Raw genomic sequence first — 71,818 nt, forward strand, 5'->3', positions numbered from 1 at the left:
AATTCCAGAAAACGTACCTTAGTTTGTAGATGTGAAAACTTTTGCGCAAACCAATAAATATACAGTTATTTACTTTTTTTTTTACCAAAGACATGTGGCTGAATACATTTTGGCCTAAATGTATGACTAAAATTGAGTTTATTGGATTTTTCTAATAACAAAAAGTAGAAAATATCATTTTTTTTCAAAATTTGCGGTCTTTTTACGTTTATATCGCAAAAAATAAAAAGAGGCAATCAAATACTATCAAAAGAAAGCTCTATTTGTGGGAAGAAAAGGACGCAAATTTTGTTTGGGTACAACATTGCATGACCGCGCAATTACCAGTTAAAGCAGCGCAGTGCCAAATTGTAAAAAGACCTCTGGTCATTGACCAGCAAAATGGTCCGGTCTGAAAGTGATTAAATGTGCTCCCCACCCCATGCCGCTTGTATCTGTCGTCACTTTGGTGACCGGTATGATCCACAACCCCCCCCCCCCCCCCGGGACAAGTTCCCTGCCTTTCTCCACCACCAAAGTGATCTTGTTACCTGTGTTTGTATGCACACAAGAGTGTCTAAAGACCTTTGACTGTGGTCCCATACCTTTCTGTAGAGGGTGAAGATGTAACCCCACCCATCGCACTGCAAGAATAGTGGAGGTCAAGAGCCCTACTGCTGACATCACTGTCTCACTGTAATTGGCTGATTGTTCTGCAGCAACTTCATTGTATCCTCTATTTTCTGCACCTTTTCCTGGGGCAAAAAAAACTTTTTGTTGTGTTGAGTCCAACTTGTACCCCAAATACGTCACCCGTTGTAAGGGGATCTGGTTGGTCTTTTCCATGTTTAAAAGCCTAGGCATTTTAGAAAATATCTGGTCTACTTTAGAACTTGAACCAATTGCTCTTGTGAGGCTACAAAGAGAGTTGATTATCTAGGTAGGCAGCTACAGAAATGCACCGATGTGGAGAACTGTGAAAACCTCTGCCATGACTTTGGTGCATATTCTGGATGAGGACAGGCCCAATGGAAGTGCCTGGAACTGCAGGTGGATTGTGTCTTCCTCTTTTCTTACTGCCAACCTGAGGAATCTTTGACCACTTTGGGCAAACAGAATGTGTAAATACGCATCCCTCAGGTCGATGGATGCCATATAGCAGTTTGGAGGAAGCTGTGGTTTCACCAAACATATTGAGTCCATACGGAATCTTTTGTAGGTTGACAGGCTGAGGACTTCTGCACCATGAAAACATGAAAGTAGAAGCCCCTGCCTACTTCTGTCAACTTCTTCATTCCCTCCAGAAGGCCCCTGGCCTTTTCTGTGCTTCTTGGAAGTTTTGTGATGAAAAGTCTGGGGGGGGGGGGGAGAGAGAGAGTTTAAAATTCTAAATTATACCTTCTCCTTACAATCCTCAATGAATTGCCTGGAGGCGATCGTGTCCCACTGTGGGGGGGAAAGCCCCAATCTTCCCCCACCGCAGTCAGTTTGTCATTGAGTTTTACAGGCTTGGTCAGGAGGGCAAAAAAAAAATCATTCCTCCCTCACACTTTCCTCTCTGCCCCCCAGGCCTTTTTTGACTTTTGGCGCCCCGGAGCGATTCTGTACCTGCAATCTTTTCTTTGATTGTTGCGGTAGCTTACGCTTAACTGGAAACTACTTTTCTGTCCGCTCTAGTACTGCTTCCAATCTGGGACCAAAAAGTAAGTCCCCTGTGAGAGACATCCTGCATAACTTGACTTTAGACACGCCGTCCCCCTGACACGCCTTGAGCCATAGAGCTTTCTTGGCGGAATTAGTTGTGCCGAGGACCTTGCAGCCATCCGGACTGTTTCTGCTGAAGCATCCCCGCTAGGTCATAGGAAAAGAATATAACATTGATTCCCTAAATGTTCCTTATTCAAAGCCTGTAATTAATTCAGCCAGAATTCTAAATTGCAGGTTACTGCCATAGCTGGCTTCAAACAGCAGAATCCAAGGACTTTTTCAAAAGAGCATCCATTCTCTTGCCCATGGCATCTGATAAGGCCCACATATCCTCGAAGGCCAAGGCAGTATGCCTGAACACCTGTGAAAAGGCTGCGTCTAGTTTTGGATTTTTGTTCCGAACTGATGCTGGGTCCTCTGAAAAGGGAAGTACTTCAGTGCCCTCAAGAAGAGAGGGTTTCCTTTCAGGATCATGCCATTCTTTTTAAATCACCTCTCCCAAAACCTTGTGGACCGGGGGCACCCTTCTTTTCCCTTAGGGCCTGGTACAGGTGGTCGTGGAGTGATAAAGGTTTCTTATCTACTTGAATGCCGAAAGTAGTATAAATATACCCTGGGAGACCCTCCACTTTTTCAAGCGAGAGTTCATTCTGATAAGGTTTACTGGAATCACTTTCCAGCCCTTCTCCCTCAGATTCTGCCTGGGAGCCCGAAGCTGCACTATCCAGCTCCTCAGCCTCATCCCTGCAGTGCCCCCACTTGTGGCTGCAACCACCATTGTTGCTGGTACCGCAGAACTGTAAACCCCACAAAAAGCGTTTTGAAAGAATCAAAAGTGCTAGAAAGATCCTTAACCAAGGCCGCTAGATCATTACATTGCTTTGTGGACTGCGCCTTCACTAGGTTATCAATACATTCCTTGCATAAAACTTTTGCCCAGGAGTCCTTTTAGGTTGTTTTTTTTTTTTTTTTTTTATATAGAGCTGCCCGTCTGGACTTTTCTGCAGATTTGCCCTGAAAAACATAAGACAACAGACATCAAATTCAGGGACCCACTTCTGGAGCGCTGCAGGTCTCCCCCACATGGTACTTCCCTCTTGGCACCCCCCCCCCCCCACCAAAGGGTTTATACCTAGTGTATTATTTATACACACACACAGGAAGTGCCCGAGTTACGAATACAATAGGGACTGTAGGTATGTTCGTAAGTCACAACACTGCATTTGTAAGTGTAACTGCCACCTATGCACGGATGTGGGATGTTCCGGGCGCTTATGTTATCTGGGGCGTAGTACAGCAGTGTGGGATGTGTCCGGCGGTGCACAAAAGGTATCCAGGACCAGCGTGGATGGCTGGCGTTTGAGGCCGTTTGTAAGTAGGAGTCATTCATAACTCAGGCACTGCCTGTATATATTTATATATACATTTTAAAGCAGCTGAAATGTTTATCTGTGTAAAGAACAGGTGATTCTGGCGTAGGGTAAGTGCTAGGCCCATGCTCTGTTCTACAGAGGAGGATAGCAGTTCAGAAAGTGTTAGAGTGCCTTCATACCCCTTGAAGGGTTTTACGTTTTTTTGGTTGTAACATGACAAAATGTAGATGTATTTTATTGGGATTTCATGTGATAGACAAACAAAAAGTGGCACATAATTGTAAAGCGAAAGGAAAATGATTTTCAAAGTGTTTTACAGATAAATATCTGAAAAGTTTGGTGTGCATTTGTATTCAGCCCCCTTTACTCTGATACCCCTAACTAAAATCTAGTGGAACCAATTGCCTTCAGAAGTCACCCAATTAGTAAATAGAGTCCACCTGTGTGTAATTTAAGCACTCAGGAGATTTGTTAGAGATCATTAGTGAACAAACTACATCACAAAGGCCAAGGAACACACTGCAAAATGTAAAGCATATGGCACAACTGCAAACCTACTAAGACATGACCATCCACCTAAACTGACAGGCCGGGCAAGGAGAGCATCAGAGAAGCAGCCAAGAGGCCCATGGTAACTCTGGAGGAGCTGCAGACATCCACAGCTGAAGTGGGAGAATCTGTCCACAGGACAACTATTATTCATGCACTCAACTAATTATGTGCCACTTTGTGTTGGTCCATCACATGAAATGCTAATAAAAATCAAATTTTTTTTTTGGGCTGTAACATTACAATGTGAAAAATTTCAAGGGGTATTAATACCTTTTCAAAGGCACTGTATGAATATCAGTCCCACAAGATTGTCTAGAAAAGACCATGTGGCACAAGCTTGATCCAAAGGGTACAATAACAGCAGTTTCATTTTTTTTGTGTCTGCAATTAAAAAAAAAATAAAGAAAAAAAAATAAATCCACACACTACTTGGAAATTAAAAAAAAAAAAAAATACCCAACTACTTTTGTCTGGGTTGCATGTGCTCATGAATACACAATGACGGTTTTAACACTCTTTTTATTAAAAAAAAAAGAAATATTCAACATCATACACTTTTGGTGCCCAATTACAGCTGCAGTATATCATTTACCAACAATTATAAGCAATGAAATTACATATGCAAAATATTTACTGGAACAATACATCTTGATAGACAGAAATGTGACCTTCTAATCAACTGGTGTGTGGACCTGAAAAGGAAGGAGAATGACATTATAGAACTGTAGGGAAAGTAGGCTACACTTCATATATCACCACTCTGCTAAACCATTTTCTAAGTTTTTGTTACAAACAGAAAACAAAAAAAACTGACTGCAACAGCCTTAGACAATGTAAGCAACTATAAAACAGTTGCCTACCAGAAATGTAAGTGGAATCTGCCTTTAAAAATGGTACCTGTAGTAAGAGAAAGCAAGACTTTGCCATTGTGGACCACCTTGTAACAATTGTAGTTACATGGTTGCCGCAAGCCATGCTTTGCCAGGTCACCGACATGGAACGCATACAGTGTCTTGCACTCCCTTGGCTTTTTACCTATTTTGTTACATTACAGCCTTTGGTTCGATGTTTTTTTTAAATCTGAATTATATGTGATGGATCAGAAGACAATAGTCTAAGTTAGTGAAGTAAAATTAGAAAAATATATACATAAAGCTATTTTTCTGAAATAAAAAAATGATAATTGTCATGTGCATATGTATTCACCCCCTTTGTTATGAAGCCCATAAAAAGCTCTGGTGGTGCAACCAATTACCTTCAGAAGTCACATAATTAGTGAAATGATGTCCACATGTGTGCAATCTAAAGCTGCCCATACACCATACAATTTTCTTATTCAATTTCCTTTAGATTTACCTTCAACTGTGTAGTATAAGGACTTGCCTGATTGCACACAAACTGAAAGTGTTTAGACATATTATATGGTTTTGGTAAATCTAAAGGAAATCTATAGAAGAAAATTGTATAATGTATGGCCAGCCTAAGTGTCACGTGATCTGTCATTACATATACACAACTTTTTGAAAGGCCCAAGAGGCTGCAACACCTAAGCAAGTGGCAAAACTAACCAAACACTGCCATGAATACCAAGGAACTCTCCAAACAAGTAAGAGACAATGTTGTTGAGAAGTACAAGTCAGGGTTAAGTTATATAAAAAAAAAAAAAAAAAAAATATCCACAACAGCAAACCTGCCAAGAGACAACTGCACACCAAAACTCACGGACTGGGCAAGGAGGGTGTTAATTAGGCAGCACAGAGACCCAAGGTAACCCTGGAGGAGCTGCAGAGTTCCAAAGCAGAGACTGGAGTATCTGTACAAAGGACGACAATAAGCCGTACATGCCATAGAGTTGGGCTTTATGGTCATTACTTTCAGTAAAAAACAAAAAATGGTACGTTTTGAGTTTGCGAAAAAGTCATGTGGGAGACTCCCAAATACATATGGAGGAAGGTGCTCTGGTCTGACGAGACTAACATTTTACTTTTTGTCCATCAAAAAAACAAAAACGCTGTCTGGCGCAAACCCAACACATCACCCAAGAAACACCATCTCCACAATGAAACATGGTGGTGGCAGCATCATGCTGTGGGGATGTTTTTCAGCAGTCGAATTGGAAAACTAGTCAGGGTTGAGGGAAAGATGGATGGTGCTAAATACAGGGATATTCTTGAGCAAAACCTGTACCACTCTGTGCGATTTGTGATCAGGGGAATATTCACACTTTGAGGACTTCTATAAATATATATACGCGTCAATTGGTATTGGATTGTCTGCACTGTTTTATTGGGACTATCAGAACTTTATATGATGATCTATGCACTTTTTAATGTTAATTCTTGTGGTGGCATCTTTCCACACGTTACACTTTTATAGTCATTTATATGCGACATGTGTTTTGTTAGAATAGTTTATTTAACCTATTTGATACCTTCCATTCATATAACTGCTATAAGTATATGCACGTAATTTTTTTATGTTGTGATCACATTTATTATAGTTGTTTGGTTCATTTAATTGGATCACTGGCACAATAGCGCAGCACTTTTACCACACAGGTTTACAGCTGTGACCCCCTTGAGTAAGCCAAAGACAGAGCAAAGAAAACCTTGACTGTGACCTTCAGGCAGTGGGGTTCAATGTTCCTTATGTACTGTGTTAGCTGCTGAGCACTCTCCAGGTCAAAGACCATGGTAAGTCATGTAGGACTCCCTTGTCTTATGTCAGAGCCTTTTAAACTATTAAAAGGACTACGATCATCGCTGGTTTCCATCAGCTTCTACCAGCTGCAGTGTCATGCAGGTTGTGACGGAACGTCCCCCACACTCCACTTGAGTGCTTCCGTCAGTATACCGCTTCCTAAGTCCTGGAACATAATTCCAATGGATTGGGCTATAGGAACCCCCAAGAACGAGACAACACCAGTCTTGAAGTACATCAGGAATAATCTTTTAAAAGATCCAGAAAGTCGACAAAGAAAGCAAAAGTCCACCACTCCAGGCCAATCCAGCGGCAGACTACCAACTCTCCAGACAGGTGGGGGTTCCAGGTGCAGGCTGATTGCACAAACCAAGCATACAGGAAATTAACAAAACTCTGGACAGCCGCACTGCGGAAAAAATGAAAATGCCTTTATTTCTTCAAGTAAAAAAACTCCATATCACACAAAACATCACAGCAAAGGGAAAAAGCATAGAACAAAATACTGACGTGTTTCACGCTAAAACCAGCGCTTAGAGCCCATTCACACAGGGGCAACTCCTGATCCGACTTCAGGTCGCCCCTAGTCGCCTCAGGTCGGACAACATTTAAAAAGCAATGTAAGTGAATGAGAGCCGTCTTAATGCACACTACTGAAGTCGCTCCGACTTCAGAAAAGGTTCCTGTACTACTTCTATCCGACTTGTAGGCGACCGGTACCCATTGATTTCAATGGAGATCGCCTCCAAGTCGGATCTCCGTCTATACGGAGGCGACTTTGACAGAATTATTAGCTCTGAAGGGGGAACTCCACGGCAAATTTCTGAAAAAAATTTGGCGTGGGTTCCCCCTCCGAGAGCATACCAGGCCCTTAGGTCTGGTATGGATTCCAAGGGGAACCCCCTACGCCGAAAAAACGGCGTGGGGGTCCCCCCCAGATCCACACCAGACCCTTATCCGAGCACGCTACCCGGCCGGCCAGGAAAGGGGGTGGGGACGAGCGGGCGCCCCCCCCCCTCCTGAGCCGTACCAGGCCGCGTGCCCTCAACATGGGGGGGGTGCCTTGGGGGAGGGGGGGCGTGCGGCCTCTTCCCGACAACCCTGGCCGTTGGTTGTCGGGGTCTGCGGGCGGGGGGCTTATCGGAATCCGGGAGCCCCCTTTAATAAGGGGGCCCCCGGATACCGGCCCCCCACCCTATGTGAATGAGTATGGGGTACAATGTACCCCTACCCATTCACCTGTGGAAAAAAAAGTACAAAAAAAAAAAACAACACAGGGAAAAAATATTTTATTGCACAGCTCCGGGGGTCTTCTCGCCGGACTCCTCCGCTATCTTCTTGTAGCTCTTTTGCTAGCGGAGGAGTCCGGCTTTCTTCCTCCCCGCCGCCGGCCTCTTCTCCCGACTTCGGGGGTCTTGTCCCCCTCTTCGGTTCTTCTGCCGGGCCACCGCGCCTTCTTATAGCTCTTTTACAGGCGGTGGCCCGGTCTTCTGTCGCCTTCCGTTCTTCTTCTTCTTCTTCTTCTTCTTCTTCTGGAGATGTTGACACGACGCTCTCTCCGGCCACAATGCCAGGGACGCGCTCCGCTGCCACTTATATAGGGACAATGGGGCGGTGTCACATGGGTTGATGTCACATGGGTTGGTCACATGGGTTGATGTCACATGGTGACCCCGCCCCCTTACCATGTGACATCAACCCATGTGACCAACCCATGTGACATCGCCCCATTGTCCCTATATAAGTGGCAGCGGAGCGCGTCCCTGGCATTGTGGCCGGAGAGAGCGTCGTGTCAACATCTCCTGGAGAAGAAGAAGAAGGAGAAGGAGAAGAAGAAGAAGGAGAAGAAGAAGGAGAAGAAGAAGGAGAAGAAGAAGAAGAAGGAGAAGAAGAAGAAGAAGAAGAAGAAGGAGAAGAAGGAGAAGAAGAAGAAGAAGAAGAAGAAGAAGAAGAAGAACGGAAGGCGGCGGCGACAGAAGACCAGGCCACCGCCTGTAAAAGAGCTATAAGAAGGCGCGGTGGCCCGGCAGAAGAACCGAAGAGGGGGACAAGACCCCCGAAGTCGGGAGAAGAGGCCGGCGGCGGGGAGGAAGAAAGCCGGACTCCTCCGCTAGCAAAAGAGCTACAAGAAGATAGCGGAGGAGTCCGGCGAGAAGACCCCCGAAGACGGAAGACCCCCGGAGCTGTGCAATAAAATATTTTTTCCCCGTGTTGTGTTTTTTTTTTGTACTTTTTTTCCACAGGTGAATGGGTAGGGGTACATTGTACCCCATACTCATTCACATAGGGTGGGGGGCCGGTATCCGGGGGCCCCCTTATTAAAGGGGGCTCCCGGATTCCGATAAGCCCCCCGCCCGCAGACCCCGACAACCAACGGCCAGGGTTGTCGGGAAGAGGCCCTTGTCCTCATCGACATGGGGACAAGGTGCTTTGGGGTGGGGGGGGCCGCACGCCCCCCCTCCCCCAAGGCACCCCCCCCATGTTGAGGGCACGCGGCCTGGTACGGCTCAGGAGGGGGGGGGCCGCCCGCTCGTCCCCACCCCCTTTCCTGGCCGGCCGGGTAGCGTGCTCGGATAAGGGTCTGGTGTGGATCTGGGGGGGACCCCCACGCCGTTTTTTCGGCGTAGGGGGTTCCCCTTGGAATCCATACCAGACCTAAGGGCCTGGTATGCTCTCGGAGGGGGAACCCACGCCAAATTTTTTTCAGAAATTTGCCGTGGAGTTCCCCCTTGAGCTCATTCTCTGCTTGGCCTCGGCAAAAGTCGCCTGGCCTGGGGCGACTTGTAAGTCGTCCCAAGTCGGGCTTGAAGTCATCACAAGTCGTTTTGAAGTCGTCCCAAGTCGCGCTGTGATCTTAACTCAAGTCGTGTCCAAGTTGCCTGACTCAAGTCGCCTACAAGTCGTGTTGCCCCTGTGTGAATGGGCTCTTACTCATAGCTAGCTTTTGTTCAAAATGAAAAACAAATATATACTATACAGATGTCAACACGTGATGGTAAAATCAAGGGTGGAAAGCAGTGACAGCTGATGAACTATCATCATGAAGTCTCCACACATGTGTCTCCTGCACTTGATCATTTGGTGACCAAGAGTGTAAGAGTAAAAAGAAAGAATAAGAAAAAAGAAAGAAAAGAACAGAAAGGGGGGGGGGGGGGAGAAGAAAAAAAAAATGTTTCGTGTGATATGGAGTTTTTTTACTTGAAGAAATAAAGGCATTTTTATTTTTCCCGGAGTGCGGCTGTCTAGAGTTTTGTTTGTTTCCTGTATACTAGGAATAATCTTTTATTTGAGATCTCCCACAGATATATAAAGCAAGATGACTAAAACCTAACCTAATTAGCACGAGCTAATTATCTAATCATTGACCCAGACTAGTTGTCTGAGAGGTACACTTTTCAGGGTACGTCTCCTACCTCACCGACGGACTATTTAATAGACATTACCATAAACATAAACACAGGGTTAATTAGCACAACAACATTGTGTGGAATATTCTTACGATCAAGACTAGACTCATTTACACAACAGACAGGTGGCTGGAGTTGATGACATTAGCATCTAACAGTTTGTGTCCCAACAGTGTGATTCAGTCTATTGCTAATATGGCATATACATATCCAGTCTGTGTGTGTCTTGGGGGGGGGGGGCATGGACCTGAATCCAAGTAACACCTCAGGGGTCCCCAGGCATACAGCTCACAAAGAGCACTGTTCCCCCAAATTCCAGGGCCCATAATCGCAATTCAAGAGCCTGGCACTCAGTCCCCTCCAACGGCCTCTGTCCCGGCTAGGTCTGTCACACAGGTTTTCTACAGATTTTGTTCCCACCTTTTTAGGGTGAGGGAGACTATTCCCACCATTGCTCCAATCACAAAGGACACATTTTTCACATGGTTTTGTCCCTGCTGTTACCTACAATAACCCAATGTCCACTAATCACATCTGCTCTCAGCAGTTGATTTGTAGCTAACCAAGTTGTTCTCTTGGGAGTTTTAAATGATGTCTCGGTTTAGCTGTGCAACATGTCAGATCCCAAATGCAAAGGGAACAGTCCTGCTATTTCCACCCTCTCCAACGCATAAACCACTAACAGTTGCAGGGTGGGCAGCATTGTCCCTCCTGATGGGCCAGACACAGATCTCCTGGATTGTTGTCCCCCACTTGAGATCACATACTTCTCAGACCCAATCAAGCGTGCCCCCCTTAGCCATATCTGGGGATCTATGCTAGATTGCACCAGAACAAAGAACATAAGCATACTTCTACACATTCACTTCCAGAGTTATTTTTTGACATTCCTGCAGCTGTAATGACAAATGTCTATAAGCCCTATCCAAATCTTTATTTTCCTAGCAGGTTCTGCTATTGAACCTGCTATAGAAGTAATGTTAATTTGTGAAACATTAGCACTAAAAAGGTCTAAACAAGCAGCTGCTATCCTTAGTAATCATTCCAATGCCTTGCAAATCTGGGACCCAGTGTTCCTTGAATAAACGATAATACTCCTACTTCTCTACAAGCTGAGGCTGGTCAAAGGATTTTTTGTTTGCCATTGTCAAATTCCCCCTGTAGGCAGAAATAACCCCTATTTTCTATGAGTTACTACTGATCGTGTGTAAACCAAATACAGAAGAAGATTACAAAAATCTGAATTTATAAACAATATATGCTTTAGATGACTGAGCAATTAAATACTATGGTCTGAACACATTACCGCAGCAGCAATTTTCGGCCATGCTAGTGACCTCACTAAGACATCGTCTGCTGATGGTGGCGTTTCCAGGTTCCATTGCATAAAGGACTGGAAAGTGGTTCTGACTGTCAGTGAACGATCCTGGAATAGAGAAAGACAATCAATGTTACAACTACATTAAAATGGATCCTAAATCCTGGTAGATGCAGAACTATAACCCTCAAATGGGCTTCATTTCTTGCAATCTGCACATCTAAAATTAAAGTCATGAGTGTCAGAATGTTCATATTAAGCTGGCGACACACACACACACAAACCTAATAGTGTAGATTGGCAATTGTACAATCTAGACAAGCTATCTAATTTATATCCAATCAGCTCTTCTCAGATTTGTTGGTAAATATAAAGGAGATTTTATAAAGGCAGTGGAGGACAGAAAACCCTGGCACGCTATGGTCCATGAGGTCACATGGACACGACTAAACAACATAAAGGAGATTGCACAAGCATACAATGGTGTGTGACCAGCATTGGCAGTCTTTAGGAGAAAAAAAAGAAATGCTTAAAAGGGAACCTGTCATTACAAAATTATGTTGTCACCAATTATTTGTATTTTAAAACTGCAGGCTTTTAGGTCTGCCATGCTGATCCTAGCTTCATTACCTACTGAAATATGGACCTGAAACATAGTATGTAGAACGGGAGACAAGACATATTTAGCTTCAATGGCTGCATGCTTGTTCCAGGTCATTCAGTAAGTAATGCAGCCTGTTCTTGGCTTCATTGCCTGGTGACTGACCTGGAATAAGGATCAACTACTTTAAAAACAATTTAGAAATTACAGTGTCTACGTTTCTACCCTCACAGGAGGTTCCTGCTTCATCACCACTTTCTTTTAACATTGTTATTTAATAAATACAGGGTTAATTTGGGTGTTTTAACCACTTAAGCCCCGGACCAATTTGCAGCCAAAGGACCAAGCCCCTTTTTGCGATTTGGCACTGCAACGTTTTAACTGACAATTGCACGGTTGTGCGACGTGGCTCCCAAACAACATTGGCGTCCTTTTTTTCCCCACAAATAGAGATTTCTTTTGGTGGTATTTGATCACCTCTGCGGTTATTTTTTGCGCTATAAACAAAAATAGAGCGACAATTTAAAAAAAAAATAAAAAAAAAAAAAAAAATCAATATTTTTTGCTATAATAATTATCCCAAAAAAATATATTTAAAAAAAACTTGTTTTTCCTCAGTTTAGACTGGTACGTATTCTTCTAAATTTTTTGGTAAAAAAAAACGGAGATACGTACCGGTAACATCCTTTTCCGGGAGTCTTTCAGGACAGCCACCTTAGAGAGACACTGGCTCCTCCCTTCTTAGGAAACACCGCCTTCATTTCCATGATTTAAGCCTCATCCTCCCTCCATTCCTCAGTTCTTCCAGAGTACCTCCGGCCAACTGGGGAGACACAAGAACACGTCAAACAAACTTTTAATCTTACCTGACGGTCTCATGTGATGAGTTCCCGACGTTCTCCAAAAACCTGGGTGGGAACCGGTGCTGTCCTGAAAGACTCCCGGAAAAGGATGTTACCGGTACGTAACTCCGTTTTTCCCAAGTTCGTCTTTCAGGACAGCCACCTTAGAGAGGATAAGCGAGCACATTACCTTAGGGTGGGATCACTGCTTGCAGCACTTTACGACCAAAGGCCTGGTCTTTGGCTGACAGAAGATCCAGTCTATAGTGTTTCACGAACGTAGAAAAACTGGACCACGTTGCAGCTCTACAGATCTGTTCAGGAGATGCACCAGCCCACTCTGCCTGAGAAGTTGCCACTGCCCTGGTTGAGTGCGCTCTAATCCCAACTGGGGGTTCTAACCCCCCTGCTATATAAGCCTGCCCAATGACTAACCTTAACCATCTGGCTATCGTACGTCTAGAGGCTTTGGAACCCTTCCTAGCCCCTGAAAATAACACAAAAAGTGAATCAGACTTCCTGAACTGACTTGTGCAATCTAAATAATGAAGGACACATCTTCTAACATCCAGTCTATGAAAGATGTGTTCCTGTTCTCTTATGCCCCGTACACACGAGAGGACTTATGTCCGACAGACCTCCAAAGGAGTTCCGCCGGAGTTCCGACGGAGTTCTGGCGGACTTTTCGACCGAACGGACTTGGACACACACCATCACACCAAACTCCGACGGAGTCGAACGTGATGACGTACGACTGGATTCGAATAAGGAAGTTCATAGCCAGTAGCCAATAGCTGTCCTAGCGTCGGTTTTAGTCCGTCGGAGTAGCATACACACGAGCGGATTTTTCGAAGGGGACCGGGTCCGGCGGAGTTCCGTCGGGAAAATTTGAAGCATGCTTCATTTCTAAAGTCCGTCAGACTTTGGCGAATCAAAAGTCCGTTGCAGCCCACACACGATCGAATAGTCTGACGGACTCAGTCCGTCGGAGTTTGGATGTTGAAAAGTCCGCTCGTGTGTACGGGGCATTACTGGATTTGAACAGAAAGTAGGTAGCACAATCTCCTGGACTCTATGGAAACTAGAGGCTACCTTGGGTAAAAAGGCCGGATCCATCTTAAAAACCAGAAAAAAAGGTGCCCTAACAGAAAGGGCTTCGAGTTCACTCACTCTTCTTGCTGTACTGATTGCCACCAAAAACACCGCTTTGAGAGTGATCAGTTTTAATGAGCAAGATTCCAATGGCTCAAAAGGTTCTCCTGTGAGAAACTGTAAAACTAAAGAAAGATCTCAAACTGGGAAGGGGGAATTTGAAACAGGTCTCTGCCTACTTAGGGCTTTGAAGAACCTCATTATCCAAGGGTCTGTTGCTAGATGCTTTTCTAGAAACACGCTTAAAGCGGATACCTGACCCTTCAGTGTTCCGAGGGCTAAACCTTTATCCGCCCCAGCCTGCAGGAACTCTAGAACGGCTACAGGGCTGCACACGTTGAAGGAACTCTCTGAGCACCAGCTATTGAACCGCCTCCATACCTTTAAGTAAATGGTCTGGGTTTCCCTTTTCCTGCAGTTTAGGAGAGTGGCTACTAAACGATCCGAGAAGCCCTTGCCCTTCAGCAATTCCTCCTCAGAAGCCAAGCTGCAAGGTTCCACCGCTCCACCTGAGGACAGCAGATTGGACCCTGAGACAGGAGATCTTCCCGGATTGGGAGAATCCAAGGGGGTTCTACAGACAGACCCTTCAGAATGGAGAACCACGGCCTCCTGGGCCAGTGAGGTGCGATTAGAATAAGGGTAGTATTCTCCACCTGAAACTTCCTTAACACTGCCGGAATCAGCACGGGAGGGGGGAAAGCATAGCACCTGGAGAAACCCCAACTCTGCTAGTGCGTCCACCCCCAACGCCCCGTCTCCCCTGTTTATGGAAAAGAAGATGGCTACCTTCGCGTTTTCCCTCGAGGCAAAGAGGTCTATCGAAGGAATCCCCCACCTCTGGGTGATCATTTCGAAAACTTCCTGCTTGAGAACCCAGTTGCCTTCTCTCAGTGTTTTCCTGCTGAGGAAATCTGCCACCTGATTTTGCTCTCCTTTCAAGTGGATCGCTGAAAGGGACAGGACATTTGCTTCGGCCCACCTGAGGATGGCTTTTGCTAGGGCCCATAAGGATTTGCTCCTGGTGCCCCCTTGTCTGTTGATGTAGGCTACCACCGAGGAATTGTCCGACCTTACTTTTACATGATGTCCCCGGAGTTCTCTCTGAAAGGTCCTGAGAGCCAGATCCACTGCCCTCAGCTCCCTCCAATTCGAGGATCTCTTCGACTCCCTCTTCTCCCAGGTACCCTGTATCAAACGGGAGTCTAGATGTGCACCCCAACCTGAGCTGCTCGCATCAGTTGTGACCACCCTGGATATTGTAGAATCCACTCTAGGCCTTGGGACAAAATTTGCTCCCTTTCTCCACCACCAGAGGGACCTCTTTACCTGATCTGGAACCGAAACCAAAGAATCCAGAGACCCCTGGCTGTGGTCCCAAACCTTCAGTATAAATAATTGCAGGGGACGGAAATGTAAACCCGCCCACTGAACCGCTGGGAGTGCGGACGTCAGCAAGCCCAATGCCGACATGACCTTCCTTACTGAGATCTGGTGGCTGCCCTGAAGAAACAACAGTGCCTTGTCTACCTTTTGAATTTTCTCTAAGGGGAGGAAGACTTTTTGTTCTGTTGAGTCCAACACATACCCCAGGAAGGTGACCCTCTGGGAAGGATTTAAGTTGGATTTCTCCAGGTTCAAAAGCCAACCCAGGCTTACCAACAGGTCTCTTGCGATCTGTAAATCTTGAGTCAGCTGCGTTGGAGAAGGAGCAAACAGGAGAAGATCGTCGAGATACGCGATCACCGAGATTCCCCTGAGACGCAGAAATGCCAGAACTTTTGCCATCACTTTGGTGAAGATCCGGGGGGAAGAGGATAGCCCAAAGGGAAGTGCTTTGAACTGCCGGTGTAGCACCCCAACTGAGGTTCTCACTGCCAGCCTGAGAAACCGCTGGTGGGTCTCTGCGATAGGAATATGCAGGTATGCATCTTTTAAATCTATCGATGCCATGAAACAGTTTGGTGGAAGAAGTGCTTTCACCGAGTAAACTGAATCCATCCGAAACCTTCTGTAGGTGACTGAGACATTCAGAGGCTTCAGGTTCAGGATGAGCCTGAACTTTCCCGAAGGCTTGCGAACCACAAAAACGTGAGAATAGAAGCCCCTGCCTGTCTCTCCTACTGGGACCCCTACTACCACTTCTTGTTCCTCTAACTCCTGAAGAGAGGAAAGAAGGGCAGATGATTTTTCTGCGCATTTTGGCAGCTCGGTGACAAGGAGTCTCAGAGGGGGGAGTTCTGAAAACTCCAAACGGTAACCTCTTCTGATGATCCCCAACACGAACTGATTGGAGGTGATCATCTCCCACTGTGGGAGAAAGGCCCCCAACCTTCCCCCCACTGTGACCCCGTCACTGGGACTTTTTGGGCTGTTCAGGAGGGCGAAAAATTGCTCCCCCGGGCCCCTTGCCCTTGAGCCCCCAACTTTTCTTCTGTCGAACAGTTCTAGGGGCTTCGAATCTTTTCTGGGGACGAGTCTTTCTTTTTGACTGCTCCCCTAATTTCCTCTTAACTGGAAAGGCCTTTTTCTTGTCCGCTGTGCGATCTAGCACTGCTTCAAGACCTGGCCCAAACAGCAAGTCTCCTGTAAAGGGGATCCCACAGAGCTTTGCTTTGGACGCATTGTCTCCCTGCCAGGTCTTCAGCCATAAGGCCCTCCTGGCTGAGTTGGTCAGAGCCGAGGACCTTGCAGACATTCTTACGGACTCAGCCGAAGCGTCCGCAATGTATGCTATCCCCTTAAGCAGCATGGAAAAGGAGGATAAAACAGTCTCCTTTGTCGTCCCTGCTTCAATGTGCGCATTGATCTGGGTAAGCCAATACTCCATATTACGAGCCACTACTGTGGCTGCCATGGCTGGTTTAAGATTTCCCTGTGATGAATCCCAGGCCTTCTTTAGGAGTGAATCCATCCTTCGATCCATAGGGTTTGAAAGTACCCCCATGTCCTCAAAGGCCAGATCAGTGTGTCTGGACACCTGGGAAAAAGCAGCATCTAATCTGGGAGATTTATTCCAGACCAGAGTCTCCTCTTCCGAAAAAGGAAACCTTTGTTTTAATGCCCCAGAAAAGAAAGGTTTCCTTTCGGGATCCTGCCATTCCTTCCTGATGGCATCGATCAAAACGTCATGCACCGGGAACACCCGCTTTTTCTGTTCCCCCATGCCTTTGTACATCTGATCATGGAGTGACAATGTCTTCGATTCCTTTTGTATGCCTAAAGTGGTATGAATAGCTCCTAAGAGCTCATCCACTTCCTCCAGGGAAAGCTTATACCGTGAAGTTCTATTGGATTCCCCATCCAACCCCTCATCGTCAGATTCCCCTTGGAAATCTGAGACGACACTGTCAACTTCTTCCTCAGCTTCCTCTCTGGAGCCCCCTGGATTCTCTCCACCTGCGGGAGGAACATCCATTGGGCTAGATGGTACACTCTGCTGCGCTGGTGTAGGAGTGCTCTGGGGCTGAGGCCACTGGAAACTGGAGAAATTTTTTTTGAAGGACTGGAAAGTACTAGAGAGTTCCTTCACAGAAGCCGCCAGATCTGCACCCTGTTCTGCTGCCTGCTCCCTAAGCATCCCCTCAATACACTCTTTACAAAGTGCCTTGGACCAGGAATCCCCCATAGAGGCTCTACATGAAGGACACTTCTTCCTAAAACCATGGGGGGACTTGCTCGTGGCTTTCTGAAAAACAGAAATAAGAGAGAGAGCAGCATAAGATTTAAAAAGAAAAAGAAACACCAGCGCTACATAGAGGACCACCGGGAGTGCTCCCCCCAGGATCAACCAACACCAGGATCCCAGACGCACTACCCTTCCCCCTGACCACCAAGGAGGAAACACCAGTGGAGCTGCTGGTTATAAAGTAAGGGAACACCTCCCCAGGGTTCCCCTTACCTTTGAGTGGCTGGTGCTGTTATCTCCAGGAGCTCTTGGAGCCTCTGCTTCAGACATTCTCCTGTTGAGGAAGAGTGGTACGAACGTGCCTCCTACAGCTGCCTGTACAACTTTAGAAAGAGAGGCTGCACCAGCCGAACGCTTGGTCCCCTTTCACGTGCCGCGTCCGGAACCAGAGGACGCGGATACAACGAAGAGATCCGCCCCCACCGGAACCGACGTCGCCCGTCATCCGGTCCGGTCTCCAGCTCCAAGCCGACTGTAAACCCAGGGGGACCTTGGACGTCTTGTTGCAGCGTCCCACTGGGCGAAACGAAGGGATGGACCTCCCCAAACTTTCTGCTTTCCCCAAGCGAAGTTTAGAGTGCGTGTAAAAGAGGTCAGTACAAGAGTTCGGCTCCCCAGCCGACCGGACTGCCTATCCCGTTGAAGCACCCTCCTGGGTGAATGAACGGATGATCATCTAAAACTTCCTGCTTTCCCCAAGCGAAGTTTAGAGTGTATGGTCAGTACGAAAATTCAGCTCCCTAGCTGACCGGACTGCCGAAAGTAGACCGATAGACGATCGGACTGCCGAGTGGGGCCGGAGCTCCGCTCGGATAGCTTCAGTCTCGCCAACTGATTTAGCTAAGGTTCCTTAGCGGTGTCTCCCCACCGGAGGAAACACCATAACTGAGGAACGGAGGGAGGATGAGGCTTAAATCATGGAAATGAAGGCGGTGTTTCCTAAGAAGGGAGGAGCCAGTGTCTCTCTAAGGTGGCTGTCCTGAAAGACGAACTTGGGAAAAAAAAAAAAAAAAAAAAAAAAAAAAAATCGCAATTAGCGATTGATTGGTTTGCGCAAAAGTTATAGCGTTTACAAAATAGGGGATAGTTTTATAGCATTTTTATCAATATTTTCTTTTCTTTTTTTTTTACTAGTAATGGCGGCGATCAGCGATTTTTATTGTGACATTAGGACGGACAATTTTGACACATTTTTGGGACCATTGTCATTTATATAGCAATCAGTGCTATTTAAATGCACTGATTCCTGTGTAAATGGCAGTGAAGGAGTTAATGACTAGGGGTTATGTGTGACGTTGTGTGGTTTTATTTATTGTAGGGGGCGTGGCCTGGCATGTGATGTCACTGATCGTCTTTCCCTATAACAGGGAACAGACGATCGGTGACAGCCACAGTAGGAAGCACGGGGAGAGGTTTGTTTACACAGACCTCTCCTCGTTCTTCAGCTCTGTGACCCGATCGCGGGACACCAGCGGCGATCAGGTCCACGGGTCCCGTAGCCACGGTGCTCAGGACTGGGTTGCGAGCGTGCCGGCGCACTTACAGAGCGTGCCCAGCCGTGCCATTCTGCCGACGTATATGTGCAGGAGGCGGTCCTTAAGCGGTTAAAGCAATTTAACCACTTTATTATCATCATTATTATTATTATATTATACGACAGCTGGACAGGGTGCCTACCAGGGTCAATGTACCTGTATATCCGGGTTTTTTTTTCCTTTTCACACACTGCTGCCACTGTAGGGAAGGGGGAATGGAGTTGGGGGGAGTTGGGCAGAGCCATTTTTGCATACTTTAAAAAAAAAAAAAAATCACGTTAGGATTGAAGATTACATAAAACCCCCAAACATTATAGATTTTCTGAAAGCAGGCACCCTAGAAAATAAAATATTAGTAGTTCCAATGATTTGTCACTTGATATTACCGCAAAGGTCTAGGAAGAAAAAAAACACACACACACACACACACACACACACACACACACACACACTAAAGTGAATTTTAGGGCAAACAAATGCAATTAACTCAATTTTTGGTAAAATATAAGACACGAGGTTGCACCAAGTAAACCAACACGTCAAACTGTTAAATGGCAACAAACGTCAGTGCCCTATATCTTCTATAGGTGACGCTTCAAAAGCCCCCTATAGGTCATCAATTTAGTGATATAGAGGGGGTATTGAGCTAGGATTTTTGCTCTCACTCCAGTGTGCGTGGCTATATGTAACATGTGTATAGCAGGTGTGTCCAACACGTACGTTTAAGTTCATACAGGCGTGCATAAATGTGGAGGTGGGAGGGTCCTCGATTTTTTTGGGGGGGAATTTTATGTACTTGGGTGAAAATATTTATTTTTTTAAAAACAGACAAGGATTTATCCCCCCCCCCCCCCTACACACTCCATCCCATAAACATAGACCCTGTATGTCTAGGCTCCACTGGATGTATTGCAATGCAGATAAGCATGGTGGATATTACCACCTCCTTGCTTTACTGTAGGAATGGTGTGATTTGGATAGTGAGCTGTATTGGATTTCCACCAGACATATCATTTGGTGTTGAGGCCAAATAATTCACTTTTAGACTCATCTGACCAGAACACCCTTTTCCATGTGGTCTCAGAATCTTCAAGGTGCATTTTGGCAAAGCTCAGTTGTGACTGCAAGTTGCCTTTCTTGCAAACCTCCCATACAAACCACATTTGTGGAGAATTTATACTGTTGTCACGTGCACATAATGACCACTCTTTGTCAGTTTCCTCCTTGCTCTTTCATTCAGTTTGGAGCGACATCCTGAACCAGGGAGGGTTTGTCTTGTACGAAATACCTTCCACTTCTTAATAGACTTCACTGTGCTTCTAGGCATTGATGAAGCCTTTGATTTTTTTTTTTTTTTTTAATCCATCTCCTGATTTGTGCCTGTCTACAACTTTATCCCAGAGAGCTTTTGACAGTGCCACGCCACCCATAGTTGATTGTTTGCTTCAGTTGCACTATCGGGGACTGAAATGCTCCAGGAACGCTCTTTTCATGTAGAGCTAATCAAAAGAATTCTAGCTGATCACAGATGAAAGTCAAATGGATTTGTGTGACATTGAGAAGGTGATTCGCTATACCTGATTGTCATTTTTAGGAGGGGGTTAGATCCTTTTTCCAACTCCGTGATTCTGTTTTTGATTTTTTTTCTGACATTTTGGTGTTATATCTTTACTTAGATGTTATAATTTGCACTGAGTAAATAAATACAGCTGAATAAAACTAAAACAGCGCGTCTTCATTTCAGGCTGCAAAGCAACAAAATGGGATTATTTTAAAGGGTGAGATTCTTTTCTATATTCACTGTATTCCACATAAGTGGGCTGTGTGGTGGTATAATCACATTTTACTGCAGGCCTACATTTAGATTTTTTTGAGGGGACTGAAAGGGTATAGCCAGAGGTGTGGACAAAAAAAAAACAATTATGGGTACGCAGTTTTACCTCTTCCTCTGAGAAAGGTTTATTATCCTCCTTCAGGACAATCCCGATATATCCTTCAGGGACCGTAACCTCCTGCCCTCGGAGCACTCTGCCTCTGAATGAGACCTCTTTACCTGTAAAAAAAAAAAAGAAGGGGGGGGGGGGGTGGGGAGAATTGTCAAACAAATTATCTCTTTCCATATATCCTGGAATACTGAGCAACCTTACAATTATAACTTATTAAGCCTAGTACACAGTTAAGTGGGAAAAATAAAATAATAATAAAGAGACAGCTCCAGTTGGAGCCACTGTACTAACAATTCAATGTTAGTAAAGTAACCCCCCGCTGAGCTGTTGTGTTCTGACAGGGGGGACGGGGCCAATGGCTAAGAGCGCTGATCCGGAGCCAGTCGGCTGCTGGTTTATCAGCATGCATGGCCAGCTTCTGTCAGACCAGCTGCCATATACATGGACGATCGTCACAATTGTTTGATTCAGTGTCTTCCCCAAAAGTTAAAGCAGAAGTAAACCCATTGATTTAATGGTTTCAAAAAACAAACAGTTACATTTCCGGCATGCCGGGATTGCTATCTGTCACATTTGCTTGTGCTGTCAACCAAACTGTCAAGCCACCCAATGGCTAGTGTCATAGCTGATCACATGTGCAGCATCACGGCAGTTAAAGATTAAACAAAGGCCAAGATGGCAGCTTCCTTGGCTGAAAACAATAGGAGGGTTTACTTCCACAATATAAAACTTAAAAAAAAAAAAAACACATTTGTTAACCACTTCAGCCCCGGACCATTTTGCTGGTCAAAGACCAGACCACTTTTTGCGATTCGGCACTGCGTCGTTTTAACTGACAATTGCGTGGTCGTGCGACGTTGCTCCCAAAAAAAATTGACATCCTTTTTTTCCCACAAATAGAGCTTTCTTTTGGTGGTATTTGATCACCCCTGCGGTTTTTATTTTTTGCGCTATAAACAAAAATAGAGCGACAATTTTGAAAAAAAATGCATTATTTTTTACTTTTTGTTATAATAAATATCCCCCAAAAATATATTTTAAAAAAACATTTTTCCCCTCAGTTTAGGCCGATACGTATTCTTCTACATATTTTTGTTAAAAAATAAAAATAAAAAAATCGCAATAAGCGATTATTGATTAGTTTGCGCAAAAGTTCTAGCGTTTACAAAATAGGGGATAGTTTTATGGCATTTTTATTAATCATTTTTTTTTTACTAGTAATGGCGGCAATCAGCGATTTTTTTGTGTGACTGCGACATTATGGCGGACACATCGGACATTATTGGGACCATTGTCATTTATACAGCAATCACTGCTATATAAATGCAGTGATTCCTGTGTAAACACTGACAGGGAAGGGGTTAACCAGTGGGTGGCAGTGTAGGGGTTAAGTGTTCCTAGGGGTGTGTTACTAACTGTGGGGGGCTGGGCTTTCATTTAGTGAACAACGATCTCTGCTCCAATCACATGGAGCAGAGATCAGCGTCGCTAGTTGCTAGGCAGAATGGGGAAATGCTGTTTACAATGGCATTTCTCCGTTCAGCCGCCCTGTGAGACGATCGCTGGTATGCCCGCGGGGGTCCCGACCAGCACGTGAGCGTGCCACCGGCGGCACACTCGCAATGGCAGGGCAGCAAATTTAAAGGGATGTACAGGTACGCCCATTTGCCTGCCCGTGCCATTCTGCCGACGTACATCGGCGTGCGCCGGTCGGGACTGGTTAATGCATACCTGCTCTTTTTCTGAAAAAAAAAAAAAAAAAAATATATATATATATTATATATATATATATATATATATATATATATATATATATTATTTTTAATCACCTGAAATTCAGCTTTAGCATCAACAGATAATCACATCATCTTTTTTAGTCCCATTACCCTTATTGTAGGTTACAGGAGGTTGATATATAGTTTCATTCAGCTTTGATCTCTTTGCAGCACAGTGTAAAATAACAGAAGTACTAATAATAATGGAGTGCAAGGCAAAAGCCCCACTTCAATACAGTTTTTAGGCAAGAAATGGCCCATATATTTTAAAGGTTAAGTTCACCTTTCTGGACATGTTACACCAATATTTAGGGTGTAACATGTTCAGCATCTGGGCCCCCCACCGCCCCCCCTTTGTGACAGCGGGCCTGGGATCTTCTCCCTGCACTCGCTGTCACAATTCAAAAAGAGCACATGGCCGCGTCATTCATTCACAGATCCTTGTAAATCAATGAACTACAAGTACTGTCGGCCTTTGCAGTTGATGGATTGTAGTTCTCAATGAATGCACTAGGTAGTTTATTAAGCATCCTGTCATTCAGTAACTGCTTGACTGTATCGGCAGTAAGGGCAAACAGCTACACAGTCTGCAGGAGCTGGCATAACACCCACAATCTGCTTTACAGCAGTGTTTCTCAACCTGGGGGTCAAATGATGATTTGCACAGTAAGGAGGACAAGGAGATGCTGAAGGTTTCCAAAGATGAACGGCGCCTGTGCACTGAGTCCAGGTTCAAGCCCCACCATCCAAGTGGACATAAGAGTTAGAATAAAAAATAGCCAAGCGCAGCGAGGCTGTGCCCGAAGTGTGGCAAGTGGCCCCGTTACTATGTGCTACCGTATGTCCACTTGGATGTGTGTGGCTTGCACCTGGACTCAGAGCACAGGCACCGTTCTTCTTCTTCGGAGACTTTCAAAGTCACCTTGTCCTCCGTACTGCACAAGCGCTGCACAGTACGGGGCGGACACTATCCGATGGCCGGATAGTTTTTGACAGAACACCGGCCCCACCACTAATATTTTAATATTAAAATATAAAATTTGTCACTGCCAGCCTCTCTATTAGAGGCTGGCATAGCACACTGTATGTTGTATTTAAAAATGAGAACTGTAAATACTGAATATCAACTGTCTTCAAGCCGGTCACATGACTCACATGCGCTTTCCAGCTCCAATGGGTGGCTTCTGCGGAGGAGACGAGTGGCCATGTGATCTCCATCTGACGTCAGTGGGAGATCACGGCCCCTCCCACAGAAGACCTCAGAGCTGAAAAGGGGCCGCGAGTGATCAGACCGGCCTGAAGACAGCCAATATTCAGTATTTATAGCGCTCATTTTTAACTGCTTGCCAACCAGCTGCCGTCATACAGCAGCAGGTCAGCACGATCTTGCGAACCGTCTTAGCTGTACGTCAGCCCCTTTAAACGGGATAGCAGCCACGCGCTGCACTGCAGGGGTGTCTATGTGCTTGGTTGGGGATTGCAGGCTTGAGAGGCAGAACAGAGACGTGTGTGTGTGTGTGTAAACACACAAATCCCTGTTCTGTGAGGAGAGGCAGATCGTGAGTTCCTACTAGCTAGGAACCACGATCTGTCATTTCCTCCAGTCACTCCCATCCCCCTACAGTTAGAACACACACTAGGGAACAGTTAACCCCTTGATTGCCCCTAGTGTTAACCCCTTTCCTGCCAGTGAAATTTACCAAGTAATCAGTGCATTTTTATAGCACTGATCGCTGTATAATTGTCACTGGTCCCAAAAATGTGTCAAAAGTGTCCGATCTGACCGCCATAATGTCACAGTCCCGATAAAAATCGCTGATCACTGCCATTACTAGTAAAAAAAATAAACAAAAATCCCATAAATCTTTCCTGTATTTTGTAGATGCTATAACTTTTTCGCAACCCAATATACCCTTTTTGCGATTTTTATTACCAAAAATCAGCAGAAGAATACATATCAGCCTAAACTTAGGAAAAAAATAGCTTTTTTTAAAAAAAAAAAAGAAGAATAGGGGACATAGCAAAAAGTACAAAATAGTTTTTTTTTTCCAAAATTGTTGCTTTTTTTTTTTGTTTATAGCGCAAAAAAAAAAAAAAACGCAGAGATTATCAAATACCACCAAAAGAAAGCTGTATTTGTGCAGGCAAAAAAAGGGTGTACATTTTGCTTGGGTACAGTGTCGCATGACCGCGCAATTGTCAAATGACGCAGTGCCATATTGCGAAAAATGGCCTGGTCATTGAGCAGCCAAATCTTCCGGGGCTGAAGTGGATAAATACAACATACACAGTGTGCTCTGCCAGTCTCTAAAAGAGGGGCTGGCATAGACGTTTAATAATGCCTTAACAAACACTTTAATATGGTTGCATAAGTGTGCAGACCCTTAAACGAATCTCCTGTGCACAGCCCTCTTCAGATCACCCCACAAATTTTCAATAGGATTTAGGTCTGGGCTCTAGCTGGGCCATTCCAAAACATTAGGTAAAAAGGTAGTGGTGCGCGGTACTATGGTGAAGAATCTAGTTAAAACAGGTTTAATATATTCAATAGGTACTCAAAAGATTAGAAGATAAATGTAATATCGTCTCCACTACAGGTAATAAATGGAACGTAGAAAAAGAAAAGACAATATATGTATATAAAAAATATATATGTATATATAGTGAGGGACCCTCACTCCTATGCGTAGTAGTATTTTGAGTGGTAGACAAATGGATAAGAAAAACAATTAATGATAAATAAGACTGGTGGTCCCAATGCGATTTTTTAGGTAGCAGAGTTGCATAAAGTGGCAGTGCTGAATGTAAAGAAGGTCCGTGAAAATAACTACTACTGTATTTGTTTCAGTGACTAAAGTACTATACATAAAATAGTGGACGAAATAAAAAATATATAAAGTGAATCACCATGCGATTTGTTAAAAATGACGAAAAACGCACACAAAGTGCTAGTGCTGAACAATAAATAGATCTGAAAAGAAAATCTGCTAAGTCAAAGTATATGTGTAACAGTGTGCAAAAGTAATCATTAGCTAGATAAGGCAAAAGATGTAAGTAATTGCTTGCCTTGTGACTAAAGAAATCGCATATGGTGTTAAAGCCAAGGGAGGGTTAAGCAAAGCGACTCTGTGCGGGTGTCTTTATACCATAGACTTAAATATCGGTGCAGTGCACTAAATTGAATCATACAATCAAAGAAAATAAATCAAATTGTTGAATCAAAACAAAAACGCATAAACGATCCAAGTGTTGGTGAGAGGGAAACAACCCTCTGGGAATAATCCAAAACAGAAGGAAAAAGGTGCACAGTGTTTGAAGCTATAAAAAAACAACAATGGAACAGTAATCCTAGTTAAAATTGTCCATTCAGCTGGTGCAACAACAAGTGGCGATTAGCCCAAAATCGCATGTAACAAGACAGTCGCCTGCAATGCTGGTGCTTAAAATATATGTGCACTATAAGGTAGAGATTTAAACAGTGATAATGGTGATGGTGGATATCTCCCACGTGGTCCTGTGTAATCAGAATATGGGTGTCCCCTTACCTTACAGCTGTAAGGTAACAGCATATGGTATATGTATCCTCAGGGTTCCTGGTGGTCCTTATCCCTCGAGGTCCTATTCACGTGTCCCCGGGTCCTGGCGTCTCCTGCCTACTGTGCCGTATTGGGCTCTGTAAGTGGTCCCTCAGCGGTACTTCAGCGTGGGGGGGGGAATTGGTGGTATACCTCGGCGGTTTTATGCAAGGGGTTAAACAGATAAGGAGGAAGGGAGCCCCATAGTATAGTATTTTTCAACAGTATTGAAATTTATTTATAAAAACAGCTTTGGTACTCACAAACAGAAAGAGTTTTTGTATGGTGTATAAATGAGCCTCGAGCTCGATTGCATCACTTCCGGTAGCGTCCCGACTAGTGTTCGTCACGGTCACGTGACTTCATCAGGGGATCGTTTATACACCATACAAAAACTCTGTCTGTTTGTGAGTACCAAAGCTGTTTTTATAAATAAATTTCAATACTGTTGAAAAATACTATACTATGGGGCTCCCTTCCTCCTTATCTGTTTAACCCCTTGCATAAAACCGCCGAGGTATACCACCAATTCCCCCCCCCACGCTGAAGTACCGCCGAGGGACCACTTACAGAGCCCAATACGGCACAGTAGGCAGGAGACGCCAGGACCCGGGGACACGTGAATAGGACCTCGAGGGATAAGGACCACCAGGAACCCTGAGGATACATATACCATATGCTGTTACCTTACAGCTGTAAGGTAAGGGGACACCCATATTCTGATTACACAGGACCACGTGGGAGATATCCACCATCACCATTATCACTGTTTAAATCTCTACCTTATAGTGCACATATATTTTAAGCACCAGCATTGCAGGCGACTGTCTTGTTACATGCGATTTTGGGCTAATCGCCACTTGTTGTTGCACCAGCTGAATGGACAATTTTAACTAGGATTACTGTTCCATTGTTGTTTTTTTATAGCTTCAAACACTGTGCACCTTTTTCCTTCTGTTTTGGATTATTCCCAGAGGGTTGTTTCCCTCTCACCAACACTTGGATCGTTTATGCGTTTTTGTTTTGATTCAACAATTTGATTTATTTTCTTTGATTGTATGATTCAATTTAGTGCATTGCACCGATATTTAAGTCTATGGTATAAAGACACCCGCACAGAGTCACTTTGCTTAACCCTCCCTTGGCTTTAACACCATATGCGATTTCTTTAGTCACAAGGCAAGCATTACTTACATCTTTTGCCTTATCTAGCTAATGATTACTTTTGTACACTGTTACACATATACTTTGACTTAGCAGATTTTCTTTTCAGATCTATTTATTGTTCAGCACTAGCATTTTGTATGCGTTTTTCGTCATTTTTAACAAATCGCATGGTGATTCACTTTATATATTTTTTATTTCGTCCACTATTTTATGTATAGTACTTTAGTCACTGAAACAAATACAGTAGTAGTTATTTTCACGGACCTTCTTTACATTCAGCACTGCCACTTTATGCAACTCTGCTACCTAAAAAAAAAAAAAAATCGCATTGGGACCACCAGTCTTATTTATCATTAATTGTTTTTCTTATCCATTTGTCTACCACTCAAAATACTACTACGCATAGGAGTGAGGGTCCCTCACTATATTATATATATATATATATATATATATATATATATATATATATATATATATATATATATATATATATATTTTTTTTTTATATACATATATTGTCTTTTCTTTTTCTACGTTCCATTTATTACCTGTAGTGGAGACGATATTACATTTATCTTCTAATCTTTTGAGTACCTATTGAATATATTAAACCTGTTTTAACTAGATTCTTCACCATAGTACCGCGCACCACTACCTTTTTACCTTTTGTCTTCTCCAATTGGGGTTCAAGTACCCCATTTCAGTGTGTGCAGCGGTGCAACAATTAGATTACTCTTTGATTAGGCGCAGGAATATTCTCTTTTATATTCCAAAACATTATTCTTCTGGCAAAGCCATTCCTTTGTTGATTTGGATGCATGCTTTGGATCTTGTCATTGTAGCAGAAGCCTGAAAGTTTTGTGCCAATATTAACTGGTATTTGGAACTGTTCATATTTCCCGCTACCTTGACTAAGGCCAAGGCTCCCAGCTAAAGAAAAGCCCCAAAGCATGATGCTGCTACCACCATGCTTCACTGTGGGTATTAGAGGTTGACCGATATGGGTTTTTCTCTGGCCAATGCCAATATTTAGAAATCGGGGTGGCTGATGGCCGATATATATGATGCTGATTTTTGCGGCTGATTCTTTCTTTCTTTTTTGGCAGGTGGCACTGGTAGGCACTGACAGGTGACACTGGCAAGTGGCACAGGTTGGCACTGACTGACGCCACTGGCAGGTGGCACTAATTGGCACTGGCAGGTTTCACAGTCGATAGTGTAACTGTGAAACTGAATGCTCTCTGCAGCGTCACGGTGTGTGAAACTGTATAGAGAGAGAGGAGCTGACAAAATTCAGCGTGATGTTGGAGGTGGGCGGGATCCAGCAGCTATCCATCCAATGATTGGGCTGTTTAAGAAAGGAGCATGGCCGCATGGCCACATACACGTAGCGGCCCGCCCAGCTCCCATCCCATTGGGTGGTGTTGGATAGCTGGGTCCCGCCCACCCCCGACAGCCAACCTCAATTTTGACAGCTCCTCACACTCTATACAGTTTCACAAACCGTGGCGCTGCTCTGCCAACAGAGTGTGGAGAAGGGAGGAGGACCCCACACTCTGCTGGCAGAGGTACGGCCAGTGTTCAATATCGGCCTAATTTGGATAATAAATCGTCTGATGCCGATTTCTCCAAAATGGCCAAATATCGGCCAATATATTGGTCAACCTCTAGTGGGTATGGTGCTCTTTTTGTGATGTGCAGTGTTGTTTTTGTGCCAAACATATCCTTTGGGAATTTTGGCTGAAAAGTTCAACCTTGGTTTCATCAGACTCCTCTCCTCATTGGCTCACTAACTTTAATTGACAGCACTAGTAGCCAATGACACACACTGCAGTGTCTTGGGTAATCAGGAGGGAGAGTCCCAAACAGTCGATGCTCTCCTGCAACATCATTGGATCAACCTTGGCTTACCTATAGGTACAATTAAAGAGGAATACTTTACTTTCTCTAAAATAAAATAAAAAACCTTCTGCCTTTAGAACCACTTTAACCACTTCAGCTCCGGACCAATAAACACCTTAAGGACCAGAGGTCTTTTTGCAATTTCGCACTGCGCTGCTTTAACTGGTAATTGCGCGGTCATGCAATATTGCACCCAAACGAAATTTGCGTCCTTTTCTTCCCACAAATAGAGCTTTCTTTTGATGGTATTTGATTGCCTCTGCGATTTTTTTTTTTTGCGATATAAATGGAAAAAGAGCGAAAATTTTGAAAAAAAAAGATATTTTCTTCTTTTTGTTATAAGAAAAATCGAATAAACTAAATTTTAGTCATACATTGAGGGCAAAATTTATTCAGCCACATGTCTTTAGTAAAAAAAATGTCAATAAGCGTATATTTTTTGGTTTGCGCAAAAGTTATAGCGTCTACAAACTAGAGTACATTTTCTGGAATTTACACAGCTTTTAATTTATGACTGCCGATCTCATTTCTTGAGGTGCTAAAATGGCAGGGCAGTACAAATCCCCCCCAAATGACCCCATTTTGGAAAGTAGACACCCCAAGGAAATTGCTGATGGGTATGTTGAGCCCATTGAATATTTATTTTTTTTGTCCTAAGGGATTGAATAATGACAAAAAAAAAAAAAAAAAATTTTTTTTACAAAAAGTTGTCACTAAATGATATATTGCTCACACATGCCATGGTTATATGTGAAATGACACCCCAAAATACATTCTGCTGCTTCTCCCGAGTACGGGGATACCACATGTGTGGGACTTTTTGGGAGTCTAGTCGCGCACGGCACCCCGAAAACCAATCACCACCTTCAGGATTTCTAAGGGTGCAAATTTTTGATTTAACTCCTCACTACCTATCACAGTTTCGAAGGCCATAAAATGCCAAAATAGCACAAAACCCCCCCAAATGACCCCATTTTGGAAAGTAGACACCCCAAGCTATTTACTGAGAGGCATGTTGAGTCCATGGAATATTTTATATTTTGCCAAAAGTTGCGGGAATATTACAAACTTTTTTTTTTTTGCACAAAGTTGTCACTAAATGATATATTGCTCACACATGCTATGGGCAGAAGTCAAATTACACCACAAAATAAATTCTGCTGCTTCTCCCGAGTACGGGGATACCACATGTGGGGGACTTTTTGGGAGCCTAGTTAACTAGCTACCTAGCGACACTAGCGACACTGATGCAGCATTCAGAAAAATTATCGCTTAGTGACACTGGCAAAAGGGGGTGAAAGGGTTAACTAGCGGAAATCAGGGGGTTAAAACCATTATTGGGTAGTATATCGGGGTACCTAGCGCTATAAAAACCTGGCGGTGAACCTAAAAAAATAACTAGCTACCTAGCGACTGTAGCGACACTAATGCAGCGATCAGAAAAACGATCGCTTAGTGACACTGGCAAAAGGGGGTGAAAGGGTTAACTAGCGGCAATCAGGGGGTTAAAAACATTATTGGGTAGTATATCGGGGTACCTAGCGATATAAAAACCTGGCGGTGAACCTAAAAAAATAACTAGCTACCTAGCGACACATGCAGCGATCAGAAAAATGATCGCTTAGTGACACTGGCAAAAGGGGGTGAAAGGGTTAACTAGCGGCAATCAGGGGGTTAAAAACATTATTGGGTAGTATATCGGGGTACCTAGCGCTATAAAAACCTGGCGGTGAACCTAAAAAAATAACTAGCTACCTAGCGACTGTAGCGACACTAATGCAGCGATCAGAAAAACGATCGCTTAGTGACACTGGCAAAAGGGGGTGAAAGGGTTAACTAGCGGCAATCAGGGGGTTAAAAACATTATTGGGTAGTATATCGGGGTACCTAGCGATATAAAAACCTGGCGGTGAACCTAAAAAAATAACTAGCTACCTAGCGACACATGCAGCGATCAGAAAAATGATCGCTTAGTGACACTGGCAAAAGGGGGTGAAAGGGTTAACTCTAGGGGCAATCAGGGGGTTAAATCTTTATTGGGGGGTGATAGGGGGCTACCCTGGACCTAACACTAACTGTCCTGACAGTTTTTACTGTCACAACTGACACTGAATGCATTGATCAGTAAAGAAATGATCAATGCAATCAGTGACACTGTGACTGGGGGGGGGAGGGGGGGCGGGGGGGGGATCGGGGGGCGATCGGGGGGGGGATCGGGGGGGGTTTGTGTGCCTGTGTGTACCTACATGTCAGTGTAGTGTTCGTGCAGACTTACTTTTACTCTTCTCCTCGTAGTCCGGTCAAAAAGACCGCCCCGAGGAGAATGACATCACTTCCTCCTTCCTGTGTAAACAATACACAGGGGAGGAAGCTTCTCATTGGCCAGGAGCGATCCAGAGGGGGTGGCCGAAAACGAACGGCCATCCCCTCATCACGGAGCGCTCCTGGACCGAATCGGACCGCCGTAACCAGCGGGAGGGGGTCCGATGGGACCCCCCACCCGCTGGAAGGCAATCACGTAGATGTACGTGATTATGCCTGCCTGTGCCATTGTGCTGACGTACAATGGCAATACGGCGGTCCTCAAGTGGTTAATGCAAGGAATGCATGAAGGTAAAATATGTTTGGCCTTTAGAACCACTTTAAGGCCAGGTTCACACAAGCATACTACAGCGTACAACCATGCAAGGTCAAGTCGTTTTTTTTTCTCCCATAAAAAGATAGATTAAATATATTGCAAAGCAATATTACAAGGTATATAAGAACATGCAAGGAGGTATCAACATCCATAGTAGCGGAGACATCCCCCATAATAAACAGCACAATAAAACAAAGGAACTTTCAATAATGACCTTCGGAAGACCAGTACAATATCTGGGTACACTAAACCACATACGTGGATAACCCCAGGGAGTCTGTATATAGTGGCAAGGGCTGGGTTTACCCACACAGATAATCCCTACAAGCAGTCCCAATCATGCATGGATACAGTCACTGCTTCCAACTTGACATCCGTGTGTGTACACGATCATGAACGTGCACTGCCCGTGGTCAGGGCTGAGCACATGTGTGTGTCCTAAGACCCCTTTCACACTGAGGTGGTTTTCATGCATTTTAGCACTAGAAATAATGCCTGAAAACCACGTTGCATTAATTTCAGTGTGACCTTTCACACTGGGGCGGTGCGCTTGCAGGATGCTAGGAAAAGTCCTGCAAGCAGCATCTTTGGGAGTGCTGTATTTAGTGCTCCCAAAACGTGTTGCCCATTGAAATGAATGGGCAGCGCTTCCAAAGCACTTGAAAAACACTTGCGGAAGCATCGCACCACAGGCACTTTTAACCCCTTTTGTGTGGTTAAACGCACCCTGCTAGCAGCCAAAGAAAGCTCTGCTTAACCACTTTCAGACCGGACCAATTTGCTGGTCAAAGACCAGACCACTTTTTGCGATTCGGCACTGCGTCGCTTTAACTGACAATTGCGCGGTCGTGCGACGTGGCTCCCAAACAAAATTAACGTCCTTTTTTCCCCACAAATAGAGCTTTCTTTTGGTGGTATTTGATCACCCCTGCGGTTTTTATTTTTTGCGCTATAAACAAAAATAGAGCGATAATTTTGAAAAAAAAACACATTATTTTTTACTTTTTGTTATAATAAATATCCCCCAAAAATATATAAAAAAACATTTTTTTCCCTCAGTTTAGGCCGATACGTATTCTTCTACATATTTTTGGTAAAAAAAAAAAAAAATCGCAATAAGCGATTATTGATTGGTTTGCGCAAAAGTTATAGCGTTTACAAAATAGGGATAGTTTTATAGCATTTTTATTAATAATTTTTTATTATTTTTTTTTTTACTAGTAATGGCGGCGATCTGCGATTTTTATTGTGACTGCGACATTGTGGGGGACCCATCGGACATTTTTGACACATTTTTGGGACCATTGTCATTTATACAGTAATCACTGCTATATAAATGCACTGATTCCTGTGTAAATGACACTGGCAGTGAAAGGGTTAACCAGTGGGTGGCAGTGTAGGGGTTAAGTGTTCCTAGGGGTGTGTTACTAACTGTGGGGGGGTTGGGCTTTCATTTAGTGTACACTGATCTCTGCTCCAATCACATGGAGCAGAGATCAGCGTCACTAGTTGCTAGGCAGAATGGAAAAATTTTGTTTATACAGCATTTCCTCCATTCGGCCGCTCCGTGAGACGATCGCGGGGATGCCCGCGGCGATCGAGTCCGCGGGTCCCGCGACCGGACTCACGGGGGTCCCGACCAGCGTGGGAGCGCGCCGCCGGCGGCGCGCTCCCGATGGCACGGCGGCAACGAATATTGGACGTACATGTACGCCAATATGCCTGCCCGTGCCATTCTGTCGACGTACATCGTCGTGCGCTGGTCGGGAAGTGGTTAAACAGCACTAAAGCGCTGCTAAAACAAGCAGTGCTTTAGTACCAATGTGTACCAGTGTGAAAGGGGTCTAAGGATTAATACCTTATGCACACAGAGTGTTTGCCCAGCTCTCCTGAATGCCTTACCTCTTGGTAGCTGACTTTTGGCAAAAAATAAAAACTCTTGATGCGTGTAAATGCATTCAGGCACAGTATACGCTTGGGTGCTAATTTCTTTGGCCAGAATACATTTATTCTGGGCGTTGAAATGAATTAACGCTCGAGTGTTAAACGCGCCTACCATTGAGGCACGTTTAGACACATTTTCAAGCTTCTTTTCTGATAAAGCGCCTCTGCTCCTAGATGCACTGGCAGTGGGTGGCGCCGACTTCCTGGCGGGTTCTGCACGTGGGCTGTGCGAAAACGCTGGAGCTCATCCTTAATGGGCACCTAGGAGGCAGCCACCACTAAAAGCAGCATTGTTAACACTCAGTGTGCATGAGGCCTTAAGGCAGGCACTTTACCGGTGTTGTGGAGGTAGGTGGCCCCCTATACAGTCAGTGCACTGGGTGGAGTGCCCCTTCTCTTACAGAGGAAGGTGGGCAGCGGTAGGTCCTCTCCTTCCATCTACAATCAGCCCACTTACCTCCAGAGGCCTCTCTGATGGCCGGGGTGAAGTACTCAGTGACTTTGGCCGGGCCCTGTCTTTGGATCACACATGGTAGGAGGTGGAGGGGCTCCTGGGCGGCCGAGGAAAGAGTATGGAGCTCCAGGCGGGCACAGGGGGCAGCACTGCTCTCCGCCATATCTGAGGCAAGGACACACGAATATTATACAACCAGCCACTCTGCTCCATAGAACTTCAGACCAACACTCCCATCACTCACCCGGAACACGCTCCCGCCACCGCACAGCCTGCCGGAAGTAACGGTATACATACAGCCAGGCATGCTGGGAAATGTAGTGGCATTAATGGAAATTCATTCTCTAACAAAAAAAGGAACGCTATCGTCATGTCTCAATAAAATGCAGTTCGTCTGTATTGTAACACTGAATTAATGTTGTAAAATTGTAGACGGAAAGAAAAAATTAATGTCAGAAGTGGGATTCGAACCCACGCCTCCAGAGGAGACTGCGACCTGAACGCAGCGCCTTAGACCGCTCGGCCATCCTGACAAGTTGTTGAAAATGTGTGTGCAATTTTATTCGGTTGTTTCAAAAGATCCTATCTTAGGCCATTATTTTTTGCAATAAGTTTTTCCTCTGTAAGGGTTCCTTGCTTAAAATGTTAACTCCACTTTCATGGGAAAGAAAAAAATAACAAATAAACAAAAAGTAACTGAATGTTATTACAAATGACAAAGACATGCAGTTAGGTTAATTGGCTTCTGTCCAAAATTGGCCCTAGTATATGAATGGGGACCTTGGATTGTGGGCTCCTTGAGGGTAGGGACCGATTTGAGTGTTCAATGTACAGGGATAGGGGCAATTGTAGACACTCACTCAGGTTGAACTGGATGGACTGGTGTCTTTATTCAACCTTACTAACTATGAAACTATGAAACTATGACCTTTCCTTTTAAGTCTGCAGGTGCATAAGCCTGGGAGGAGCCCTTGCCGAAAAGCCCGCAAAGTTGTGCAACCCAAGCATCCCAGTGGGAGATGCCTGAGTTGTTCTTCCCTGCATGAGGCACCGCGTGAGAGTGTGTTGCAGAAAGAGGAAAAGACTGGTTGATTATCTCTCGGAGTGTTGGAGAGAAGATTTTATTTTTCCTTAAGAATGTACCATGCTCCGGGTATGCAGTCTGTGTCAGGACCCAGGATGCCTATTGCAAAGGGTTCCGCAGGTATGCAGCTGCCCGGTACCGTGCTCACAGACACGGGCATTTGCCTGCTGCCGCAGGGACGGTTCATACTATACACCGCTGGAGATGTCGAGGGCCTGGGCATGTTGTGTGGAAGTGCGACGGTCTGGTCGCCAACCCTCGACCGTTCGCCAGGTGTGGGGAGTACACTTTTAAAGTGGAGCAGTCAGTCACATTGCCAAGGGCCAACCGCGTGGACTGGGCCATGGGCTTTACAACCGAGGAGTCGGCCATCTTCGCCCCTCTGGTGAGGCCTTCCACCGCGGTGACACCTGTTGTCGTTGACATCCCAGAGAGAGATGCCACTGCGTCTACCACTGAGACTGCAGAGGAAACTACTTTGGAGCAGATGGACACTGCTTCTACTACTGTTACTGAAATCACTATGCCTCCTTTGGAGAAAGTGGGGCGCACAAAGTCTTCCCGGAATGGAGGACCACCACCGAGTCCTACTGGATCCAATTGGCGGAAGAAGGTTGCTTTGGGAAAAAGTCTGACTGTGAGTACACCTTTAGTAAATTATTTACCGGCAGAGGAATATAGAGATTCGGAGTTAGAGTCTTTGTCGGATACGGAAGATCAGGAATTTTGGGGACATTGTCTCAGGAGATGCTGTGGGCTGGAGGGGATGATGTAGCCGCCACTTGTACAGATGTTTTGGACTGGCTATCTCTAACCTCAGGGGATGGAACACGGAGTGCGGAAAACCTCATCACGGTAAATGTGACTCTCCCTAAACCTGTGAATTTGCCCACACTTAAAAGGGACTCTGCCAAGTTGGAACAACGGTCTCCAAACTCCTGCATACTACCCGGGGAACGAAGTGCCCATGCATTACCGAGACTTGTAAGGTCACAGAGACTTCTTCACAAGAGAGTAGCTAGTGAATACGGGTTGGAATTCCCCTATGTTCCAAGGGACATTATGACCCTTATTGAAAAGAACCGTGAGGCATGGTACGAGGACGATGTTTGGAGATATTTAAAAGTACCAAAGCCGCTTCGGAAAAAGGTTTCTCACCGGAGCATTATGAACGGTTTGTCAGATATCTACGGCAATGGAGCTACGGTCGGCACATTTCTGAGGACAAAGTTGTGATCTGCAGACCGGATAAAGACAGTGCCATGTACTTTATTACTATTGTGGATGCACAGGGGAAAGATTTAATGTTGCCTGATCCCCGTTTCTACTGGTGAACTGTTCCTGAGTCAAGACTTGCAAGAAGGGTTTCTCTTGGTCTTTGCCTCTTTTCAAATTTTCTTGAGGCTACTGAACTATGGGGTAGTTAGACAGAGCCAGTTACACAGAGAATGGAACATCCACCGTGTCAAGAATATTTAACCTGTTTTAATTTAGAGACTGCACTTCAGCAATGCATACCACTAGGTGGCATGAGTCGGCGCAATTAACACTGCATTACAGAAGAAAAAAAAAAAGGGAGTTTTAAAAGTTTCAAACGTTTTAGAGTTTAGAGAGGAATCCATGGAGATTGTATGGAATCCTGCCTTCTAATAGTGTATGTATAGTGTACTGTATATATGTTTTTTTGTCTTTTCCAGGATTCACCGGAGAGCCTATCAAACCACTGGAGAATGGGTGGGTTAGATAGAAAGGCTTGGGTGGTAACCTTAATGTATAATAATTTTATGCTCAACTATGTCTTTACACAATACAGGAATTTTATGGTTTCCTTCCCTTTTTCCCCATTCCCACCCAAACCATTCAGGTACTCTAAGGTTTTTTTTTTGGTAGAACTAGTTGTTAACTCTGGGTTTCTTTTTTCCTGTCTTTCCCAGACAATGGGGACATCGTCTAAATAAGCAGGGGGAGTGTGTAGCGGCGGCTCCTGAAGAGCACACGCTATGCGGTTTTTCCTTAAGTTAAAGTTGCCTAAACTTCAGTTTGGTTTGGATGTGATTATCTAAATTGGGCCTTAGCATTAGTCTGACTGGACTGTGAGATGTTCAGCCTGGCCACAGGGGGCACTGTCTCTTCTGGCAGGCAAGGAACTATGGTCTGGTTAGGTGCTTAAGTTACTCTCTCTCGGAGCCAGTGCAGTGGGAGGGGCGCTCTTGCTGTGTTTTCTGGGAGAGGATACTTAAGATGCTGGCGTCACGTGGTTCGGGGTTCTGGTCCAGTAGGATGTGCTGACTGCATGGTCCTGGTCCTCCTGACCAGCCCCCAGGAAGGCTATGGCCTGGGGTACCGAACCACCCGACTTTGATGTCTCGGGGCTCGCTAGCCCGAGGCAAGGAAACTAAAGGAAGATTCTGAGGTGGTTGGGTGCCATCTCCGGTTCGGGAGAGACCCAATGTACTTCAAGAATTTCAGAGGAGGACTCTTCAGAAGAACACCACATACAGGTTGGTTTTCTTAGCAAGAGCCTGGAAGGACTGAGTAACTGAGAGAATCCAGTCTTGTGGATATCGCCAAGCAGGCTAAAAGATCCAGGTATTCTACAAGTGTTCTAAAGCTTAATTTTCCTATAGGTTTTATAACGTCTGTGACAGAGACATTATCTTGTACATTTCTACAACAAGGTCTGTGGCAAAGACTTGTTCCTGAATGAGCACCAAGTTGGCTGATAGGCCTTGTGAGAGAGGGACTGTCCAACCTGAGACCATCCAGCTGCGAATGGCTATTCTCTGGATGCAGTCAAAGTAAGCAAGTTCTTCGATGTTTTTGACTTTGACATTAAGAGTACCTGAACTTCCTTTCTAACCCTCTGACCTCAAGTTGAAAGACTGTTCAATTGTCTGAGTTTTGCAAATAAAATCCATTCAAGTGGATCTATTGTCAGTCTCAAGTTACTGGGCCATCTACCATGGGACATCCCCCTAGACGTGCAACAAGGAGAACGGAAGGTAACGGTAAGCCCAAAGGTAGCCAGCAGCTCCTTCGAGGGTTAGTGCTACACACCTTACGGACATAGCTGATGTTTTTTTTTTTTTTTACAGTTTTTATTTCAAGAAGAAAAGGACATTATATGATACTACATCTTACCTTATTTTATTGAACATTCATCAGGAACTAGGGACGTTTGTTGTTGATTTATTGTTAATTTTTTAGCAGATGTCTATTTCGTTTATTATCACTGGCACCTTTGCACTTTGTCACTTTATTTGTGATTTGCTTTGTTTTGGCCGTATGATATGCACTATTGCATTGTGTATAATTTTAGTATACCTTATTATAGCGCAGCACTATTTTCACTTTAGTTTACATTAGGGTTCTGGCATTACCTTCAGTGTTTGTAGCAGTATACGCTTTATATATTTAGTGGTGCTGGGATATTTTTATTTTACTACCCCCCTGAACAGGGCCTCCTCTGAACCCCACCAGTTCAGGGCCTCCTTTGCACCCCCCACCTCAGCCCAGGGCCTCCTCCACACCCCCCCCCCTCAATCCAGGGCCTCTCTGCCCCCTCCTGCCCCCCTCCCCCAATTTTTTGTCATACCAACCCCATTTTCCTAGTCCATGGCCTTCTGCACACAAACCCCTCTCGTTGTCCTAATTAATTACTTCCAGTTCCATGAAGGCTCTCCTATGCTGAAGCTTTCTATGGCCCTAGCAGGCAGGAGGTGCAGAGTGATTAAGCACTAGTGCACCTGTGCCGTCTCCTTCCTATTTGGTTCTCTGGTATTTGGCAAACTATGCAGCCAGGTGCCTGTCCATTACACTTAATTGGGCGGCAGTGACACTCTCAGTGCAGGTGGGGGCGACAGAACCCCTGGTGGCGCCCCCCTAGATGCGTCACCTGAGGCCTGTGCATCCATGCCCCCCACCCCAGAGGTACTCGAGCCAAGACAGGTAGCAGAGAGAGATGCAAGAAAGCTTTTCTGGGGGGTGAAGTGGTTGGGGTTGCACACTGTGCATAGCACACCCCTAAACCCTGCACTCTGTACACAGCATACCCCTGAGCTCTGTACATAAAACACTCCTGAACCCTGCATTCTGTACACAGCACATCCCTAAGCTCTGTACATAAAACACCCCTGGACCCTGCACTCTGTAAATGGCACACCCCTGAGATTTCTACATAAAACACTCCTGAACCCTGCACTCTGTACCCATCACATCCCTGAGCTCTGCACATAAAACACTCCTGAACCCTGCACTCTGTACACAGCACATCCCTGAGCTCTGTTCATAAAACACTCCTGAACCCTGCACTCTGTACACAACACATCCCTGAGCACTGTACATAAAACACTCCTGAACCCTGCACTCTGAACACAGCACACCTCTGAGCTTTGTACATAAAACACTCCTGAACCCTGCACTCTGAACACAGCACACCTCTGAGCTTTGTACATAAAACACTCCTGAACCCTGCACTCTGTAAGTAGCACACCCCAGATACAACTGGCCCTTTGAGGGCAACGATACTGCTGATACGGCCTGCGATTAGGAAGTTTGACACCCCTGGTATAAACTATGCATCCACTTCCTTAGCCAATTACACACTCTCTTCCTACAACACACTTTTTAGCTTCCTCAAAACACTTATGATTCTATCTGAACCCCAAGTTCATGCCACCTAAGGACTCGTTCACATCTTAAGGTGCTGTTCACTAATTTCAAATGAAACATGCAAAAATAGCGCAGACAATTTTGTTTGACAATTGCACTGCACCAAACCGCATGGTACTGCGATACTCTGCGTTTTGGTGGGTACGAGTGTTCTGCCAAATGCATAGAGGTGCCATTAAGAATTAACAGAACCCACGTGCACCTGCAGAAGTCAGCGCATTTTTGTGTGGTGTGGAAAGACTTGCAATTTTGCACTTGTTCATGCTCTGCACCTGATGTTATCCAGCCCTCAGGTCCGGTTCACACTGAGGCAGCACGACATACAGCGTGCCTACCTCAAGTGACCTGAACGAGACCACTGCGGCGATTTGCAAAACAACTTCTGTATAGAAGTCAATGCAAGTCGCCCCAAAAGTCGTACAGGAACCTTTTTCTAAGTCGGAGCTTGAGTCGCTCCGATTAGAACGGTTCCATTGCACAGAGCGGGGTGCGACTTGTCAGGCGGCTAAGTCGCCCCTGTGTGAACCGGCTCTAAGTCTTCTTATAGCAGTCACAAGGGAAGGTTTACTATCACCCAACAGAAAATGTCTCTCTCACCTCTTCACATAGGCAGATTTCACTGCTATATCTCTTTAAAGGGAAAATTGTCACGCTATATCTAGTACCAAAATGTAACACAGCAAAGATCTTACGCTACACAGCCACTGTTACAAAGTATATTTTTAGCTTGTATTTGAAGACTTGGGCGGTATGAGGTTCCATGGTGTAATGGTTAGCACTCTGGACTTTGAATCCAGCGATCCGAGTTCGAATCTCGGTGGGACCTTTGTTTTTGTTTTGTTTTTTAAATAACTGATATAATACAATCCTGGTGATCCATTTTATGAATTTGAATGTTGATTGTAATTTTTAAAAGTAAAATGCAGATCACAAAATACTATTTAATTTGTTTCAACGATTGCACTATGAATGGTTTAATTATCAGTACATGACATGATATCATACGCATGAAAGACATGCAATTTAAAACAAATGAAAAAATTGGGTCTCCCCGTCGGGGAATCGAACCCCGGTCTCCCGCGTGACAGGCGGGGATACTTACCACTATACTAACGAGGACTAACCTGTCTCGCCTGAGCTGATAATATGGTCTTGCCATTGATGTTAACATTAGGCACTGTTTATCCTGGAAAGGTGTGCGTGAATTCCACATTTGACATGTTTCTCGTACTGGCTTTTTCTGTAACAATTTGGAATGATTGTTGATGATACTTTCAGGACAGACTTTCAGATCCTAAAAGACCACAATAGTTATGATGACCAATGTGACCATACACACTTTGAATCTTTGCCTCTATTCAGCTGTTGCCATTTATTAATAAATATCATGTGCCCAAGGACACACTAAACAAGTGCTCTCAAATAGAATTGCTGGGTAACAGATTTACAACTCCATCAATACTAATGCTAGCCATACACCAGTCGAAGAAAGCTGTGTGAAGTTGGCACCCCATGTTTGTAAAACCAGAATAAAAATATACCATTCGTTTGTGCCGCGTTTGTGCCAGTTTGGTTTCTGAGATATTAAACATTCAATTTAATGCAAGCCCCGCCCACTTTGCACCCCACGTTGCTGAATTTGAAAAACAAACGCGCCATTAGTTTGTGCCGCCTTTGTGCTGGTTTGTTCTGCAAAAATAAATGCTTATGCCGCTTTGGTTGCGGAGATATTGTGCGTCATAGTTGCTGAAACCCAGCCCACTTTGCACCCCATGTTGCCGAATTTTAAAAACAAACGCGCCATTCGTTTGTGCTACGTTTGTGCTGGTTTTTGCTGCAAAAATAAACGTTTGTGCCGCTTTGGTTGCGGAGATATTGTGCGTTATAATTGCTGCAACCCCGCCCACTTTGCACCCCATGTTGCCGAATTTTAAAAACAAATGCGCCATTCGTTTGTGCCGCGTTTGTGCTGGTTTGTGCTGCAAAAATAAATGCTTGTGCCACTTTGGTTGCGGAGATATTGTGCGTCATAGTTGCTGAAACCCCGCCCACTTTGCACCCCATGTTGCCGAATTTTAAAAACAAACGCGCCATTCGTTTGTGCTACGTTTGTGCTGGTTTTTGCTGCAAAAATAAACGTTTGTGCCGCTTTGGTTGCGGAGATATTGTGCGTTGTAGTTGCTGCAACCCCATCCACTTTGCACCCATGTTGCTGAATTTTAAAAACAAATGCGCCATTCGTTTGTGCCACAAAAATAAACATTTGTGCCGTGTTTGTGCTGGTTTGTGACACAAAAATAAACGTTTGTGCTGCTTTGGTTGCGGAGATATTGTGTGTTATAGTTGCTGAAACCACGCCCACTTTGCACCCCATGTTGCTGAATTTTAAAAACAAACGCACCGTTCGTTTGTGCCACGTTTGTGCTGGTTTGTGCCGCAAAAATAAACGTTTGTGTCGCTTTGGTTGCGGAGATATTGTGCGTTATAGTTGCTGCAACCCCGCCCACTTTGCACCCCATGTTGCCGAATTTAAAAAAACAAATGCACCATTTGTTTGTGCTACGTTTGTGCTGGTTTGTACACCGGCACAAACGAATGGCGTGTTTGTTTTTAAAATTCATCTGGTTTGTTCATGGTTTGTGCAGATTTGGTGGATATTGTACATGTTTTACTTCACATGCATAGTTTTGCCACCCCCACAGGGATCCCCCCTCCTTCCGATTCTCTAGTGCTGACTGGAAGAACAGACGGAGGAGGAAATCTGGGGAGGGGGAGGGCACAGCTGTTGTTGGCTCTGGCTCTAATGAGGCAGAGTCAGCTGTCAATCAGGCGGCAGGGTGGATCTCAACAGTATTGTCAGGATCTGTCCTGGCTGCATCGCGGCTCTGTGCTGTTAGGATATAGTGGGCAATAGCCCGCCACATGCACATGAGTTTTTTTGTCACGGGAGAACATACTATATGTCACCTTGTCAACAAAAAAAGAACTAAGGCCAAAAAAGGTTGGGCCATAGTTCTTTTTTAAACCAGGTGTTAACCAAGCAAAACAGCACTCCAGCAAATTCTCTTATACAAGTCCCTTCTTTTTTTATTTGCTGTTTTGAAAAACATGTCAGTAAACATTTTTTTTTTGACAGACTCCATGGCAGACTATGTGTGGGTTAACCCCGCCTCCTCTCCAATGCTATAGGACCCCACTCCCATAAATTTGAGCTCACCACTAGGGACTGCATTCCGTAATTAGACAACTCATGACCAAAGGGTGGGAACTCCGTCTGCTATGGAGTCCATCAGGAAAGTAAAATTATGGTAAGTATTTGATAATAAATTTTCAGTTTTCCTGACAGACTTCATGGCAGACTACATGTGGGAAATAACTAGCCAAACCACATGGGTGGGTATGCTGATAAAAAGAAGTTTAGTTCTCCCTGCCAACCGACTGGATTCTTAAACCAAAGATCGAAAGATGCAAAGATTGCAATAATGTGAGATAAAGGTATTAATGGAGGCCCATGAGACCGCCTAGTAGATGAGATCAGGAGCCACAGGTTGGGCTGCTGCCCACAAAGCCGTCATACCCCTGGGAGGGTGTGCTGTCACCGCCTCTGGAGGAGCCAGGCCCTTAGCCCTATAAGCCTGCTAGATAGACTGGATGATCCAGGTCACAATAATTCTGGACGAAGCACGTTTCCCCTTGTTGTTGCCGGAGTGTAGAGCAAAGAGTTAGTCGGAGCATCTAAAGGTGGAAGTAACTCGTAGGTATTACTTCAGCATTTCATCTACATCCAGAGGATGAACTTCAGAGGAACCTGGGGTCCTGAATGTAGGCAGGACAATTTCTTGGTCCTCATAGAACACTGAAGAGACTTCGGATTTGAGCCGAACATAGGGGTGAGGACCACCTGGTCCGGGAAGAAAGTCAGAAATGGTTCTACATGACCCAAGGACCCAATCTCAGAAACACTTTTAGCCGAAGTGATGACTACTAGAAAGGCGACCCTTGCAGAAAAGTCCTTAATAGAAAGCGGGGCAGATCCAGTGGTGCTTAGTCCAGACAGTGAGTTGAAGACCAGGGGAATCTTTGAAGCCTGTTGCCCCACAGAAAAACTGCAGAGTTAAAGGGTGAACAGCCCCCAATGTACCATAGAAGGCTGACAAGGCAGAGACTTGGAGCCTGAAAGAGCTGATGGACAGAGACATATCTAGAACGGATTGAGGAAAGCTGAGAATATCTTGGGATTCCCGGATCCCTGAATGATCTGCCCATAGAGGATGAGAATTTGACAAACTTGGCCCAAATTCTTTCATATACTTTATTCGTGATTGCCCTTCTCGAGCCCATGAGGGTGGAAATTACTCCTGAAGCACCCCCGAGAGACTACAGCCTTTACCTCTCAAGAACCCGACCATCAGTCTCAGTAATGCCGAATAAGGGTACAAGACTGCCCGTCTGAGAAAGAAGGTCCAGCCTGAGAGCAAGAGGTAGCAGATCCCAGAAGCTGAGCTGGGTCAGGCGGGGAAACTATGGCCTGTTATCGCTTCTCGGCCTTTTGGCTGCGATCATTGGTTGCGGTCAGAGGGTTTACTGAAAGCACCAGTCCTACTCGGCCTGGGGGTGTTTTCCTTAATTGGTGCACCCCCTGCTGCTATTGGGTAGGACGCTGCTAGAAGTTTAACGAGAGGGCGATAGTGGGACGTTTCCCACAGGGCGCAGTAGGATCGGTGTGAGGCGTTTTTCCCGGGGCCCCCTTGCGGGGGTACCCTAGGATTTCGGTGGCGGCTGGTCCCTTGGCGTCTGTCAGAATGGCATCCCGAGGATTGCGGGACTCCCTTCGTATCCTGGTCAAGCCAGAATTTAAGGATAAAGTGACGTTGAAGACGGTGGTGGTCGAGGTCCTGATGGATACATGTTATGTAAAGGTAAGCCAGATATTGTGTCTGCAAGATTTTCCGTTGCAAGGCATTTACGATGTCACATTTGTATCCACCGAGGTGTGTCTGAATGCTTTTGAAAGAGCGAGAGAGAAGGCGGATTCGGAGATAATGAAATGCATTGAAGTGATCCCATTATTCATGCAAGATGAGAAAATGGTAATAGTACATATGTACAATCCGTATGCAGATCCTGCGTTGGTAAGAGCGTTCCTATCTGGATATTGTGACAGTTTGAAAGGTGGTGAGAAGGTTTTGAACCCGTTTAAAATATGGACTGGGAAGTACAGATTTTTTGTTAGATTTAAAATTGATAAAGACTGTGTTGGGGGGGTGAGACATCCTCCGTCGGCCTTTACTATTGGGGGCGAGAGAGGTTTTCTTTATTATCAGGGGCAACCCAAGTATTGCAGAAAGTGCTTTACCTACGGTCATGTTAGCACCGAATGTGACTTCTCGCAGAGATGCCGATTCTGTAAGCAACCAGGGCATAAGGCAAGTGACTGTGGGGCAAGTAGGGTTTGTGACATTTGTCATAAAGCGGGTCACATGGTCAGGCAGTGCCCAGAATTCCAGAAATGGAAGAAGACCTTTGCTGGAGCTGCGTCCAGGGGGATGAATACTGAGGATGGGCAGAGGTCTCCTAGCGGGTCGGGGGCGGGAGCTGGTGGGACTCCTAAAATTTGGAGCCCGACTGGCAAACCCTTCCCACGTGACGAGGCCAATGACGCTGTGCCCAAGGAGACAGCAGGGAGTGGGGATGTGGTTGAACCCACTGGAGCTTCGGCCATGGAGGTGGCTGGTGTGTCTAGTGTGGCCCCCCCCCCCCTCCTGGGTCCGTAGCTGTGGAGGGCATGAATGCAGGACAAGTGGAGGTTCCGGTTCCCCCCGGTGAAGAGGTACAGATGGAAGTGAATGTCCCGGATGTGGGTTGCCAGGATTCCTTGGGAATAACGGACTGGGCCAGTGAGGACGAGTTGGGGTCTGCGGCTTTGCCATTGGGTCAGGAGTTGCTTTCCCCTATTGGTCCTTTTGAGGAAGGGCTCTCGAGCGATGAATCAGGAATGCAGGAGGTGGAGAGTGAAGAAAATCTGGAGTGTGGGCAAAGGCAGGCTTCCTCTATAGAAATTGATGTTCAACCTTCTGTGAAGCGGGCACGGGAGGAAGGGGAGGAGATTGAGAGCGAGGCGGATACCCCCCCTCCTCTTGCAATATGTTCTTCTGGGGCCTCAGACAATGAGGTCGCCAGTTCCCCGGGCCCGAGAAGGAGACAGATGAGGTCGGATGGTGGTGAGAATGTCAGAGATGTTCATTAGAATGTACATTATGGCTTGTATGCTTATATTTTTTGTGATGGCTTTAACCATCTGTTCACTGAATGTTAGAGGTATGAAATCCAATTGGAAGAATGCGGTGGTTTTAGATTACATGAGCACAGTTAAGGCGGATGTCATATGTTTGCAGGAGTGTGGGTTGGATGGCCATATTGGTGTCTCAGAATGGAAGGGTGGTGCGGCAGTATGGGCACCTTGTTGTCACTCAAGGGCAGAGGGGGTCGGTATTCTAATTAAAAATGCCAACATACAACTGATATCTTATGAAATACTGATTCCGGGAAGGTGTTTGGAGGTTGTTCTTGAATATGCAGGTGAAAGGATACGTTTGATTAACTGTTATGCTCCAGCTGATAGGAATGAACGTAAGGATTTTTTGGAAACACTTAAGTTATCGCTCCCTGGAAGAATGGCAATGATCGTGGTCGGAGATTTTAATTGTGTCCGAAAGAACGACGATCGGAGGGGGGCGGGGGATGGGGGTGTGGATGTAACCTCCAGATCCCTAAATGATTTAGTTATGGATTTCAGATTGAAGGATGCTGCAATCTCTGTGCAGGGGAATTCCCCTGCACATACCTTCTTTTCTGATACTGGGGCAGTATCTTCTCGTATTGATTATTTCTTTTTGTCAGACTCTGTGGGGGTGAAGGATTTCACAACCACTGCAGTACTGTTTTCAGACCATGCGCTCTTAACTTGTAAGGTGGAGGTGGGTGTCGGGGTGAAATTTGGTGGTGGGTTATGGAAACTTAACGTTTCAGTACTAGAGGATGAGGATGTGTGTAGAAATTTTGAAGCCTTTTTTGCGGAATTGGTGCGTGAGAAAAAGAACCATAGAAATATATTACTTTGGTGGGATTGGATGAAAAGGGAGGTGGCGTGGTTCTTCCAACAAGTGTGTGCACAGAGGGCAAGAGCGAGGAGGGAGGTGGAGGAGAGATTGATGCATAGAATCCACTTCTTACACCGTTGTAGGAGGATGGGATTGGAGGTGGATGCGGAGTTGGAGGAAGTTCGTGAAGAAAGGAATGCTGTACTGAAGGGAAAGGGCAAGAAAATTGTCTTTGAGGCCAAAGTCCGAGATATGGAAGAGGGAGAAAAGTGTTCCTGCTTTTTCTTTAAAAAAGTTGTGGATTCCAAGAAGATAATGAAATCAATCTTGTCTGGTGAGGTGGAAGTGGAAGGGGAGCAAATGATGGAGGAAGTAGTGTCCTTTTATAAAGATTTGTACAGTGCAAAAAGTGTGGCCCGTGAAGAAGAACTGTTGGAGTATTGCAAGGTAGTGGAAGGGTGTTTAAATGAGGAGGAGGTGGAAAGTTTGATTGACGGAGAAAGAGTTGGAATGTGTTCTGAATAAAATGTCCAAGAATAAGACCCCTGGACGGGATGGTATTCCTGTGGAACTATATGTGAGGTTCTGGGGAGTTTTTAAAGATCATTTGTTGGAACTGGTGGAGTTCTGTATGAGGAGTGGATTGGTTTCCCCCTCCATGAAAGAGGGGGCGATCATTCTGATCTTTAAAAAAGGTGAGAGGAGGGATATTAAAAACTGGCGGCCAATTACGCTCCTGAATACTGATTATAAGTTGTTGGCGAAGATACTGGCTTCCAGGTTGAGTACAGTGGTAGGGAAGATGGTAGGCGAATGGCAGACCTGTGCAGTCCCTGGGCGCAGGATGATTGACAACTTGGTCCTGCTACGGGACTTGGTGAACTATGCACAGATTAACAACTTGCCTTTGGCCTTTCTGGGGATTGATTTAGAGAAAGCATATGATAAGGTTTCGCATGCTTTTCTTTTTAGTGTGTTGGAAAGGATGGGTTTGCCTGGTTCCCTGTTGAAAGTTTTGAAGGGCTTGTATTCTAACGTGGTGAGCCAGGTATTAGTCAATGGGAACCCATCTGAGTTCTTCCCGGTTCTCTCAGGGGTTAGGCAGGGGTGCCCCCTCTCGCCTATTCTCTTTATCTGTGCTATAGAACCCCTTTTGAGACAGGTGCAGAAGGATAAGGGATTGAAAGGCATGTTCATTCCGGGCAGTGATGGTGGATACGTGAAATCTGTCTGCTATATGGACGATGTCACATTTACTTGTGCATCTGAGGCGGACGTAAGAAGGGCTGAGCTGCAATTAAGTATCTTTAGCAGTGTGTCTGGGTTAATTGTCAATTGGCACAAGAGCCAAGTTTGTGTTGTGAGTGGCACGTGCAACCTAGAAAATGTTAGAGTTAAGAGAATGGAGGATATAGTGATCTTGGGTACGCACTTTGAGAGAGATCTGTTGAAGCAAGTTAACGCGGAAAAAGTTATGGAGAAGATCTCAAAGAAACTGGAGTTTTGGAAGTCTAGACGTTTGACTCTAACTGGGAAGACCTTGATTGTCAAGGCTGTGGTTCTACCTTTACTTTTGTATTTTAGTTTGGCTTTCCCACCGAGTGTTAGGTGGGTGCAGAAAATCTCCCGCAGTTTGTTTGTCTTTTTTTGGGGTGCTAAGATGGAGAGGGTTGCCCGTGCTGTGGTTGTGAAGAGAGTGGAGTTGGGGGGCTACGGCTTTCCGGATGTCTCCACTTTCTTGGGCATGCACTTTTGGTTGAGCCATTACAGAACTTTTGTGAATGGTGGCAAGGCAGCTTGTTTGATGCGGTACTTAGCTGGTTGGTCTTTGATAAAGTGGGGATGGTGTGGCAGAGATCTATCAAGACCGATTGCTTTGGTTCCCCCTCCCTTTTATGGTCGGTTGGAGCAATTTTATAGGGAGCGTGGATTGGGGGGGTTGGGGGCCATGGCGGTTGGGAAGTCTGCATTAAAGAAGTGGCTGAATAGAGACTACGTTGTGACCAATATTCGTGGGCTTAGTTCTAAATCGACTGAAGCTTGCTGGAAAAGGTTCGCTATTGATGGTCTAACGAATAGACAGAAGGAGATCACTTAGATGGCCTTCCAGAGATGTCTACTGACTAAGACGTTTCTGAGGGCCAGGGATCTGTCTAGGGTGGAGGAGTGCCCAAGGTCAGGATGTGGGAGTCTGGAAACAGTAGAACATGCGCTTTTTGACTGTGATTTTGTTGGTGGTGTACGAAGGAAATTGGTTCCCGTTGTAAATACTATTTCTGGAGTTTGTGATGAAGATTTTGTATGTTGGTTTTTTGGGTTGGTGGATGGTACTGTGGATAAGCAAAGAAAAGTGTGGGTTTTTATGGCAATTTTGAGAGAAGTGTTGTGGGATGTAAGGTGTTGGGGGGTGAGGGGGGGGGGGCGAGCTGTATCGGAAGAAGATTGTGTTAATTTGTGTTTGGCTAAGTTGTATGTGGTCCTGTTGGTGGATAGGAGGAAGATGGGGGTGGAGGAAGCAGATGAGTACTGGAAGTGGGGAAGATGGAAGGGGGGGGAGGTAGGAGATGAGGGTTTTTGTGTTTGACTTATCTGGGATTTTGTATATACTCGTTTTTATATATATATTAAAAAAATAAGTGAATGAAAGAAATACCAAACAAATGATGCAAGTATGGACTCAACATAAGGAGTGCTTCGTTGAAGTTTGTCTAAGCCGTTGAGTAAGACATAAGTAAGCTGATGTTTGGAAAAGAAAAAAAAAAAAAAAAAAAAAATCTGTTCTTATCAGTTACCAGGAGGTGGCGCTTGCTTCCGTCCCTGTTCTACGGCGAGGTGGAGCAGGGGTGGCGGTTGCTATGCAAAACCTGCTGGTGTAAAGGTGACCCGGAGTGGTTCGTAGCTGAAAGGGAAGCCTTCTGATGGGGATGGAGAACCACTGGTCGGTGCCAGGGGAGGGGACCCTGGCCTTCTGGCTTGGATTGTGCCAGCTTTAGCTCCGGTCAGTTTTTCGGGAGGGAACGTTTGTTCCCCTGTTTCCAACAGGGGGGCGGCCTGTACTTCCGAATGTAATTATGTAGGAGTGATGGGAGCGAGGGTGAGGCCTGATGGCAAAGGGTCTCACTAAGCTCCTGGATCTCCATGCCTTTCTGGCTGGGGTGGGGGCTGTCGTGGTCTGGGTTGGGGGGGTTGGGGATGCTTCTTTGAAAAAGCCTATGGTGATGTGCCCCTGAAGTGGCAGTTCAGGGGTGCCTTACATTCACTGTGATTTATCACTTTGAAGTCTGGCACCACGGACACTTCACTGTATACACACTTTTTCACACCTGCCTCTAGGGCCAGGCCTTTGGCTAGGACCAGAGGAATTTTTGATTCCTGGCCAGAGAGCCTGGTCATTGTGTTTACACAATGGCCACCTTTTTCACTCTCCCTCTTCACTATCCCTTCCCCACTTTTTATTAATTTTATTTTGTATGTTGTGTGTCACGTTTTATGTTTGTCACTGCACGTGTGGCGAGTAGGGTGTCAGTCCTCGGACCATTCCTGAAAGTCTTGTGGGAGGGTGTACATAGGTCTTCTGGCTTGGTTCGCCCTCTCTTGGGGGTCTTCCTTCGGGGGAGCCCCTACCCTAGTACCTGGGTGGGTCTGTTTCGGCAGACCTTCCGGAAAAAGGCGGTCGTCCGGGTTCAGCTGGATGGGCCATGATTATGGTAACTTAGTCCCCGTCTGGAGCCTAACGCCCCGGGGGATCAGGGTTAGTGGAGGACAGCAGACACCCGTGGCACGGTTTTGTGTTTCACTCTTTATGCGTGTGCACTTTTTTTGGCACCGGGTGGAAGTTTTTTGGGGTGTGTTTTGTACGCCATGGGCTTTTTTCAACAAAAAAAAACCATGGCCTGTTTGGCTAGTAAGGTGCTATCACCACCTTGACCGCCTCCGCTTGAAGCCTCCGTAAGAATCTGAGGATGATCAGGAATGGGGAAAAGGCGTACGCCCTGTTGGAGCTTCCACTAATCTATCAAGGCATCTATTCCGAAGGCCTGGCCGCAACGGCCCCGAGTGTATAACTTCTTGATTTTGAAGTTGCAGGGGGATGCAAATAAATCTACTTCGGGATTGACTCCCAAGGACAGAATCCACTTGAACGTCTGCGCATGCAGTGACCACTCATTGTTGTCCAGCTGAGTGTGCGACATGAAGTCCACTTGGACATTCTAGACTCCAGGGATGAAGACTGCTGAAATATTGGCCAGATTTTTCTGAGCCCAGGACATGATGGGCTCGACGACTTGGAACAGAGTAGAGCTCCGAGTGCCCCCCTGTCTCTTCACATATGAGACCACTGTGGTGTTGTCCATCTTCAGTAAAACTGACTTTCCCTTCAGGAGATGAGTGAGTGAAGATTGGAGGGCAGACCAGGCTGCCCATAACTCCAGGACAATCGAGCCCAGGTTGTGAAGATGGGCACCCCACTTTCCTTGAGCAAGTTCTGACCCACAAAGGGCTCCCCAACCAGTACCACCCAGTACCACTGGCATCGGTCAAGACCATGACCCATGATACAGGGGCGATGGAGTGGCAGGTGAGCAGATTTCTGCACTGGAGCCACCAGAAGAGGCTGTTCCTCATCACTGAAGTTATGTGAATGGACTGATTGTCATCCCCCAAATTCCACTGTTGAAGATACCCTATCTGGAAAGGGCGTAACCTCCCCAGAGACCACTTGACCATTGTGCCGATAATCTTTAAGCATTGGGAGGCTTTTCGGTGTGGAGAGATCGGAGCTCGTGAGATTCTTCCTTGAATGACTGGAATCTTTTCCACAGGGAGAGAGATGGAACTTTCTACCGTGTGGAACTAAGTACAGTATATCAGGCGCTGGACTGGTTCCAGATTGCTTTTTCCCAGATGTGCTGGAAGAGAAGCAGACGCGCCCCCACCCAACCCGCCTGGGCAGGCCCAGACTCAAAATGGCTTACCCGGCTTTCGTCCACTGGATGCCTGGCTCTTAGCGGGCTTCTGGAAGGATGCCTGTCTTCTGCTCCAATTCCTTCTGATATCTCGGCCGGGCCTGTAAGAGTGTGCTTCCCTTGAATGCTTAGTACTATGTCTTCTGTGCTGAGGCCTTTTCTGATTGAACGGATTCCTAACCTGAGGCAGGAAGCCCGACCTCCCACCTGTGGCCCGGGCTATGGCACTATCCAGCTTGTCACCAAACAGCGAGGACCCTTTAAGGGGGTCCTACACCAGGCCAGCTTTGATGCTGGGTCAGCGAGCCAGGGGCGCAACCACAAGGCCCGCTTGGCAGTGACCAAGGACAGTCAGGGCTGACAGGCGGATAAGGTTGATTGAAGCCTTTCCCAGGAAGGCCACCGCCAGCTTCAGCTCCTGGATTACGGAGCCCCTGGCCAGTTCTTCTGAGACTCCTCTGATGATGAAGTCTAAATTCTCCATCTAGACCTCCATGGCCTTGGACATGGCCGCAAGGGCCAAGGCGGGTTTGCAAGCCATCCTGGCTGACCCATAAATCCTTTTAAGATCTTGATATATTCTTCTCTCAAGCCCATCTTTGAAGGATACCGCATCTTCCAGAGGAAGAGTGACACGTTTAGCTAGTCGCATCAGAACTGCGTCTACTAGGGCAGCGTTTTCCAGATATTTCACTTCCTCAGCCTTGAAGAGGTATAACCTGGGGGTTCCTTTAATTCAGAAAGGAGTGGAAAACTGGAATGTTCTTTCTCCAGATGCTTAAAGAATTTCTTCTGTTTAGCCGTGGGAGTAAAAGAGTCTTGCCACTTTAGGCCTCTTTGACCGCTTTAATTAGTGGGGAAAACAGGCTGAAGTCGAAGCCTCCGACACACTCATCTCCCTCCATCTCGCTATGCGAGGAATCAGGGGAGGAATCATAATGCTGGAATGGGCCCGGATCCTCCTGGGCCTCGTCAGCCAGGGAGCCAGATAATGTAGTGGACTGGCTCTGCGTGTAAGATGTACCCCACTCTTTGAGGGATTGAACCACTCGTTTGACCAGCGTCTCCATTTGCCAGCTTTCATCATCTTTTTCCTGACTGCCTTGGCATAACAAGGGTCACATAAGGACTTGACTTCTGGGACCCAGGTCCCACAACCCCAGCAGGATCTGTGATCAAAACGGCTGGCGTGGCGGTGGTGTTTGGAGAAGGAATGGTAACATCTCCTCTGTTGGGAGGAGGAATGAGAACATCCCCTCTGTTGGGGAGAGGAATGGGAACATCTCTTCTGATGTTGGGTCCTAGATGGAGAGTCACGCCTGGACCTTGATGAAGAAGGTGGGCATTGCGGCCTGGCAAGGTCCCTGTCATCTTGGACAGTAAGCTGATGGTCTGACCTGGAAGGGCTAAAAAAGGGAGAAGGGAGAACGTGATGTTTAGGGAATCAGTCCATCTGCATGTGGACCTGGCCCTCCCCTTCTCATGCCCCACATACCTAGAGCACGAGGGCTGGCCGTACGGAGGCGGTGATCTGTCCATGGCAACCTGGCGGACGAATAGGAGGTGATTCTGCAGCATTGTAGGAACCTAGAGCACGAGGGCTGGCCGTACGGAGGCGGTGATCTGTCCATGGCAACCTGGCGGACGAATAGGAGGTGATTCACATGTCCTGGAACAAAGGAGTACAAATAGCAGTGCAGCTTCCCCTTTAAAAGGCATCTTAGCCCCCCTTCCCTCGCAAGCTGCCTGTAGTAATCCTTAGAATGACAGGGCTCTCAGGGATTCAAACATCCCCGCCGGAATGACATCACTGCCATGCCCAGACTGCGCCTGCGCAGTGGTGACCTGCTGTAGAGCGCCTGCATAGCCGCCGAGTCCCCTGCCAAACCGCGCATGGCTTCGTCCGAGGATCGTACATGCGCAGTAGTGAGCCGGAGCCGCGACCCGGAAGATGCACTTGAGTTCCAGGCGCCATAGAAGCAAAAAAAAAAGAAGACAGCAAGGCACATGAGGGAAAAACAAACAGGGAGCTTTTATATACAAGAACTGCTGCCATGGAGAATCTTCAGACCTGCCAGCCGTTCCACTGAGCCTGGGCATATGAAGGCCATCCCCACCACAGGACACAGGGGCCTGGAGCCACACACCCGCCGATGGCTGGGTTCTGGGCTATCTTGAAACTGCCCGGCATCAACTTCCACAATCAATTTTGGACATCCGTAAACGTAAGGAGGACAATGAGGAGGACAAAAAAAGCTCTAGTGGTGAGCTCAAATTTATGGGAGTGGGGTCCTATAGCATTGGAGAGGAGGCGGGGTTAACCCACACGTAGTCTGCCATGAAGTCTGTCAGGAAAAGAATGTTTACTGACATACATGCTTTTCCAAAAAAGCTATTTAAAAAAGTTACTTATATAAGAGAATTTGCTGGAGTGCTGTTTTGCTTGGTTAACACCTGGTTTAAACTTTTGTTAAAAGAGAACTATGGCCCAACCTTTTTTGGCTTTAGTTCTCTTTTTGTTCACAAGATGACATATAGTATGTTCTCCTGTGACAAAAAAACTCATGTGCATGTGGCGGGCTAGAGAATCGGAAGGGGCAGAATCGCTGTGGGGGTGGCAAATCTATGCATGTGAAGTAAAAAAATCATGTACAATATCCACCAAATCTGCACAAACCGCAAACAAAAAAGTCTAGTTGTATGTAAGATTTAATAATGAGGTGTAAAGTCATTGTGGTTTGACAACATATATCGCTCAATATCTCCGAAACCAAAGCGGCACAAATGTTTATTTTTGCAGCACAAACCAGCACAAATGCGGCACAAATGAATGGCGCGTTTGTTTTTAAAATCCAGCAACATGGGGTGCAAAGTGGGCGTGGTTTCAGCAACTATAACGCACAATATCTCCGCAACCAAAGCAACACAAACGTTTAGTTTTTGTGGCACAAACCAGCACAAATGTGGTACAAACGAATGGTGCATTTGTTTTTAGAATTCAGCAACATGGGGTGCAAAGTGTGCGGGGTTTCAGCAACTATAACGCACAACATCTCCACAACCAAAGCGGCACAAATGTTTATTTTGCGGCACAAACCAGCACAAACGCGGCACAAACGAATGGCGCGTTTGTATTTAAAATTCAGCAACATGGGGTGCAAAGTGGGCGGGGTTTCTGCAACTATAACGCACAATATCTCCGCAACCAAAGCGGCACAAACGTTTATTTTTGCGGCACAAACCAGCACAAACACGGCACAAACGAATGGCACATTTGTTTTTAAAAATTCAGCAACATAGGGTGCAAAGTGGGTGGGGTTTCAGCGACTATAACGCACAATATGTCTGCAACCAAAGTGGCACAAACGTTTATTTTTGCGGCACAAACCAGCACAAACGTGGCACAAACGAATGGCACGTTTGTTTTTAAAATTCGGCAACATGGGGTGCAAAGTGAGTGGGGTTTCAGCAAATATAATGCACAATATCTCCGCAACCAAAGTGACACAAACGTTTATTTTTGCGGCACAAACCAGCACAAATGCAGCACAAACTAATGGCACGTTTGTTTTTAAAATTCGGCAACATGGGGTGCAAAGTGGGCGGGGTTGCAGCAATTATAACGCACCATATCTCCGCAACCAAAGCGGCACAAACATTTATTTTTGCTGCACAAACCAGCACAAACGAATGGCACGTTTGTTTTTCAAATTTAGCAATGTGGGGTGCAAAGTGGGCGGGGCTTGCATTAAATTGAATGTTTAATATCTCAGAAACCGAACCGGCACAAACGCTAATTTTTGTGGCACAAATCAGCACAAACGCGGCACAAACGAATGGTATATTTTTATTCAGGTTTTACAAACATGGGGTGCCAACTTCACACAGCTGTTGAAGAATCATTCAAATGCATTTAGAAAAAGGAACACATGTTATGAGAGCAAAAAATATTTTGCCATCATGCAATAACCGAATTTCCAATCAAAAATCGTTCAAATGCACATAAATGAAATTAATATGTTTCTTGTTCATTTTTTGCTTCTGGGTCACTTGCACAGAACAGTTACATTTTTAATGGGCGAAAAACACATGAACCTATTTATCTCAATTTTTCCTTTGTTAGGCAGAAGTATAACAAACGTTTCCTTCAATTTTATAGCACAAAAACGTCACAACTGATTTTTAATTTGGGCCTATTACCTGGATAAAAAATTAACAAACTGTCCGAATGACAGATTTTCAAACGATTTTTCTCCTAGTGTATCGGTACTCTTAGTCCATAATGTAAACTGAAATGACAAAAAAAAAGCAGAAAAGCAACAACTTGTAATGAGGTAGCAGTGAAGAGGAGGTGGTGGATCAGTTTTTTTCTGCCTAGTGTAGGAGAAGGACCTGGATCCCGGTGGGACCATTGGTCCTGGGAATTTCTTTCTTTTTTCAGCTTTTTTGATTCCTGTGATCTACAATCAACAGCCGGGCTGGGTGACAGGCTGGATAATATAGATCCTTGTAGTCTCCCCAGCCTTGCCATCGAACGTGAGCAGGCCCTAGCTAGGTGCTGGGTCGGCCAGGACATGCCCCGTCTGATCCAGGGGCGGCCGGTGAACTATATGCTTCAGGCACACATATGACTGGGCTACTGCTGTCTGTGTCACAGTGTGCCGTGGCTGACAGCCATCCCGTACTGCTCAGGTGATGGGTCTGTCTGTGGAATGCGTCCAGCAGTCCCTGCAGGAGGGGTAAGTATGGTTCCACCTCTCTCGGCAGGATGGAGCAGCTGGGCATTCCCTGGAAGGTTGACTAGGGGATCTCTCACTCTCCCTTTCTTCTCTCCCTGTCCCTTCCCTCCTCCCCATGCTATGGGCCGCTGTGTGAGTGGGCATATGGGGGTGCGTGCGGTTCCTCCGGGGGGGCTCTGGGTCCTGACAGGGGGCTGCGCTGGGTGTTGGGGGTCCACTGATCATCTTCCCTGTCTCTGTCGGTGGGGTGTTTGTGTTGTGTTTGACATGTGGGGAGGCTGTTTTTCCTGGGGCTGAGGCCATTTTTTTGTAGCCACAGCCAGTTTTTGCCTTTCAGCCATTTTCTGGAAGTTCGGCGGCCATTTTCTATGCGCCCTCAGATGTTTTTGCTGAGGCGGTCATTGGCCATTTTCTAGTAGCCTCAGGTAGTTTTGCCTCTAGGGCTGGGTGCTTGTTTCCTTGTAGAACAGCTCGCTTTTCACACAGACACCTTGTGGCTGACACAGGGGAGAGCAGACAGCAGCAGCACAGCGCAGTACCTGGGTCAAGGTGGTGAGTTCTGCGGGGGGGGGGCCCCTCAGTCTGTGGCATCTAGGAGGGTGGACATTTTGTGTGACTTGCCTTAGGTCCCTAAGTTGTGACAGGCGAGTGTGGGTCAGCATGGCATCAGAAGCTGGCGGTTCTTCCCCAGACATCCCTGTTATTGCAACTGGCTCCCCTGCACCTGCTTTGTGCCTATGGATGTTCTGTCGGCGGTCCTGGAGGCTTTTGTTGCCAGGGTGGAAGTGGAGTGCGGGCGCAATAGGGTTAAAAAATGCCCCCCCCCCATCGTCTTCTGGGGAAAAGACTTGGGCCTCGCTGTGACAGGCAGCCCCTGTTCTGATGTATCAGAGGATGTGGACTAGGACCATTCGGACAGTGAGAATGACTCCGTGTCTGGGTCAGTGCAGGAAAAGGCGCTTGTAGGAGCACTTATTACAGCGGTGCGGGATACCCTAAAGATGGAAGATACGGCAGGGGCATCTACAGAGGTGTCGGTCCCTTTCGGGTCCCACAAGCCGCCCCCACACCTATAAGGTGTTTCCTTACCCAACTTATTTTGATAAGTTTATTTACAAGGAGTGGGGAAAACCGCAGTGGGCCTTTTCAGGCCCGAAACACATGGTGGTGCGTTATCCCTTTGAGCAGAGTTTCCTGAAGAAATGGACATCTCCTCCGATTGTTGACCCCTCGGTATCCAGGTTAAATAAGGTAACCACAATTCTGGTAGAAGGAACTCCTGCTTTCAAGGACCCTGCCGACAGAAGGCTGGGGCGGTTGCCCGGTCCTTGTTTACGGTGGTGGGGGTCAGCATTGCGGCCAGTGTTAGCCAGGGCCCTGGTGTCACAGACGCTTACTGAATGGGCAAAATTGTTGCACCATGAGTTGGAGAAGCAACAGGCTTCCCTGGTCTGCATGGAGCTGGCAGACCAGTTGGTGCAAGGCCTTAAGTATGTCTGTGATGCGGCCTTAGATATAGCCCCTTGCTCTCTAGAGCCTCTGTATCAGCAGTAGTGCTACATCGCCTGATTTGGCTGAAATGCTGGCCTGCGGACCAGGCATCTCAGAAAGCACTGGCGGACTTGCCCTTCCAGGAAGAGAGGCAATCTGGAGCCTTGCTAGATGACATTATTAACCACTTACCGCCCGCCCTATTACAAATTGACGGCGGCAAAGTGGTTTCATAATCCTAACCGGACGTCATATGACGTGATTAGGATTATGAGCCGCTGCGCGCCCCCGGGGGCGCGCATCGCGGCGATCGTTGTTGCGGGGTGTCAGTCTGACACCCGGCAACTACGATCTCGGTAAAGAGTCTCCGACGGAGACTCTTTACCATGTGATCAGCCGTGTCCAATCACGGCTGATCACAGTGTAAATGGGAAGAGCCGGTGATCGGCTTTCCCTCACTCGCGTCTGTCAGACGCGAGTAGAGGAGAGCCGATCGGCTGCTCCTCTGACAGGGGGGGTCTGTGCTGATCGATTATCAGCACAGCCCCCCCGAGGATGCCCACACTGGACCACCAGGGACACCACTAGACCACCAGGGAAAAGGTAATAAAAATCCATAATCCTCCCTAGACCACCAGGGTGCCAGTCAGCACAATGGGTGCCAATCAGTGCCCATAATGGATGCCAATCAGTGGCCACAATGGGCATCACTGATTGGCATGCATTATTGTTTGGCACTGATTGGCATCCATTACTATAACACCGATGCCGCCTATGAGTGCCCACCTGTGCCGCCTATGAGTGCCCACCTGTGCCGCCTGAGTGCCCACCTGTGCCGCCTGAGTGCCCACCTGTGCCGCCTATGAGTGCCCACCTGTGCCGCCTATCCATGCCCACCTGTGCCGCCTATCTATGCCCACCTGTGCCGCCTATCCATGCCCACCTGTGCCGCCTATCCATGCCCATCCGTGCCGCCCATCTGTGCCAGCTATCAGTGCCAATTTGTGCCACCTATCAGTGTCCGTCCGTGTCGCCCATCCGTGTCGCCCATCAGTGCCGCCTATCAGTGCCACTTCATTGGTGCCACATTGGTGCCCATCAGTGCCACCTTATCAGTGCCCATCAGTGTAGCCCCATCAGTGCCCATCAGTGAAGGAGAAAACATACTTATTTACAAAGTTTTGAAACTGAAACAAAAAAAAACATTTTTTTTTTCAAAATTTTCGGTATTTTTTTATTTGTAGAGCAAAAAATAAAAACCGTAGAGGTGATCAAATACCACCAAAAGAAAGCTCTATTTGTGGGAAAAAAATGATAAAAATTTCATTTGGGTACAGTGTAGCATGACCGCGCAATTGTCATTCAAAGTGCGACAGCGCTGAAAGCTCAAAATTGGTCTGGGCAGGAAGGTGTTTAAGTGCCCTGTATTGAAGTGGTTAAGAATGTTACTGGGAGTAAGAGTACATGCTCCCACAGTCCAGAAAAGGTAAGGAGCCACGCCGTAGACGCGGATTTTTCGTCTGCGTGGGTTGGCAGGTAAGCGTTCCTCATTCCAACAAGGTGCCTGCTGAGGGACAAAAGCGTCCCTGGTTTCGCAAGCCAAACAAGCCTGCGAGCAAATCTGTTACCGCATGAAGGTTTGCCCACGCCCGACTCTGAGGTGGGGGGTCACCTTCGGGAGTTTGCAGCCTGGTGGACCTCCCTACTTTCTGACCAGTGGGTCTTGTGAACTGGTTTCATCAGGATACAAGATAGATTTTCTTTCTTGTTCGCCAAACAGATTTTTTCCCTCCAACCTTCATCTTCTTCCAGCTCATCAGGAAGCCCTGTTCGGGGCAGTATAGGACCTGCTGTTGCGCGGGGTGATAGTACCTGTACTGACGCTGGAAAGGTTTCAGGGATTCTACTCCAATCTGTTTGTAGTCCCAAAGGAGGAAGGGGTCTGTCCAGTCCTGGACCTCAAGGCCCTTAACAGCTTTGTGAAGGTACAAAGTTTCAGGATGGAATCAGTTCGCTTAGTGGTCGCTGCACTGCATCAGGGGGATTTTCTGGCATCCCTGGACATCAAGGACGCATGTCCCCATATGAATCAAGCATCAGCTAAGGCAGCGAGGGATCGTAATTGTGGGTTACCTGGACGACCTCCTTCTGAGAGAATATTCCGCCTCAGAATTAAGGGAAGATGTGGCCATCACTAAGCAAACTCTTCGGGAGTTTGGTTGGGTACTGAACCTACAGACATCGATGTTGGTGCCGACTCAACGCCTGGAGTACCTGGGCCTACTTCTGAAATCCTCAGAGGCAAGAGTCTTTCTCCCTTCAGACAAGCTGCAGACTCTTCAAGCAGCAGTGAAGTTGTTGGTGTCCTGCAGGTGGTCGGTGCTGCGTTTTTGCATGCGAGTCCTGGGTCTCATGGTAGTCACACTCAAGTCTTGCAAAAGGAGATCCTGTCCAAATGGGACAAATCTCTGTTGTCCCTGGATTGTCAAATTCGGGTGAGCCAGCTAGTCAGGGATTCCCTGCTCTGGTGGCTGAGGTCTCTGGCCCTTCGGTCCCGGGAAGTTGTTCCTTCCTCTTCATTGGACGGTGATCACAATGGACGCCAGCCTGACCGGTTGGGGGGGGGGGGAGTTTGGGGCATACAGTTAGTCCAGGGTCGCTGGACTCAGGAAGAATCCCACCTGCCGATCAATGTGCTGGAACTTCGGGCAATCAGGCGGTGCCTCTCCACATGGTCACAGAGGCTGCAGGGTCGTCCAGTCAGGATCCAGTCGGGCAACGCCACAGCGGTGGCATGTCAACCAGCGGTGGGCAGAGCGGCGTGTGCTGGCTCTGTCTGCCATCTACATTCCGGGCGTAGAAAACTGGCAAGCGCACTACCTAAGTCGTCAGATGTTGGACCAAGGGGAATGGTCGTTACATCCGGATATATTTTGGCTCCTTTGCCTAAGATGGGGCATGCCAGATGTGGATCTCCTGGCTTCTTGACTCAATCGAAAGGTACAGAGGTTTGTGGCCAGGTCAAAGGATCCCTGGGCAGAAGCGGCAGACGTGTTGGTGGCTCCATGGGGGCATTATCGGCTGGTTTATGCTTTTCCCCACTTAAACTTCAACCACGTCTGCAGAGTGGAGGCCGAGGGGATTGTGGTAATTCTGATTGCCTCAGATTGACTTCAGTGTCCGTGGTACGCCGACATAGTACAAATTGTGGCAGATGTTTCTTGGCGACTGCCGGTGCGAGAGGACCTTCTGTCACAAGGTCCAATACTTCATCCTGCTTTACTGTCACTGGCTTTAACAGCATGGCTGTTGAAAGCCAGGTGCTTAGGGACTGAGGTCTGTCAGATTCAATAATATCCACTATGATGATGGCACGGAAGTCATCTTCTCAGAAGATTTATCATCATATGTGGAAGGCTTACATCTCCATGTGTGAGGAGATGGGGTGGCGTCCGTGCACATACTGGATTTCCAGGATCCTGCTGTTTTTGCAGCGAGGAGTGGATCAGAAGCTTGCCTTAAGCACCATCTAGGGGCAGATATCAGCTTTGGCTGTCTTTTTTCAGGGACCCTTGGTGACACATTCATTGGTGAGTACATTTGTTCAGGGGGTTCAACGTGTGGCCCCTCCGGTTCGACCACCGCTACCTCTATGGGATTTGAATCGGACAACGCCGCAGCGGTGGCATGTCAACCATCAAGGAGGAACAAGGAGCTTGGCTGCAGCACTGGAGGTTGCTCACATCCTGCGGTGGGCAGAGCGGCACATGCTGGCTCTGTCTGCCGTCTACATTCCGGGCGTAGAAAACTGGCAAGCGGACTACCTAAGCCGTCAGATGCTGGACCAAGGGGAATGGTCGTTACATCCGGATATATTTTGGCTCCTTTGCCTAAGATGGGGCATGCCAGATGTGGATCTCCTGGCTTCTCCACTCAATCGAAAGGTACAGAGGTTTGTGGCCAGGTCAAAGGATCCCTGGGCGGAAGTAGCAGACGTGTTGGTGGCTCCATGGGGGCATTATCGGCTGGTTTATGCTTTTCCCCACTTAAACTTAAACTCTCAGTGCTTCAGAAACATTAGGGAGATCCCCTTATTGACACTCTCTCAGAAAGTAGTCTTTCTAGTGGCTACTACATCTGCCAGGAGGGTTATTGAGTTGGCGGCCTTGTCTTGCAAGTCTCCCTACTTGATCCTTCACAAGGATAAAGCGGTGCTGCGTCTGCAGCCTTCGTTTCTGACAAAGTTTTTTTTTGGCCTTTCATCTGAATGAGGACATTGTGCTTCCGTCCTCATGTCCTAGGCCGTCACACCCCAAAGAGGTGGCTTTGCATTCCTTGTATGTGGTCAGGGCTCTGCAGGTATATCTGTCTGCTACAGCTCCTTTTCGGAGGTCGGACTCGCTGTTTGTATCGGTGGCTGGTCTGAAGAAGGGACTGGGCAGACTCATTAGCCACCATTTCTCATAGGATCAGACAGATTGGGGTTCAGGCTTATGCCATAAGGGGACGGGCGCCTCCCTTTCCTGTCACGCCACATTCTACCAGGGCAATTGGTGCCTCTTGGGCTTTCCGACACCAAGCATCCGTTTGCCAGGTGTGTAAGGCGATGACCTGGTCGTCCGTTCACACTTTCACTAAATTTTACAAGGTTGATGTGAACGCATCTTCAGATGTTTGCTTCGGCCGTAAGGTTTTACAGGCGGCTGTTTAAGGTTGCATATCCTCCTTTGAGAAGCTCTGGTTGTTATGGGTGGAGTTATTTTCTTGCTATTCCCACCCTAAGGTCAAGATGAAGATGCTGTGTCCATCAATGAACAAAAGAGAAAAATAGGATTTTTATATACAGCTTACCTGTAAAATCCTTTTCTTGAGAGTACATCACGGGACACAGGAGCTTCATTACATAGTGGGTTATATAGGCACCTCTGGTGATTGGACACTGGTTAACTCCCAATTAAGGAGAATTCCTCCCCTATATAACCCCTCCCATATGGGAGGCACCTCAGTTTTGTAGCAAAGCAGTAGGAAACCACGTAAAAACCCAAGAGGGGCAGGAGCCCTGTGTCCCGTGATGTACTCTCAAGAAAAGGATTTTACAGGTAAGCTGTATATAAAAATCCTATTTTCTTGATCATACATCACGGGACACAGGACATAGTGGGATGTCCCAAAGCAATGCTCAGATTGAGGGGAGGGAGACACAGATCATAATTATAGACCGCCATGGACCGGAGGACCTAAACTGCAGCCTGCAGTACACTGCGCCCGAAGGCGATATCCTCTTGCCCTCTGACATCCACCTGATAGAATCTGGTGAATGTGTGGACTGATGACCAAGTTGCAGCCTTACAGATCTGAGCCAGGGAAGCCTGGTGATGCACTGCCCAAGAAGCACTTACAGCCTTAGTTGAGTGCGCTTTCACTTGAAAAGGAGGGATCTTCCCTTTAACACTATAGGCCTGAGAAATAATCTGTCTAATCCACCTTGAGAGAGTGGATTTTGATGCCGCCTGGCCCTTCCTAGGGCCTTCCGGCAAAATAAATAAGCAATCAGTTTTCCTTATCTGAGCAGTTGCCTGAAGATAGATACTGATTGCCCTTACCACATTAAAGTGTGCAAAGATTCTTCTTCTGCAGACTGTGGGTCCGGAAAAAAGGATGGTAGGATTACATCTTGATTCAAATGGAATCCTGAAACCACCTTAGGCAGAAAGGACCTGTTGGGACGCATTACCACCTGGTCCTTATGAATAATTAGATACGGCTCTTTGCTGGAGAGAGCTGCTAGTTCTGACACTCTTCTAGCCATGGGGAATGCGATGCAAGTGGCTTCTGAAAAAATACTGACAAGGCCGAAATCTGCACCATGATAGTGCTTACGGCCAAATTAATTTCTAGGCCTGACTGGAGAAAGGCCAAGATCCTGCTAACGACATACTTTCTAGGATGCCATTCCCTGAGTTCACACCAGGAAACATATGCCCTCCAGATTTTGTAGTAAATAAGCCTGGAGGCCGGCTTTCTGGCATTAACCAGAGTAGAAAGGACTGGCCCCAAAAGCCCACGGTCTCTCAGAATGTGGGTCTCAGCAGCCAAACCGTCAAATTCAGACTGTGTAAAGCAGGATGGTAAATTGGACCCTGTGAGAGCAGATCTGGCCGGAGAGGGAGGATCCACGGCCTGCCTACTGCCAACTTCATGATCTCTGCGTACCACGGTCACCTGGGCCAAGCCGGGGCTACCAAAAGAACCGACTTTGTCTCCCTCTTGACTCTTCCCAGGAACCGCGACAGAAGCGGACACGGGGGGAAGGCATAAATCAGATTGTACTGATCCCAGGGAACTGTCAGAGCATCTGACCCCTGAGCAAGTGCATCTCTTGTCCTTGACACGAATTTGTCCAGTTTTCTGCTGAACCTGGACGCAAACAGATCTACGTCTGGAGTTCCCCACCTGCGACATATGTTCAAAAACATGTCGGGGTGCGGAGCCTATTCTCCTGGGCACAACTGCTGGCGGCTCAGAAAATCCGCCTGCCAATTTTCCACTCCTGGAATGAAGACTGCAGAAAGGCATGGAACATGCCTTTCTGCTCAGACAAGTATGCGATTCACCTCTTTTTGCGCAACCAGACTCCTGGTACCGCCCTGGTGATTGATATAGGCCACTGCTGTGGCATTGTCGGACTGAACCCGAACAGGGAGACCCCATAGTCTGAAAGACCAGTTTATGAGAGCCATATAAACTGCCCGGATCTCCAAGACATTTATGGGCAATAGCTTCTCGATCGCAGACCATTTCCCCTGCGAGCACATCTCATCCAACACTGCTCCCCAGCCCGTCAGGCTGGCATCTGTCGTAATAATCTTCCATGGAAGAGGAAGAAAAGTTTTGCCTTTCAGCAAATTCTCGGTTTGTAACCACCAGACGAGACTCTTGCGTGTCCCTGGGGATAGACGCATAAGAAGATCCAAGAACTGGGGCTTCCTGTTCCAAGCCGCAAGGATGCATCTTTGCAGAGGCCTTGAGTGGAACTGGGCGATTGGAACGGCCTCGAAGGAGGCGACCATTTTCCCTAGCAGTCTCATGCACAACCGAATGGGGGAAGATCTTCTGCCCAGAATTAGGCGTACTAGATCCCCAATGGACAAGGCTTTTGGCCTTGGAAGAAACACCCTGCCCTGAGTGGTGTCGATAAGCATACCCAGGTATTCCAACCTGGTAGCAGGCTGTAGGGACGACTTTTCTAGTTTTATAATCCAACCTAGGCGTTCCAGGTGTTCTAGCATTTTGGTAACACTGTGGTTCAAGAGCGCTACTGTTTTCTCTATGAGAAGCAAATCGTCTAGATAAGCCATGATGGCTATACCCTGAGCTCTTAGGTTTGCCAAGAGAGGGTCCAGAATCTTTGTGAAGACTCGAGGGGCCGTAGCGAGCCCGAATGGCAAGGCCACAAATTGAAAATGGCGCCGCTCTACCGCGAACCTTAGATATTTTTGGTGTGCGGAAAAAATTGGCACATGGAGATATGCATCCTTGATGTCTATTGATGCTATAAACTCTCCCCCTTGCAGGGAGGAGACCACAGTGTGAATTGACTGCATTCGGAAGGACCGGATGCGTAAAAACCGGTTCATATCCTTCAGATCCAGGATAGGTCTGACACTTCCATTTGGCTTTGGAACGGAGAAGAGATTCGAGTAAAACCCTGAACCCTGTTCTTTTGGGTCCACTTCTACTATCACCCCCTGGGATAGTAAGCGATCTACGGCCAGAAATAGCGGTCTTTGCTTTACTGGGTCCCTGGGGATCCTTGACCTTAGAAAGCGAGAGGGTGGAATCTCCTGAAACTCTAGCTTGTAGCCCAGAGATACCGAAGAGACCACCCACTTGTCCTGGATCTCTTCCCGCCAGGCTTCCGCAAATTGCAGGAGCCTTCCCCCCACTCGGCCGAGCGGGGGCGCCCCTTCACAAGGAAGCTTTTGGGCTCTGCTTGGCAGGCTTCCGCCCCCAAGTCTTTTTCTGCCCCTGGGCCCGGCCTTGAACCTTTCCTGTAGAGGAGGGTTGAGAAGGCCGTCGCCACTGCTTAGAGCTTGATGCTCCGGGAGAAAGAGAACGCCTAAATGATGGACATTTGGTCCTTTTGACTGGAAGGAGAGTAGATTTACCCCCTGAAATTTTTTGGACAAATTTGTCTAATTCTTCTCCAAACAAACGTTCCCCTTTAAACGGGAACCCAATGAAATGCTTTTTGCATGATAGCTCAGCTGCCCAATTCTTTAGCCATAGGGCCCTTCACATGTGTACCAACAGGAGAGACAAACGAGATGCTTGTTGGACAGAATCCAAAATCGTATCAATCATGAAACACAGAATTTGAGGTATTTCTGCATAATTCTCCACTTCCTCACTGGGAAGGAGGCCAAGCATCCGCTTAACCTGTTCCTTGAGGAACTGACACAACCCCACAGCTGCGACTGTAGGTTGCACTACAGCGCCAGTCATGGAAAAGGAGGCTTTTAATAATGTTTCCAGCTTCTTATCAGTTGGATCTTTAAATACCTGAGCATTATCTAAAGGACAGGTCAGGTTTCTATTCACGCAAGAAACAGCCGCATCTACAGATGGGACCCCCCATTTCTTGGTGAAACTTTCCTCCAGAGGATAATGCATAGAAAACCTTTTAGGAGGAGCAGACAGTTTATCGGGATGTCCCCAATCCTCATACAACAATTTATCCATTAAGGGATGAATTGGAAAGGAAAAAGCAGTCTGTGGGACTTTCCTGACTCCCAGGGAAGAAACAGAGGACGTAGCGACTTCAGCAGCAGGCATTCTGAATGTGGTACGCACCAATTCAGTATAATACTGCACCTGTTTTCTGAGCGCCTGGGAGGAGGGGACTCTCTCCTCTTCCTCTGATTCCTCCGACTGCTCAAGATCCCTGTCACAAGATAGGGATCTCTCCTCATTGTCAGAAGTGTCATCTGAAAGAGGAATCTCAGCAGAGGGAGGGGATCTACCCCTTTTCCTGCTATCTTTCAGGGAAGCTGAAATAAAATTCATGATTCTCCCTTCAAAACCCTCCGTAGCCATAAGGGAGTCCTCAGTGACGTATACCGGGGCTGAGACATTAGGAGAGGCTGCAAAACCTGACAGGGGCACTGACTCATCCTGTGAGGCTGGCTCCAGTCTTGCAGGGGGGATGGTAACTTACAGGCATTTTTAGAACCCCTGGACCTAGGCGGTTATTTACCAGTGCCCTTGTTACCTCCCCCTGAGACCCTCTTACGAGACATAGTCCTAAGCTACAAAGCAGAGGTACTAGTACAAAGTGCAATCACTGTTGTGCTTAAAGTCTCACAATAAATATATATGCTTAAACTGCACAGCCTGATGCTGAGTAGGTGTCTAAGGTTTGCCTGGATCCAATCCCTTGGGATGCTTACTGCCCACAGCTCCTGTGTCTCCACTTACAGCCCCCTGACGCTCTGGGCTTTTTAAAACTGCCGCCTGGCGCCTGCGCAGTACAGCGCCGTGCACACCGACGTGCATGGCTTGCAACCACACTCCCCCCTCCTCCATTAGCCCGGGAGCGTGCGTGCACGAGGACCACTGGTATCCAGGGGGGAAAGGGAATCTCCATCGGAGCTGCGTGGGACCCCCAGACTACGTGGGACCCCTGTATTACCTTATTGTGGCAGGGATTGCAGTGGAGACGTGAGACATCTGGAGAACCAGGCTTCACTGAGCGTGTGTACTGAAAGGCATGTAAGCATGCATCAGGCTGCTCTTACTCCCTCTAGTGGTGGAAACCAGGTAAGACATACTACTACTCAATGAAGAAATCCATAATATAATTTATATAGGATTAACTTCCCTTACCTGTCCTCACCGCAGGAATTGCTTAAACAGACAGATTCCAGCCTTCACCCATCACGGCGGGCAGAGTTGTGCCAACCTTCAGGTTTTTTTGGGGTTCTTTCTCAGAAGAACCTCCTACCTGGACCTTGTAAAAGACTCTGCCAGAAACTTTCGTGCCACTATGTAAATAGTACACCAAGTCTGGTTTTCCCAGAGCCCAGTCTTCCAATAGGAGAGGACTTACAGGCAAAACTTGGTTAATTCGGATGACGAGGCCCGGGTACCATATCATCTTGGGAGTCAAAATATCGGCCCGAGATATGGATCCGTTTAGTTGTAGCCCTTAGGCCCCCGCAGGGACCTGCACAGAGCTTTCTTCATAGCACGTTTTACGTGACCAACCACCATAGACACTGGCGAAAAAACTGAGGTGCCTCCCATATGGGAGGGCTTATATAGGGGAGGAATTCTCCTTAATTGGGGTTAACCAGTGTCCAATCACCAGAGGTGCCTATATAACCCACTATGTAATGAAGCTCCTGTTTCCCGTGATGTATGATCAAGAAATAAGATTTTTGTACTTCCCGTAAAATCCTTTTCTCTGAAGTTCATTGACGGACACAGCACCCACCCCTCCTATTTATGTTTGTACGGCTTTTGACAAGCTGCTGGATTCAGTGTGAGGGGTTATAGCCAGTAGGACTGCCCCCTAGGCGGTACTGTACAAGTGTTACTTTTTTTAACACTTTCTGCCTAGTCCTCTCCTAAAGGGGCGATATAACCTTAAAGCGGGAGTCCACCGGGACTCCGCGTTTTTTTTTTTTTTAAAAAGCCAGCAGCTACAAATACTGCAGCTGCTGACTTTTAAATAGTGACACTTACCTGTCCAGCGCGCCCGCGATGTCGGCACCCGAAGCCGATCGCTCGCTCGTCTGTCAGGTCCTGCCGCCGCCATCTTGGGTATGGGAATCAGGAAATGGAGCCTTTCGGCTTCATTTCCCGGTTCCCCACTGCACATGCGCGAGCCGCGTGGCGCAATCCGGACGGTCCCCGCTGCCTCTGGGAGCTGTGTGTTTCCCAGCAGGCAGCGGGGCACTTGCTGAAGGGGGCGGGCGCTTGCGGAAAGGGGCGTAATGTACGCCCCTTTCCGCAGAGAGCTAGCCCGGAAGTGGGTGCAGTTACCTGGATTATCCAGGTAACTGCACCCCCCTCCCCCCTGAAAGGTGCCGATTGTGGCGCTGGAGGGGGGGGGGATTCCGATGAGCGGAGGTCCATTTTAGGGTGGACCTCCGCTTTAAGGTCAAGATGAAGACGCTGTGTCCGTCAATGAACTTCATAGAAAAGGTTTTTACAATGAGTAAAAAAATCCTATTTTTGCATTCTAAAAGTGTCTGGTGCCCATCCTTTCATCTTGCATTACACCCACCATGCCTTGTAATCCACTCTACACAGAACGATGTCAGCTGTCCCTGACTCTAGAGGTCACCATTAGGCCTAAAGGGGCCCGGGTCTTTGCTGCATAAGCTTTGGCTAAGAGATTATATAGGACAAAGTCTGATTACTTTAGTTGACTCAATCACCATTATCACCAGGGATGATCTGTTCTCAGCTCTTGCCGGGTTAGAGGACAGGGTTGCTGGCATGATTGCCTCCATCGCACAAGGTGGTAAGAAGTGAAAAGCGTGACAAATCCCCCTCCCCTGATCCTCCTAACCTGGACCAGGAATGGGTTGACGAAGAGGAAGAGCTAAATGCTAAGAATTTTGTGAAAGGCCAGGCAAATAAGTCTGCTTCCGAGGAATCTGGGCCATAAGATGTACAGTTGGTATCAGCCTCTCAGTCGCAGAGGCTTTTTATTCAGACTCTTACTGAGATGGTTCATTCTGCCTTTAAGTTACCTCCTGCTGAGGTTTCTGAGCCTCCCTGGTCCTCTTTGGGGTCCCTGATGCCTCCTCAGGTGGCACAGGCTTTTTCCCCTTGCACCCACTGTTGGAACAGGCGGTATATGCTGATTGGGAACATCCTGACAGGATTCTGATTTCTCCTAAGAGGTTTTCCCTTTTGTATCCCATGGAGGAAAAGTTTGTTAAGAAGTGGAGCATGCCAGCTGTAGATGCAGCAGTTTCTTCTTTAACCGCTTGCCAACGATCTGCCGGGTCACGCAGTATAGCTAGATTTTTTTTATAGCTTCAGGGCACCCCCGTATTTTACCCAATAAAGGATTAACCCCCTCATCACCCGGCGGGTGATCAAAGTTAGGTTTTAGCATCAGATAGGGTCTACCGCGCCCCAGGCAGCGTCTGATCAGTGCCAGTAGTGCTAACACCCACGCACGCACCATATGCCTCCCTTAGTAGTATAGTGTCTGAACAGATTAATATCTGATCAGATCTATACTAGCGTCCCCAGCAGTTTAGGGTTCCCAAAAATGCAATGTTAGCCGGATCAGCCCAGATACCTGCTAGCACCTGCATTTAGCCCCTCCGCTCAGCCCACCCAAGTGCAGTATCAAGCAATCACTGTCACAAAACACATAACTGCAGCGTTCGCAGAGTCAGGCCTGATCCCTGCTAACAGTTTTTTTGGTAGCAACTGAATCAGTCGCTGACAGTCAGGTGCTTTTTTACCTGTGAGTCTCACTACTGTACCAGTAAATTTAAATTCATCTGTCAGATTCAGGCTCAGAATACAAACCTGTAGACAGCAGCAGCACCCTGACAGATAGCTCTAATGATGGAGTTGTGGTCCTGCCAAGGTCAGGTGTACCAGACCCTGATCTTCTTCTGCTGTCGTTGAGGTGCAAGAACCGCAGGTCTCTTGTATGGAGCAGAGAGCCAGCACTTGCCCTGTGCTGCCCCAAAGGGGCATATCATTTATATAGACTGTTTTCTTAACCATTTTCTATGGACATTTATATTTAGCTCACATGCTGCCATCTAGTGACCTTTTGTGGTAATGGACTTGTTTCTTATGTTCTTTTTTCTTTTCCCCTTATGTTATGACACACTTCCTTTGTATGTAATGCTCCACCCTTCTTCCTGTGATTGTACTTCCTGTGTCATGGATGCAGCTACAAGCCACATGTAGCAGGGCACATGTATTCTGCATTGTAAGCTACAGAAAATATGATCTTTTGATGGCATAAATACTGCAACCTATTCATCTGTTTGTATTAGGGTTGCCACCTTTTCTTCAAGCCAAACCCGAACACTTTAGCGGTGCATCGCAAATTTTTTTGTAGTGTACACTATAAGATTGTAAAGACCTGGGACACCTTTGGGTTCGCTAAAGAGAGAATAATGCGGCACGCTTTATTGGACAGGGTTACCTCAGGGGTCATTGTCACCCCCCTTCATAAAATATGGGTCAGTGTTACCCCATCCATAATTTAGGGGTCTTCCATAGAGGACCCCCATTAGGTCCCCTTATATCAGAACTCCCCTTAGAGACCTCTATTAGACCATCAGTGCCCCTGCCCCTAAAGGCCCACATTAGACTGCCTTACCAAGAGCCGTTTCAAGACAGGAAGTGTGGGAGCCGGAGTTTGGGGGCGGAGTGAAGCTGCTCTACTGTAGTGCTATTTTCCTTCTTTCGTTCCATTGTGTGTGGGGGCTTGGAGAGTAAGCAAAGTAGAGGCAGGTGCTGCA

The 71,818-nt window shown here is 46.6% G+C and overlaps 1 protein-coding gene and 3 non-coding genes across 4 annotated transcripts; 1 reads left to right on the top strand and 3 right to left on the bottom strand.

Annotated features, from left to right (window-relative positions):
• Window positions 1-4,112: 4,112 nt before the first annotated feature.
• On the bottom strand, window positions 4,113-34,493 carry RNASEH2C (ribonuclease H2 subunit C). Its single transcript, XM_077456128.1, has 4 exons — window positions 34,259-34,493; window positions 20,795-20,907; window positions 11,025-11,144; window positions 4,113-4,303 (listed from the first exon to the last, which is right to left on the bottom strand). The coding sequence occupies exons 1-4, from the start codon at window positions 34,416-34,418 to the stop codon at window positions 4,283-4,285; spliced, it is 414 nt and encodes a 137-aa protein (XP_077312254.1). The 5' UTR covers window positions 34,419-34,493; the 3' UTR covers window positions 4,113-4,282.
• A 212-nt stretch (window positions 34,494-34,705) lies between these two features.
• TRNAL-CAG (transfer RNA leucine (anticodon CAG)) lies at window positions 34,706-34,788 on the bottom strand. The gene has a single exon. It is a non-coding gene; the product is annotated as a tRNA-Leu (tRNA).
• A 5,976-nt stretch (window positions 34,789-40,764) lies between these two features.
• TRNAQ-UUG (transfer RNA glutamine (anticodon UUG)) lies at window positions 40,765-40,836 on the top strand. The gene has a single exon. It is a non-coding gene; the product is annotated as a tRNA-Gln (tRNA).
• A 221-nt stretch (window positions 40,837-41,057) lies between these two features.
• Window positions 41,058-41,129, bottom strand: TRNAD-GUC (transfer RNA aspartic acid (anticodon GUC)). The gene has a single exon. It is a non-coding gene; the product is annotated as a tRNA-Asp (tRNA).
• Between the last annotated feature and the right edge of the window lie 30,689 nt (window positions 41,130-71,818).

Source organism: Lithobates pipiens, unplaced genomic scaffold (assembly GCF_037356315.1).
Source record: "Lithobates pipiens isolate NorthernLeopardFrog02 unplaced genomic scaffold, aLitPip1_a1.2 Scaffold_10, whole genome shotgun sequence".
NCBI classification, from domain to species: Eukaryota; Metazoa; Chordata; class Amphibia; order Anura; family Ranidae; genus Lithobates; species Lithobates pipiens.

Excerpts from the sequence above, each read along its gene's own strand:
- RNASEH2C (XM_077456128.1), bottom strand. The coding sequence starts at position 34,418 with ATGGCGGAGAGCAGTGCTGCCCCCTGTGCCCGCCTGGAGCTCCATACT. Across the intron at positions 11,145-20,794 it reads AACCTTTCTCAGAGGAAGAG|GATCGTTCACTGACAGTCAG; the intron begins GTAAAACTGCGT and ends TCTCTATTCCAG. Across the intron at positions 4,304-11,024 it reads GGCCGAAAATTGCTGCTGCG|GTCCACACACCAGTTGATTA; the intron begins GTAATGTGTTCA and ends CTTCCTTTTCAG.